Here is a 68,367-nt window from a genome sequence, read left to right on the forward strand (position 1 = left end):
ATCCCTAGCTCCTTTTCCAAGTCTCCTATAAATATCTCCTAATAATAATAACGCTTATATTCCGCCCGGGCCTGCATACTAAGGTCTCTTATCTATTCCTTTATTAAAGGGTTTCTATAACGGGGTGTAACTTTAGTATTGCTTTTGCTCTAGGGCCCAAACCTAGGCCCTTATACCCATATATTAGGTGTAAGAGGACACTCTAGTATTTAATAGGGGGCCTAGTCCCTATAACTAGATACCTAGGTTGCCGGATAATATTAAAATAGGGGGCCTCTGCTACGCTTAGGGCGCGGATTGCATGCGTATGTGTATGGATGCTATGTGATATATATAGTATTCGTAGGAGGGAGGGGGTACGCTATAGGAATGATACTTGTTAATTCAAATGTCCCGAATATATACGTTAGAGACGTAGTAGCAGTATTTAAGCTTTTTGCTGAAGCTTACCCCCCAGTAAAAAAATTTGCACTACCACCACGTCGCTGCGTAGGCGCTGCGCAGCCGTATATACGTCTCTGCGTTTGCTCTGGTAGTCTATTAACACAATCCAAATGGAACATTAATAGTAGCTGCTAGGTTCCCGGGCTCCACCGCATAGGGGTGCAGAGGTCGCTTTTATAGAGTCGTCTTTTTAACTGGTCTTGGCGCTAAGGCCTATAGAAACTCTGCTGTTCTAACGGCGTTAAGGGTTAAGTATTCGAAGGCCCCCTCTAGCCACAACATAACGCTGCTGCATCAGTAACAGACGAGATCCTCACTCTCAGCTTAACCTTGCGGACAAGATGAGACGGAAAGGAACCCCCATAGGACCGTATGGGTCGGATCTCGATTTTAGTATTCCTTCACAAAACCTATTTAAATAACTATTAAAGGAAGATAAATTAAAATATCTTTTAATATCTTACTATTGGGAAGGGATAAGGCAGTATTAGGCATGCCTTAGTTATAGGAATATAATCTAAAGATTAATTAGATTACGGGATAAGTTAATATTAGAGATACTTAACGACGTAAGAGGCGTATAATAACTAAGTTAGTATAGTACTAAGTCAGAGCAATATATAAGGAAACTAAGAAAGGGTTGTTTTATATACTAAAGAGATACTATAAATATAGTAAAAAGCTATTAAAGTATATAGTATAGGACTATAAGATAGAATTAGAACTAGAAATGAGTTTAAAGTTCTTTCTAATATATAAGCTAACTAAAAAAGAGTTAAGAGCGCTTAAAGAGTTTATCTAAGAGAACTTATAAAAGGGATATATTAGACTATTATAGTTATTAGCAGGATATCTAGTACTATTCGTATTAAAGAATAACGGAAAACTTAGGCTATATATTAACTATAGATAGTTAAATAGTATTACCAGAAAGGATATGTATCTTTTACCCTTAATTAGCGAAATCTAGGATTAGATAAGTAATGCGTAAATCTTTATAAAGATAGATCTAAGATAGGCATACTATTAAATAAGAATTAAGGAAGGCAATAAATAGAAGGCAGCCTTTAAGTTAAAGGAAGGACTATATAAGCTATTAGTTATATAATTTAGACTTATAAACGCACTAGCGACGTTTTAGAAGCGAATTAACAGTATATTAGGAGAATACCTTAATAAGTTTATTATAGTATACCTTAACAATATTATTATCTACTTAATAACTAAGGAAAAATATAGGGAATACGTTAAATAGGTCTTAAAGAGACTACAAGAAGAATAGATACTAGTAGTAATTAAGAAATGTAAGTTCTTTATAAGGAAGACAGATTTTATTAAATTTATTATTAAATTAGGTTATATTAGTATAAACTAAAGAAGATTAAAGCTATAGTAAGTTATCAAGAACTAGAGAATATAATACAGTTAAGGTTATTTTTAGGGTTTTGTAATTACTATAGGAGGTTTATAGCATAATAGTTAAAGAATATTAAACCCTTTACTAGACTTATAAAGAAAAAGGAACTATAGGTTTAGGGAAATAAATAAATTAAGTTATTTAAGGAACTTAAGGAGTTATTTACCTAGGAACTAATCCTTAAAATCTATTAACTAGGACTAAAGACGGTTATAAAAACGGATATATTAAACTTTATACTAGGAGTATATTTGCTATAAAAGTACAAAAATGTATAGCATCTAGTAGTATACTATAGTCAAAAAAATAATACTATTAGAGTTAAACTATAACATCTATAATAAGGAGTTATTAGGTATAGTTACAGCTCTTAAGAAATAAAGAGCATTCTTATAAGGTATAAAGAAACTATTTATAGTTAAAATAGATTATAAAAACCTAATAGGGTTCCTAATAACAAAAGAACTTAATTAAAGATAGGTTAAATAGGTAGAGATACTTATAGAATACTATTTCGAAATTTAGTATACTAAGGGTACTAAAAATGCAAAAGTAGATATACTAAGCAGAAAAGCTAATCTATAGAATAATAAAAAGATATTAGGAGCAATACTACGCAAAAATAGCAATAGATTAATTAGATATAATTATCCTAAGATTATAGTAACTTAAAAATATAAGCTACCGGAAAGCGATTAGATAAGGATTTAAAAGGCGTAATTTAAGGACCTAGAAATAGACTAGTGTAAGTAAAGAACAAACACGTATATTCTAAGGGGAATAGCAGAGGAATTTATTAAAGATTTCTATAGGGGAATAATATAGGGATATAACGGAGCTATGGGCTTAGTGTTAAGACTTTAAGAAGAGTATATTATTTATAGAATCTAGGGCTTAGCGAGAAAGGTTATAAAAAAGTATTTAGATTGCTAAAGGAATAAGCCAATAAGGTATAAGCCGTACGGAAAACTACAGCCTATTAAAGTACTAGAACGTCTATAAGAAATAATATTATAGGACTTTATTATAAAGTTACTAAAGTTAAAAGATCCTATTACCGAATAAGAGTATAACGTAATCCTTATAATAGTAGATAAGTTAACTAAATAGGGCTACTTTATAGTATGCATAGAAGAAATCTTAGCGAAGAATATTACTATTAAGGAAGTATTTATAAGACATAGAGCACTAAGCAAAATTATATCGGATAGAGATCTAAGATTTATAGTAGTATTTTAGGAGGTATTCTTAGCGGAATTGGGAGTTAAAGCAGTAACTTCCACCGTATATTATTTATAGATAGATAGATACATCGGGAAAATATTCGCAGGATGAGATTTAAGTAGACTTTGTTTAGCGCGTTTCGCGTAATTAACATGCAAATTGACCAACTCAACACGCAATTGACTAACTTAACACGCAATTAACCAACTTAACACATTTAAAAGTTAAATAACACGCAGTTAACCTAATTAATAACTTTAAAAGCTAACTATATATTCCTTAACATGCGGTTAACCTACTTAACATATTTAAAAGTTAAATAACATATAGTTAACCTACTTAGCAACTTTAAAAGCTAACTGTATATTCCTTGATACGCAGTTAACCTACTTAACAACTTTAAAAGCTAACTATATATTCCTTGACATGCAATTAAGGTAAAGTTATATGCCAATTACGCAATCTTATACAATCTTACATAGTCTTATTACTTAGAGGCTCTACATAAGGCTCTGCACAAGGCTCTACACGAAGCTCTACACGAAGCTCTACACGAAGCTCTACACGAAGCTCTACACGAAGCTCTACACGAAGCTCTGCACGAAGCTCTACGTACAGAGGCTCTACACGAGGCTCTGCGCGAAGCTCTGCGTACGGAGGCTCTACACGAAGCTCTGCACGAGGCTCTGCGCGAAGCTCTGCATACGGAGGCTCTACACGAAGCTCTGCATCGGGTCCCCGCTATATTCCCGATAGCCTCTACACGTGTCTCTGCCTATGTAGCCGCCTTATTTTTTACCCTTCCTTCCTTCCTTACATCCTCCCTACCTAGGGAGGCACTAGAACGGCAGCCAGCAGAGGACCGTTGCTAGAACTAGATGACTATCGCTAGAACCAGACGACCGTCGCCGTCGCCAGACGACCGTTACCAGAACCAGAGGACCGTTACCAGAACCAGACGACCGTCGCCAGAGCCAGACNACCGTCGCCAGAACCAGACGACAACGACTAGCCAGCGAACACTATAAACGATTCGATCGATCGATCGAATTAAGGTAGCACAGACAGGTAGGCACAAACAGGGAGATGCTAACGGGTAGGCAGATGCAGACAGGTAAGCAGATGCAGATAGGTAAGCAGATGCAGACAGGCAAGTATATGCAGACAGGTAGGCAGATACTGACGGGTAGGCAGATGCAAACAGGGAGGCGATGCAGACAGGTAGGCAATGCAGACAGGTAGGCAATGCAGGCAGGTAGGTAAGTCAATTGGTAGATAGGTAGAAGAGAACCATCACTATATTATATTAAATTATCTAAAATAATATTATTTATTTTGCTAGCCTTATAAATAGCTTTAAAGTAGCTTTTATTTATTTAAAATATGCTATTAGTATAAAAGAGGTAAATATAATTGTGGTTGCCAAATGCGCAGATTGCTGGCAGGCTGCGCGCAGGCTGCGTGTCAAAAAAANACGATATAGGCTAGTCGGTCGAGTTGCCAAATGCCCTCAACTGCGCGCCAATTGCGTCAACCACCAGCTATTAAGGCCATTGGTAGGGTACCATATTTTGCCGATATAAACGGGAAAGATTAAACTAGATGCTAGAGTAGTATCTAAGGCATTATATTAATCACGTGCAGAATAATTAGGTATTATTATTACTAGTTATATAGTTTATATATAACGCGACACTATAGGAAGATATAGAGATATTACTATTTTAGGTAAATTACAGATATAAGCCTAGAATATTATTATTACTAAAATAAGTAAAGAAAACTAGTAGTATAGTAAAGAAAGAATAGAGACTCTAACAAATCTTTATAAGGACCTCTATTTTATAGCAAAATTAGTATAAAAAAATAATAAAGTATTATAATGCTAAGAGATCTAAGAGACTAGATCTAAAGGAGGGGGATAAAGTGTGGCTATTATATAAAAATTTCACGAGCTAATAACCAAGTAAGAAGCTAGACTATATTAGACTAAAACTATTTAAAATCGCAGCTAAGATTTTAGAAGTTATATATAGACTTAACTTACTAGTAAAAATAAAGATCTACCTTATATAGCATATCGTAATATTAGAGCTAGCGTATAAAGATATAGAGCTACTAGTTTATAAAGTAGACATGTATAGAGGATAAGAAGAAGATAAATAGTAAGTTTTAAAGATTGTTAATTATAAAGATATTAACAACGAAATATAGTATAAAGTAAAGTAAATAGGCTATAATAAGACTACCTAGAAACAACTAAAGAATTTAAAAAAAAAACGCTATAGAAAAGGTATAGGAGTATTAGAAGAGAATAGGTTAGGTAATATTAAGAAGGGGCTAAAGATAAAAGAATTAGTTAAAGGTAATAGAGGAGCCGGGTTATCTAAGGGATCCACTATTAGTATATAAGTTATTTCCACCTTATCTTAATTATAATCCTTTTTAGCCTCCTTAGCCTTAAGTTTTACTAAACCTTATTCTATAAGACAAAACTCCTTTAAGCGCACCTTCTTATAAACCTTCTTAAGACGAAGTAGCCAAACGGATACGGCTAGGCGAGCCTTAATAGCCTATTACTAAGCTTTTATAACCTTCTACTCTACCTTATAAAAATAACGGAGTTTATTTAGGGCTAGTAAGAGCTCTTTATTAAGCTTTATAGTAGCAGATTAAATATAGGACCCTATAGTAGATTAGATATAAAAAGTTGGAAACTTTAAAGATTAATAAGACGCGCACACCCAGCGTTAGAAACGGATTAAACATTATAAAGCGATTGCATGTTTACTTACGTATACTTAGTATAGAAAGAAAGTTAGCAACTAAACGGAGCCGTAATTATAATATATACTAACATCTTCTCCTTATAAAAAGAATAAGGGGATATAATTTTACCTAGTAAAAAAATCGTTCAAATTATATAAGTATGGCGCTTAGATACAGAGGATTTAATAGGAGGTATTAGGAATAATAAAGGTTATTAAATTAAAGATAGGAATAGTATACCTCTAATAGACAACTTAGAGATAGGAGATATCTTTAAGGACAAAGATAAAGAGGAGGGAGATAGTGTTACGGACCTTATATTAGCAGTAGTATAACTACTAAGAAGAGATATAAATAGGTTGGTTAAGATAGTACGGGAGGCACTAGAACTAATTAAGCTATAGGATAAGGGGTAACTAAGTTATATAGCTAATTACGTTATAAGTTTGGAATATAGGATCTATAAGATCTGTCGGAACGTTACGTACCTAGACTATCTAACGTACCAACGTACTTAAGTATTTCTTAGGCGTAGTATTATGTACTTAAAGGACTATAGTCCCTACCTAGATAGTTCTCTTCTTTATAGTAAATCTTAGAATATAATTAGAGTTAATCTATTAGGTAACTGCTCTACTAGTTATTATTACATTATTAACTCTCTTGTTATCTATATACCTAGCCTATTAATAAGTCCACCGTAGTTCTTACTATAAGGCTTTATTACAGCGTCCGTAGCACTAGTATTTAGGAGGTGCCCTAAGCCGTCTGGCTTTTAGGTAGTCTTCTTAGGAGTTTACTTAAAGCGTCGCCCTTTTTAGGTTCTATTCCCTAAACCTAACTCTATAAAGCCTATGCTATAACCGCGCTTTATATATAATAATTTACTACTACTACTTCCGCGATCTTCCGCGAGCTTTATAGTATTAAGCAATTACTTTATACGGCGGATTTTATTAAAAAGGTCCTTAGTAGTTCTTACCTATTAAATAAAGTTCTATTAGAAGAGCTCTGCTTATAGGTAGGCTAGGAGATATAAGAACTAAAAGTCTACCTATTATTTAGGATTAATAAAAGGGGTATATAAAAATAGGTCCTCTAAGTTATATATACGGGCTAGAAAAAAGTTACACCTCTAGTTCTCCTTTATAATAGCCGTATAGTATATTATAGCGTTATTAAAGCGTCTTACTATAGGGTTCCTAATCTGGTCTTAGACTATAGTCTTAAACTTATCCTATAGTAAAGGACCCTTATTCTTAGTACCTAATTAGTAATAAACTAATTAGGCAATTATCTTTTCTTTTATAAGACTTTTAATGGCCTAGCGCGTACGTTTCTTACAGTTATAGTTAGCGTTATTAACCTTAAATCAGTTCTTAACTGCGGCAATTTACCAGTTAAAATGCTGTTAAGTAGTACCGCTAATATTAGGTAGTAACTTTTTAACTAGGGCGTTAAGATTTGTTTAGCGTATGCGTTCGCTATATAACTTATACTCCTTACTAGAGAGGCGACGGAAGGGCTTTATCAAATTAATAATACTCCGTAAGTTGACTATTTTCTTAGCTAGCTTATCTAGCTCTTTTATATTAGCGGTATTAGGTAGGACGCTAATAACCTTACTAAGCTCCTATTAAGCCTAGATATATAAGTTAAATTAGTTTTTAGTATTTGTAGATATTTAATCGTTTTAAGGTTTAGGAGGTGGCTTAAATACTACTAGTGTACTTCTAGCAGTTTCGTCTATACTAGATCCTAAGGCGTTCTGCGGTTATATCGCTAGCGTATTACTATTAGGTGTAGGCGTTGGTTTTCTTTTTAGAGGTATTATAGAAAAATTAAACCGGCTATCCTCCTAAGTGGATTGGTAAGGATTTAAATATAAGGTAAGAATATAGATAGGGAGTCTAATAATAGAACAATAGGGTATATTGTATAGACAGAGACGAATCCTTTAGGCAAAAAGAAGGAGTCTATATACGAGGTAGGAAGGGTTTTCCCTAGGTATATATAGCGCACGTGCCTTACGGGCGAGTTACCCCTAGGTTGCCCTAGGGTCGCCTATACCTTACAGCTATATAACTATTTACTTAGGTTTCACCTAACAAAAAGTTTATACATTATTTTTAAGGCTTAGTACTACTAGATAGTATAGATTTTATAGTACGGCTATAGCCTAGTCCTAATATTAATTTTGTTAAAGTAAAAAAAAAATACGTTATTAAAAGCATAAGCACATATTATATCTTATTAAATAGTTTACTAATATAGATAAAACTATATAGATATATAGATATCTACTACTTAAAGCTATTACAATACCTAGTAGGTGCAATAGTTAGGTCCTTTCTTAAAAATATCCTCCCTTAGCCTAGAGTGCCTCCAGTACTACTAGGGGGTAAGCTTTAGGCAGAGCCTTATATAGAGCCTTAGTAGAGCTTTGTATAGAGCTATATACAGGCGTATAGATATATAGATATACAGATATGTAGATATATAGACATGCAGACGTGTAGATATGTAGATGTGTAGATATATAGATATGCAGACATGTAGACGTGCAGACATTCGCACAGGCGATCAATTATGGAGATATTTATAGAGACGACTGTATAGGCAATTAATTAATTAATTATATGGGCGTTTATACCGGTGTTTATACCGGCGATTATAGAACCTTCCTAGTATATTAGTGCTACGTATTAGTAGAGCTTTAGAGCTCAATATAGGGCTTTAAGTAGAGCTTTAAGTAGAGCTTTAAGCAGAGCTTTAAGTAGAGCTTCAAGCAGAGCTTTAAGTAGAGCTTTAAGCAGAGCTTTAAGTAGAGCTTTAAGTAGAGCTTTAAGCAGAGCTTTAAGTAGGGCTTTAAGTAGAGCTTTATGCAGAGGTTTTATAGAGCTTTAGTAAAGTTCCGTGTAGAGCTCTGTATAGGTCTCCCCCTAAGCTTTATTCCGTAGAGCTCTCGCGAAGCTCTATGGCTCTATATAGACGCAGAGCTTTCAACTCTATTAAGGCCTATACTATAACCTATAAAGGGCTATAAAGTAAATAATTAAATAGGTATATACTAGATAGAATACCTACCGGTTACAAAGAGGGCTGGTGACGTAGGCGTAAGCGTTTAGCATTAGTGTTTACTGCGCGCCTTAGTAGTATATGTCAGCCAGGCAGGTATCACGATAGATGACTTAAGCTAGCTGGTACGTAGAGACACAGAATTGAACGATTAATCTGATTGTAAATGTAGCTCTAAAGGGTCTATATATACACGAGAGAAATGTCCGAATAGGCAGAAATGAGTACAGGCAGTAGAGACATATACGAGATATACGAGAGTAGTGCTGATGCTGTCTTGGAGCCCTCTAGGCTGCAGTCTCAGCAGTAAAGCTACGTCAGCGGCCAACACACCCCCTTAGATCTGGCGTAGAACGTTAGAGCTAGATTACCGGATTAGGCAATTGGGATAGACGGGTTGGTGGTGAGCTTTATCAAACGTTAATTGACCAGATATCTAATATCGCGGAGCCCTACTACTTTAACGAATCCTTGGTGATTCTGCTTTGAGAGAGCTTTAGTTAGTCCGTCTGCAGCTATTTTGTTTGTTGGTACCCATTATACAATAAAGCTTCCGTTTTATACCTCTTGGCGAAGCCAGAATTAATGGATATCTATATATTGGAGTTTTATAGATACCGTAGGGGTCTCTTTTGTCACGATCCGTACTGACTGCTAATTGTTATAATTAATAATAACGTCCTGTTCTGGATCGAATCTAATGGCTTTAAAGATCCTAACTATATGCTCGACCTCCTTACCGATGTACAAGAGAGCTAAGAGTTCTGCCTCCATAGTAGACTTAGTAATTACCTTTTATCTAGTTGCCTGCCATACTATAGGCCCATTAAATAAGCTTATTAAGAAGCCCTGTAAGCTCCGACGTGTTAGAGCATTATTAGCAAAGCTGGCATTAGAAGCAGCCTTTAGAACCTAGTTTATCTTATATGGTGTAACCGTAGAGAACTTAAAGGCGAGGTATCTGGTATTATAGAGATAGGTAAGTAATCTGTTGATCTCCGCAAGATAAGCTGGCGACGGATTTTATAAAAACTCGGCTAGCCTGCTAACAAAAAAGGCGACGTCTGGTTATGTAGTAGATGCTGGATATATTACAGAACCTACGCGGCGTTAATATCCTTTCATCTAATTCGGCGTAGCTTCTCCCTTATATGGTGTCAATTCCTAGCCTAATAGTGGTGTAGCTGATAGCTTTAGATATTCTAGATGGTATATTAAGACTAGCTTCTTAAGATACTAATCTAGATAGAGCTAGAGCTTTCCCTTTTGTTAATCTCGCACGATACAAGTATTTAGGAATAACGTGAATTAAGGTATTTGGCGGATCTCGAATCGATCTTATAGCTGCTTTAGGATATCCTCTATCTACTAACGACAGCTTAGGTGTCCTATAATTAGGATATTGTCGACATAGAAGAATATAAAGATAGGTTTGGTAGGGTGTATATAGAGATATAGCTTATCTAGTACCGCTTTTAAACCCATACTTTATAGAGTAGCAGATATTTCTAAAAACTACAATTTTAGAGATTTACGTAGTCCGTATATTGCCTTTCTTAGACGGAGAGAGAATCTAGGTGGTAGGTCTATACCCTTAGGGGGAATAAGATAGACCTTATCGTCGACTAAGGCATTGATAAAGGCGTTAACGGCGTTAATCTATATAACGTTAAGGTTAAAGCTAGCGACGAGAGCGCAAAGTAGACGGAAGGTTCGATAGGCTGCCGTTATAGCTTTAACCTCCTCTTATAAGACTGCTTAAAGGTCTCTATAGATAACTAGACGAGCTTTAAATCTTATAATAAAGCCGTCCGAATTTTCCTTATACGTAAAGACCTATATAGTAGGAAGTCAATAAACCTTCTTAATTAGCCGTACCTCGTCCTAGGTTTGTTTTCCTGTTAAGGCCTTTATTTTAATATAAGCAGCTGCTTTAAACTCTATAGCGTACTTATAATTAAGCATCTCTTTCTATAACTTTGGTGGTGGTGGAAAGTTATCTTAATATCCGTACGTCTTTATAGTAGTAGTATAGAAAGCGTAAGCCAATAGTGTCGTATCTGGATTGATAATATTATTACCGTCGTTAATTTAAACCGCAAAGGCTCGTCGTTATAAATCTTAATTTAGTATATCTTTCTTCTTTACTATAGACCGCTTTTTACGGCCTAAACGTCTCTTACCCCCTAATAATAAGCCTGCTATTGTCTAAGGTTTGGAACGAAGTATAGGATCTACAAACGGTGGTTCGGTGACTTTAGTAGATAACTAAGTGGTTAATAATGTCTATGGCGTAGATAGTGATCGCTAAGGCGCCGAAGACGCTAATGGTATAGATGGCTCTGGAGTTAGCTCCGGGGTAGGTAGCTAACGGAGTTCTTCTGTTAAGATCTGAATGTTTTTTAACATAGGGGTAACGTTAATATTTGCTAAATGCGGCAGTCCTATATCTAGTTTTTCTTTAAAGTTCTCCATCTAGTCTTTGCTACTATCTTAAAGATTATCTAGTAGGTTCTAGACTTGCTAAAAACAATCCTTTTAAGCCTATAAGATAATAAGGTGTTCTGGTGTTTTAGGAGATTAATATCTCTTTAACTTATTAATTCGTATATTATAAGATCGGATAATACGGTTAGTAGTTAGTATCTATATTCTATAGATATTTAACGCTTCTATACTAACGAGATAACCTATTTAGGCTTATGGCTCAAACTTTGCCTTCCTAGGAATACCGTGTTTAATAAGCACGTAGGTTAAAGATCCGGCTATATAAAGTCCTGCTAGCCACGGCTTGCGTTTATATAGCATCTTAAATAGGGTCTTTTAGTTAATAGACTTAATAGGAGTTTAATTAAGTAGGAACACTATAAGGAGTATAAACTCGGGCCATAGATCTACGGGTAACTTTGCTTTAATAACAGCAGTCCTTACTTATTTAGAAATGGCTCTCCCTAACCTCTCTATAGGTCTATTTTAAGCTAGGGTATATAGCGTTAATTGCTTAATAATACCTCCGTTAAGCTAGATAAGGTTCTTTACCCTAACGCCTATACCTTACTCCTTATCTATATACCAAATATAGATACCTTAAGCATTAAATTTCTTCGCAAATGCTATTATTGATTTAAAGAGTAGGAGTAGTGTCTCTTACTTGTGGTTCTTTATAGGAAAAGCACGGTAGTACTTTATATAGTTATACTAAAAGTAAGCTATATACGTATCTCCATTAAACCCATCTTATTCTATAATAATATTAAAGTAGACGCGTTTAAAGGGGTAGGTCCTTTTTACTAATATCCTACGGAATATCTGCTGTGTTATCTTTTTAAGAATATATAGTTTACAAAGTGGTACACCGTATAGAGTCCTTCCTTTATCTATCTTAACTACTTTAACCCTATCTACCGCAGTTGGTAGATAATCCACTAACTCTATATTATAGTGTAGTAAGCGCTAATGCTATACTCTATTGTATACTAAGGTCTTAAAAAACCTGGTAGAGGTAGCGTAGGCTATAGGAGTAGGTGGTAAGTAGGCAATGGCATTAATAAGGTAGAGATCTCCGTATTCCGTAAGGTTGGCGAATAGGCTTCCGTTATCCTTATAGCGTAGGTAGTTTATAAATTAGTCTATAATTACTCCAACCCTATAGAGCTTTGCTGCGGATATTAGATTAATATGAAAATAGGGAGTATATGCTACGTTCCTTAATGTCAGATACTAAGTTAGGCGTTATTTCCCCACCTTAATTGCCAAGTTAATATCACCGTATTTATGGATTTCTGCCCTAGAATCTCTAGCTGTTGCTGTAGATATACATAGCTTGAGGTTACGGAAGTATCTAATATTGTTACAGAAGTGTGTGTCTGCCATAGTGTTGTACCCCCAGGCGTTAATTAAAGACAGATCCGGATGTTCCTACGATAATGACGATAAGTAGGATGTTGTTATAGCAGCCGCTGTAGCTTGGGGCCTGTCCAGATCCTTAATCTTTTTAGCAGTAGACGAAGCTGTCGGAGACGTCCTTGACCTAGGACCTTCCTTCTTAATCTGCTTAAGTCTTTTATTATAATACTGCTTGTTAGTTAAGACCTTGAGCTATTCTTAACACTTCCTTAAACACTTATCGTTTGGTATAAAATTTGTACCTTAAAGAGACTGAAACAGTTACTTGTAATTCCTTAACTTATAGGGTAAACTATAAGCAAAGCACTTTGCCTTAGGCGATTAAGAAGGTACTAAGGTAGTAGACGTCATAGGATCTGCAGATAGCTGCCCTGAGAGCGTAGTATAGGCGTTACGTCCCGTATTCGGATGCTTATAGAGGAGGTTAAATTCCTTAATTATTGTCGCCATTTCGAGCTTCTCTAACCTCTTCGCTACCTTCTAGATAAAGGTATGGTATAGAGCTGGACAGATCTCCTTATAGTCCTGGATAAAGGCTCATATAACGCTGCTTTCCGTTACCTCTATTAACCCTTCCTCTAGCTCTTCGCCGTTCTATATAATGGTGATATAAAGCTAAAGCTATAACTCCAGTGTCTAACGTTTAGGCCCTTGTTTCCGTTTCTTAAGATCGTCCAATACCATTTGCTGTAGCGTAGCTTAAGATAGCTTTGCTACCTTCTTTAGCTGTCTTAAAATCAAATATGGTGTGGTAAGGTTTTTAAAATACCTAGAGAAGTTGGTGCCTATAGTGGCATGCAAGAGTGCTGCGAACGTGTGGAGCTTCTCTTCCCGCTTTAGGTAGTCTTATTATTAAAGCTTGTAGAGCTTAAAGAGCATTCTCTATATCTCTAGAGATTGCTAAGGTTGTTCTTGTTAACTTAATAACCCAGGTATAGCTGTTCCAGTAGATGCTGGAGTTGCTGCTAGATCTGCTGCAGGTGCTGCAGGAGCTGCTGCTGGTGCTACAGGAGCCGCTGCGGGTGCTGCAGGAGCCGCTGCGGGTGCTGCAGGAGCTGCTACTATCGAAGGTATGGCTAGCTCATTGTTTTCTTTAATTTCGTTCTCCGTCTTATCTAGGTTAACATAGTCCCAGATCTTCACAAAACTTGCTTCTTGGCGGATAAATTAAAACTATATAGGCCAGTCTTTCTGGGTTAGCAAAAGAGGGTTTATAGAGTCCTTGGTTGCTATATTGGCTTTTATTTTAAGGTTGCGTAAAGAGACGCGCTTACGCGTAAAGCACGCGATATGTCGTGACGAACTATGTTTAAAGAGGCTTAGTGGTAGTCGTTTAGCCACTAAGATCTCCCTAGTGCTTAGAAGGTTACCAGGCTCATAACTGTTAGCTAGGCAGGTATCACAATAGATGACTTAAGCTGGCTGGTACGTAGAGATATAGAATTGAACGATTAATCTGATTGTAAATGTAGCTCTAAAGGGTCTATATATACACGAGAGAAATGTCCGAATAGGTAGAAATGAGTACAGGCAGCAGAGACATATACGAGATATACGAGAGTAGTGCTGATGCTGTCTTGGAGCCCTCTAGGCTGCAGTCTCAGCAGTAAAGCTACGTCAGCGGCCAACAGTATAAAGGTAGAATTAGGGCCTCTACGGCGATAAATTCCTCTTAAAGTTGCGCGCAGTGTGTCTAACAGTCAGCTAGCTGCGAGCTTCAGCTTTTGTAGCTAACAGACTACGTTAAGTGGGTCGCTCGCTGTCCGCTAACTATTACGCTATCAGCTAGCTGTCCTAATTAGGCAAGTGGTATAGCTAGCAGAGCCTTTTAGTAGAGCTCTGACTCGGTTTTGGCGCGTGCTGTATTCAACCAAGAGTTCACTAATCTATAATGATTCTAGCTTAAAGCTAGACTCCATAATTAATTTCCTTAGCTACCAAAGCTTTACGAGAGGCTCTGCACAGAGCTCTACTAAAGGTTCTGCTAGGAGCTCTGCCAGAGAGGAGCTCCGCCAAGACTCCGCATAGAGCTCTGCCAAAACTCCACATAGAGCTCTACTGAAACTTCACATAGAGCTCTATCGAAGCTCTGTACGGAGCTCTACCGAAGCTCTGCACCGAAACTCTGCCCGGAGCTCTACCAAAAGCTTTAACTTACCACCAAATCTTACCACCAAGGCAGCGAGCTGCCAGCTAGCTGCAGTTTTACAGCTAAGCTCGCTGACTGCTTACGTTATAAGCCTCTTGGCAGCGACGCTGTCAGCGACGCTGACTCTTGGACACACTGGTTGCGCGTGTATAAGGAGCTAAAGATCTTATAACTTATAGAGTAGGCTTTTCTCTATAATTTGGTATAATTTTTATATCAACAAGTATTATAGGAGGGTAGATTAATTTCGTTAAAGTTAATAAGGTCTCCATATAGATAAATTCTATTACGCTAATGCGGTTCTCCTAATGAGTCCATGCAGCGGTTCTATAGAGCGCTATTCTCTTTTTAGAGAAGGAAACCAGCACACTAGGAAAAACCTCTTCCTAGAACTGGCTAGTCGAACAGTATACTACATACAAATACTTCCTCCCGCTGTTGGTGGACCAGCGTAGCCAATAGCCATGGTTGTACACTGCCAAGCACGCTTTGCGGTCACTAATATCGTAAACTCCCCCTAGCCGTGACCAATAGTATACCCCGCCCCACTATTGCAGTAAAATAGCGCCCTCACCGACATTCTTTACCGCCCTGTTGCGCACCATACTAAAATCAGAGGTTGGTCGCTCCTATTGCCGTTAGAAGCCCACGGGCCTATTTTTTAATAGCGCTGGAAGCGCCCTTTAGCCATCTTGATACTGCAGATGGTGGCGCCTGCATACTCTTTTGAGATTTATGTGGAGAGTAAAAAGCCACAGGAAAGAGAGAGGGCTGTAGGATTCGCACCTACGACCTCGACGGTCACCACTCCGCTTTGGACTCCCGATAGCACATCTTTGCCACTGCGCCATCGCCCCCGGTCTCCTTATATAAACCGTGTTTAGGTTTTCTATAAATCTCGCCAAAGCGCCTCAGACTAAGAAAACGATTACCGTCCTAAATCAGCTTAGCGGACGGTGCGGATATTCCTATATTCACAATCGATTTCTTGGTCTGAGCTTCTGAGGTAACGGCGTACAAACGAAGCTAATGCCTGGTACCGTAGTAATAGAATAGTTATGTGCATATCGGAATCTCGTCCACCAGATTGAGACTAGATCAGGGGCGTATCGAATCGTGCATAGCGGCCCATCTTCCACCTAGATCGGTCTACACGAGTTCGTTCGGCAGCTTGCGTGCCTAGTTATATTTTCCTCTCAATATGGCTTCTCAAAAGCCCACGATTGTTTTCGTATCCGGCGCGTTTCACAAGGTAGAGAGCTATGCTCCAACGACCGATCTCCTCAAGCAGGACGGCTACGACGTAATCGGCGTCACCCTAGCCTCCGTGGACCAGGACCCCCCACAACCGAATTGGGATGAAGATATAGCAGGAATCCGCAACGCGGCATTGAGTGCTATCAAGGAAGGAAAAGACGTAGTCGCCGTTGCGCACTCCTTCGCCGGACTCCCAGTTTCGGACGCCATGAAGGGTCTTTCCAAGGCGGAGAGGGAGAAGGCAGGGCTGAAAGGGGGAGTGGTGCGCTTGGTGTATATCACCGCTGGTGTTATGGAAGTTGGAGGATTTTCGCAGCAGCCGTTCAACGGACAACCGCATCCTTGGATGAGGCTCGAGGTGAGATATCTTTATCGTCCCCTTTGCCTCAACGCTGATGCCCGCCCTGCAGCCGGACAAGCGCGCCTACATGAAGAGCCCTGAAATTGCGCAAGAGCTCTTCTACAATGATGTCGACCCGGGAACTGCAAAGGTGGCGGTGAAGGGGCTCAAGAGCCAGTCATATGGGGCTTTCTTGTCAAAGGTTACTTATACAGCTTGGCGTGACATTCCGTCTACATACCTGATTTGTGAAAATGATAAGTGCCTCCCAGTGGAGTTGCAGGAGGCTATGATGGAGACGCCCGGGGCACTGTTTGAGGAGGAACGGTGCAGTGCCGGGCATAGCCCTTTCTTGAGTATGCCAAGGTTCACAGCGGATGTTATTAGGAGGGCTGCAGGGGAGAAGATTTGATTGAGCATGGTGATATTAGGTTAGTTTAAATAGAGCTAAATCAGTATATAGATTACTTAATTGTAATTAATACTTTATCTCCTAGCCGTCTACTTTTCTTACTGCCTTTAGCCTTTGCTCTATACTACCGATTAAGCGCGGTATAAGGCCTTAATTAAGTGTCAGGCCGTAGACTTTTACTTGCCGTGACCGGCTTAGCGCAATGGAGTGTTGTAGTGTTTGAGGGGTTGGGTTGGCTGCTGCGCGGGATGGTGGGCGCAGCGGGACCATCTGCGTTTCGCGCGATTATGACGGGATTGGGGTTGAAGGTGTGGGGTGAAGAGTGTGGGGTGTTCTTGCGAGATGGAAAGTAGATATAAGGCATTAGGACGTGAATGCACAGTAGACTATGACAATGAAGAAGACCGTAACGATGAAGTATATCGTGGCAATGGATTTCCTGCATGCAGGCGCCTATCTTGACTCAGATCGAATTTGTCTTAGCAGGGGCGGTAGTTATAGTAAGAATATTCTACAATTGGCACTCGCAAAGAAGAAGAAACAGGGACTTGCCAAGCCAGTCCGTAGCTCTTTACAGTCAACCCAATGTTTCCAACGGTTTCTATCATAACGCGTTCTACTGCAGCCCAGCCGTATATCCCGACATCCGTCTAGATCGTGTAATTCCTGAACATTTCTTTCCGAGCGAAGATTCTACAACTTCTCCTTGAGCGCTGTCTTCAACCTCCTCTCCACCGCATCCATGTACTGCGTCGTGGTAACCCATGCCTCTCTATCCTTTCTCCCGCACGCCAATGACAGATCTTTCGTCATGATACCATCGATATCCACGGCGTCAACGCAAGCCCTTTCAAGACTTTCTGCGAACGCTACGACTTCGGGCGTACCGTCCAGCTCTCCGCGCTTCGCGAGACCCTGGGTCCAAGCGAAGATGGAGGCGATTGGGTTGGTGGAGGTCTCGTTGCCCTTTTGGTGCTCGCGGTAGTGGCGGGTTACCGTTCCATGAGCGGCTTCGGATTCGAAAGTCAGACCGTCAGGGGTGATAAGAACCGATGTCATGAGGCCGAGAGAGCCGAAGCCTTGAGCGACGATGTCGGATTGGACGTCGCCGTCGTAGTCTAGTGTGGTGAGTTAGCCATGCCCTAGAAACAATCTACATAAAAAGGGTTTCCCCTCCAAGTTCCAGGGGTCTGAGAAGGTAGGGACTCGAGGGTCGAAAAGAACATACTCTTCATGGCAATAATAAAGCCTCCCTCGCTCTTAATCATCTGGGCCACCATATCATCGATCAATCGATGCTCATACCGGATCCCTTTAGCTTCAAATTCCTTTCTATATTCCTTCTCATAAATATCCTGGAAGATATCCTTGAACCGTCCATCATATTTCTTCAAAATCGTATTCTTAGTGCTCATATAAAGAGGTAGTTTCTTGTTCAAGGCCAGCTTGAAACTGGCTTGAGCGAAGCCAGCAATTGATTCGGAGGTGTTATACTGGGTTTGCGCAACCCCTCCACCAACGGGATAATCAAAAACTTTAATGACCTCTGGCTTTCCACCTTTCGGCGTAAAGACCATTTCAAGAGTACCTTCGCCGTCAATGACGCGGTCTTTGGCCTTGTATTGGTCTCCAAAAGCATGACGTCCGATAATGATGGGTGCCTTCCATCCTGGTATGAGACGTGGGATGCGCGGGATAACAATTGGGGAACGGAAGACTGTGCCATCTCTATTGATTTGTCAATATTTTATCCCCTGATTATCCTCCGACATTCTTTCTCCAGGGGTCCAAACTATTGCATATGGTAAACTTACAAGTGATTACGGATGGTGCCGTTTGGCGACAGCCACACTGCACGCGAATTTAATTAGCGCGTGTTAAGCAATGGCATGTGGTTTTTTCCAACGTACTTCGCTTTAAATTAAACTCCTTAACTCTTGCCTCATCAGGGGTGATGGTTGCGCACTTGACGCCCACAGAGTACTTCTTAATAGCTTCTGCCGCGTCAACCGTCACTTGGTCGCTGGTCTCATCACGATATTCAAGACCCTGATCTTCCGTCAGCTTCTAATCTAATTTCCAATATCCTTATTCGACGTCTTCTAAGAATTGCTCTGGGAGATGTCCCGAGAGATGCTCCGAGTTTTCGGAGGGAATGTGCGCACCAAATCATAGTATTTGAGGTCAATATCGAGGTATCTCGGGGTCCGTCAGCAGTTTGTCGACGTAATGATATAGAGAAGTCTCTAGGAGGGTGACGAGGCGGAGTGCGCTCGTGGAGGTCAACTCACGGGTGTATAAACTATTTTTAGCACACTATTAGTATTAACTTGATGGCAGGAGATGCGTGGCGGTGCTCTAATAGCTTATGATAACACAAAAGATGAAGAGATAGCCATGGAAGGGCACAGTATAGATTGAGACCAAACCGACCTTATCCTTAATATCCTTCCAAATGATTCTCGTCATCTCATCCCCATCCAGCTCCACCATGGGGTTCTTAACCTTGATCTTCTTGATTGTGGACATTTTCCTGGATTGCAGAAAGGTATATCCAACAGCAGGCCTGAAAGGTCCAGAAGGTGATGCAGTGGAGGCCGAGGGTAAAGTTTGGGTAAATCTAGCTCGCGCAAACGGAACTCTTCCGCTATATATTCCACCAGCGTTTAGAGAAGAAGCTGCGCTGCGCAGGGCAGAAGAGACGGCGGCGGCGGCGGCAGGAGAAGGTCTCATGGTTTCGGTGGGGAGTGGGAGCAGCAGCCCTATTAGCCAAAGCGCAAAACGTCCACTAACAGTCTAACCACTAAGCTTTCTAACACGGCGGTATTCCGCGTCGGCACGTTTCTTAGCCGCCGAAGCTGTCGCAGAGGGCTGATACAATAGGACTCGCGCTGTGAAAGATCCAGGATGCTTGGTTCTCAATCCTAGGTAGCAAGGAATGGATATCCGCGAACTTGCTCCACTACGGGGCGCACGTCGGGGGGAAGTTTTGGTGACTGACGAACATGTAAAGAAGAAGAGAGGCGGATGGCGTATAGTGACATCGGAATTTGCAGCGGAATTGGGGAGTTTTGAGGCATGACTGGCACCTTCTGGGGGGCGAAACTTTTCTGTGTCCCGCCGCCCGCGCAAATTTCGTCACCAGACCCTATCCGCTTCGGTATACAGTCGCTTCGGAAAAGGACGATCAAATGTCAGAAACCATGATCAAAAACAGAAATTTGCCGAATCCTCACCTGTTTGAACCCTTTTTCTGTACTCGCGCATGCCACCACCCATCACCTTATTATTACCTTATTTTTGAAGCCATGGGTAAACCTGCTTGGTCGACTGAATAGAAATCGATTATACAAGCTCTAATTAACCTCGGTAACGACGATTTCTATATAGAAGTTAAGACCGGCGTTCCTTAACCTACTCTTCGACGCTAGAGGGTAAATTTAAAGAGATATGGCTAGATTAATCCACCGATTAAGGCGAATAGTAGGCCGCTGCTGCTTATAGATGAGGCTCTAGATGTATAACGTTAGGTATTATTAATGTTAATTTATTAACGCGTACCTTAGGGCCTCCTTAAATACCTCTTACATAGTCTAGATGCCTATTTTGAAGAGATGCTCTGGTTTCTATATAATAAATATAATATAATAGTAGCACAGAGTACATTGTTGGCTGGATTAAAGCAAAGGAGATAGAGTAGAAAGGTTATAAGGATAATTACGTAACAACGCAACCTAGGCCTAAGAGATGACTGGATTATTCGAACCTATAGCTATAGGCGTAATTAATTTATTTTTATTAATAAATTAGCTTATAATAAGAAGACAATAGATAGGAAGTATAGGTGGGCACCTATTAATAAGCCTGCTAAAGGAATGTTGGAATTAAAGAGATTTAAAAGATAGAGCTTACTGCTAGCGTATACCTAGTAGGGCTATATACCTAGTTAGTTAATACACCAAGGCTCTATTAATGGGTTGATGTTTATTTAATAGATTAAAAATAAGGTTCTTACTTATATGCAGCCTTATCTATAGCCTTAATTAGTTCTAGTAATAGATAATACGTTAATCCATCGCAATAAGGTACGTGGTAACTATAAAGGATAGGCGCGTTAACGCTGCTGCTTACTTAAACCTAGGAAGTTTAACGCCTTTATAATACTACTGGTGTTAAACTTAAATATCTTCCTCCTTACTTACCCGATTTTAATCTAATTAAGGCTTCTTTTTATAACCTAAAGCAGTAGCTGCGTACTTATTAATTTAAAGCTAAACTATAGAATAACTTTAGTAACTTTTTAAACCATGCGGTAGAGCAATAAGGATTTAATAAAAGGGTAAAAGGCTATTTCTTATAGGTAGGAATTAAGCAGTAAATAGAGGGGAGGATAAGGTCTATTGTTATATAGAGCGCCTACTAATTAAGACGTTAAGTAAGGCCTCTACTGCAGCACTATTATATTACTAATCTATTCTAAAGTCCTCTAAGTTACCTACTATGCGATTAATGAGCCCGTACGTTAAACTAACCCTATACAGCTTTATATGGCCTATATTATTATTAAGTAGTGCGTACTTAAGCATCTTAAAGGTGTAGTACTTGTTAACTAAAATTAACTCCGCTTTAGTAAAGGCGTGGACAAAAGCTAGATAATGGCTTTATAGCTATTTAATAAAGGCGCTAAGCTTACTATCTAATTGTTTAATATCGCTGCGGGCGGGGCTGCTAGGTAGTAGGCTAGTAGAAGGCGTATTTAAGAGTAAATAGTAAGGACCGGTAGGCGTTTTAGAGGATAGAGTAGAATCGGATAAAGCGCTCTATAAAGAAGGCACTAAAGAAGGTCTTATATTTAGTATAGGATCTACTATAAAACAACTATTAGCGATGGTTAATAATATAGAAGAAGGTAGTACTGCTTATATAGCGCTTTATAACTATTATAGCGTCTGCTAGTTCTATAGCTAGTTCTACTACTATATTTAGCTCTACTACTATATCTAGTTTATTAAAAGCGTTAATGCCGTTAGTAATAGATTTTGTTAAATAGGATTGGCTAGTAACTGTATAACTATAGTATAAGCCTCTCGTCGCTGCCGTTGTGTTACGGCACTGGCAGAACTTGGCAGAACTACGCACCGGCAAGTTGCCACAGATTGCCGCATATTGCGGTCACGTGACGCGAAGATCGTATATAGCTTCAAGCGGCGCTCCCCTTCTTCTCCTTTCCTTTCTTTAGCTTTAGATTCTCGTTTATAGACAATCCAATTATACAGGCTTGCGCGACCATTTTGCCGTACTTATATCTCAATTAACTAAGTCATTAACATTATCTAAAGCTCACTCTACTCTTTCTTCCTAAGAAGGAACTTAAATATATCTACGAGAACACAGAATAGGACCCTAAGGACATCACTAGGACTACAAGGACAGGACCCAAAAGAAAAGAACAAAACCCTAAGGAAAGGACCTACAAGACACGCACAGACCAGAACCCCTAAAGAAATTACCTAGAATTACTTAACACCCCTACTACTATACCACGAACTATAGTAGCAGGTAAAGTAGCTATAGGACCCTTAAATACTTTAGATAAAGAAATAATTAATGTTTTAACCCCCTAGGCGGAGCTTACGGCTACCAATGCCAAAATTAAACAATTGCGAGAGCTACTTAAAGCTAGAGATACCCCTATATCTAATAATAAGTTATTATTAGACAACTAAAGACTTACTATAGTCCTTTAGGCCCTATCCTAGCGCCTTAATAGATCTACTAAGGCCTATATAGCACCGAAGCGGTTAGTAAAGGTCGCGGACCCCCTACTACTTATAGATAGAACCGACCCTATATTTAATAATTAGAAGCTCCAATTACGGGATAAGCTTAAAGTTAATGTAGACTACTTCCCTAACGCCAAGCCAGAATAGCCTATGTCTTCGGCCGTACTAGCGGAGACGCCTAGACGCATTTACGCCCGTAATATACTAAAGACTTAGCAGACCCCTTTATCTCTAAAGAAGAAATAATTAAATACTTATCTTCTATTTATAAGGACCCTTTTAAAGTATAAAACGCCCGCCTTAGCTATAAAAGCCTAAATATAAAAATAACAGAGACCTTTTTAGCCTTCTAAACCTGCTTTTTATACCTAGCCGGACAGGCCTAGATCCCCTAGAAAGACCTACTACTAAACCTCTTTAATAAGCTTACCCTAGACCTATAGCGGGCCATATTACTAGCTTATACTACGGCACAGACGTTAAAGGAATTTATGGACTATTACCTAGCTATTAACTAAGGCCTCTATTAAATTAAGGCACGCGCTAACTAGCTAAAAACTAGAAACCTTATAAACTAGGCCGTAAGTACTACAAGTACGGCCCGTAGTACCCCGGTATAATTAGTAACTCCTACAGCTAACCTAGTAGCTAGCCGCGCAGCTACCCCTACTGCGGGCCCGGTATATACCCGGCCTATATATAGGCCCTTAGCGATTAAGGAGCTTGCTTCTTATATGGTTAAATAGGCCACCCTATAAGGAACTGCCTAATAAAGGCAAGGATAAACGAGGTCCTATTAATTTAGAAGGACAGTATAAAGCTAGAAAAAGAGAAACCCTAGAGAAAGACTCCTCTCTAGGGTTAAAAGGGATTAATATATTATATATCAATCTAGGTTGGCTAGTTAGTAGAAAAAGCTACACTATTCCTTATACTTTATTTCGCAATAGATATTAAGTTTTAACCTCTACTTTAGCTGACTTAGGAGTAAATGCCTTTACCTTAATTAATATAAAGTGCGCTGCAAAACTAGCTAACTTTTTAAATATACCCCTTAAAGAACTACCTAAACTAATCCCTATTNGCGGTTATAACNGACNNATAGGGCNACCTATTANAACTATCTTNCGGATCNACCTCNNNNTTAANNGACGAAGNTAGTATAATATCCCCTTTCTTATTACGGACTTAGGAAGCCACGATATAATCTTAAGAAAAAAATAGCTAGCCTATTTAGGCTTACAGCTTAAAGTACAAAGTAGACAGCTTATCTAGCCTAAAACTCTACCCCTAACCCTTTCCTTTATAAAAGAAATCAGCATTATAATAGAAAACCTTATATAGCCCTAGATTAATACCATTTACTAGGCCAATGCTATGCGCAGAGACCAGGCCTTTAAGAAGGACGTATAGCTTAACCCGTAACGGATCCGTATACTACGCCGCCCCTAAACTACCTATATTACGCCACCCGTACTAAAGACCTAGGAAGTTAGTAGTAACCTAGCTAAGTTCCCTATAGAGAACCCTATAAAGCTATAAAGGAAAGCTAGGGATATTAGACGCCATACTAAACTAATAGATAGGAAGGACAACTTACGGAAAATAGAATATAAGCTAAGGAAGACTATAAACCCTATACCCCAAACTACGGCCTAATAAACGCCAAAGAAACCTACGGACCTCCTACCAGTTAATGTCTACTATATTGGCGCTATAGGATTCTACTAGAACCTAGTTCAGCCTAATACCGTTGCCTTTATAACTAGCCTATATAAAATTAACCAAATAATTAAGGAAAAGGAAAGTAAGCTTAGTAGATAGAAAAGCGGGCTTATAGATAAAAAACTAGTAGAGTAAAAACTGCCTAATCAACACCAAAAATTCAAGAACGTATTCTCTAAGGTAGCGTCTAATATACTTCCACCCTACCAACCATATAACTACAAGATTAAGATTAAGCAAGACAAGGGAAGTACCCTTAGCTTTAGCCCTCTCTACCTATAGTCTATTGCCGAATTATAGGCTATAAAGCAGTACCTTATTAATAACCTAAATAAGGGCTTTATTAAGCCTAGCTAAGCCCCTTTTAACTTACCTATTCTCTTTATTAAAAAGCTAAATAGAGGACTACGCTTCTGCATTAACTACCATAAGCTAAATAATATAACCCGCAAGGACCGCTACCCACTGCCCTTACTTAATAAGACTCTTACCGAAATAAGTAGAGCTAAGGTTTTTATAAAGCTTAATATTCGCCAGGCCTTTTACTAAATTAGGATAGACCCTAGGTCTAAGGATTTTACTACATTCTAAACCCATTACAGGACGTATAAATATAAGGTACTTCCTTTTAGACTAACCAACAGACTAGCTACGTACTAGCGGTATATAAATAATATACTCTTTAACTACCTTAATAACTTCTATACGGCCTATCTAGATAATATTATAATCTATTTAGAAAATAAACTAGAATATAAGGAGTACATTTATAAAGTCCTATAACGGCTCCGTGAAGCTAGCCTCCAGGCTAATATTAAGAAGTCGGAATTTAGTGTTAAGCGTATAAAGTACCTAGGTTTTATTATTAGCACAGACGGAATTAAGGCCGACCTAGAGAAAACGACCGTAATTAACTAGTAGACGCCCCCTCGGACCATAAAGGGGGTATAATTATTTTTAGGTTTCTATAACTTCTACTAACGCTTTATTAAGAACTACAGCAGGATCGCCTAGCCTCTTAACCGCCTTACTAGGAAAGACCAGCCCTTTTACTTTAACGCCATATATATGTAGGCCTTTAATAAGCTTAAAAAACGGCTAGTATTGGCCCCCCTACTTACCCACTTTAACCTAGAATAGCCCTCGATGCTAAAAACTGATGCCTTAGACGGCGTAATAGCTAGTGTTTTTTTCTAGAAGCAACTGGACGGAGAATAGCACCCTATTATATACTATTTAAAGACTATAATAAATACTAAACTAAACTACCACATCTATAATAAAGAAATGCTGGCTATTATCTCTAGCTTTTAGCACTGGCGTATACAGCTAGAGAGGACCCCTAAACCTATTAAAGTAGTATTAGATTATAAGGCCCTAGAATACTTTATAATAACTAAGGCCCTTACAGCCCAGTAGGCACGCTAGGCGGACGTCCTATCTTAGTTTAACTTCTTAATTATATATAGACTAGGCGCTACAAACCGTGCGGATACTTTTACTAGGCGCGAATAAGACCTAAGTAACCATACGGCTATAAAAATCTTATTACGGACCCAGACGCTACTACAACCAGAGCACCTTAACCCCTAGATATAGGTAGAACTAAGTACAGACCCCTTAGGCGCCGAGATATATCCTATTAACCCTTTAGGACTTAACTTAATTAACAAATTACTGTAGATAAACCGTACGGCCCCTTCTCTATAGGAGTACCGTAAAAAGGCAAAGAATGTTACCAGCCTATGGTCCCTTAAAAATGGATTACTTAAGCATTAGGAACGGCTAGTAGTAGTAGAGAAATAGAACTTATAGACTCGGCTTATTACTAAAGCATATACCTAGGTCTCTACGGCCTACCCTAGAAAGAATAAGACCCGCAGGATTATTAGCGACCGCTATTACTGGCCCGGAATAGTTATAGATATCAACCACTATATACAGAACTACAACAACTGCTATAGGTCTACAATTCCACAAGATAAAACCCTAGGACTATTAAAACCCCTCTTAATACCCGACCGCCCCTAGTAATATATCTCTATAGACTTTTATAAGCTACCTCCAGACCGTGACGGATATAATATAGTTATGATCCTAGTTAACTACTTTAGCAAGCGCCCGTTCTTAATTCCCTATTATAAAAATATTAATACTAAAGAGGCAGCCTAACTATATATCCACTACGTCTACTAAATTTACGGACTATTAGACACTATTATATCTAACTACGGGCCGTAGTTTATATTAGCCTTTTAAAATAAGTTTACCTAGATCCTAGGCATTAAGCTAAAGCTTTCTACGGTATATTACCCCTAGACAGACGGTTAAACAGAGATTGTAAATTAATACTTAGACTAGAGACTCTGGCCTTTTATTAACTACTTCTAGGATAACTAGGCCAAACTATTGCCCTTAATAGACTACGCCCAAGCGACTCTACCCCATAACTTTACTGGATTTGCCCCTATTTAACTAAAAATAGGTTACCTACCCCGCACAAGCTTTAACTGGGAAAGACTAAAAGGGCCCCAAACTATACGCAAAAAACTATCTTATAAGGAAGCCTAGCAGTACGCTAAGCACTTAAAAGAAGTCTAGAAAGTAGTCCATATAAACCTAAAAAAGGCCTAGAAATTAATAAAATAGCAGGCAAATAAGTATAGGCGCGAGCCTAACTTTACTATAGGTGATATAGTCTAAGTTATAATAAAGAACTAGAAGATAGAACGGCCTAGCCGTAAGCTAGACTATAAGATAGCAGGACCGTATAAGATTTTTAATAAAGTAGGCAATTTATATAAGGTTAAGCTCCTAGACTTAATTAAAGTCCACCCTATTTTCTTACTAGATAAGCTATAGAAAGCTATAAATAACCTACTGCCCAGACAAAAGAATGAACCTCCCCTACTAATTTAAGTTAACGATAATAATAAATAGGAAATTAAAGAAATACTAGCCTATAAATTTGTAAAGGGAACGTTAAAGTATTATATTAGTTAGAAAGGATATAACCTAGACCCTACTTAGTACCCTATATAGAACTTTATAGGTAGCCCCTATAAGCTTTAAAAGTTTTATAGCCGTTACCCTAATAGACCTAAACTGCTAAAGTACCTAGATAAGTGGATAGAGTGCTAGTATAATAAAGACAATAAGCTACCAGAAGAACATAAGGATAAAAACACCCTAGAAATTTCTTAGTTACGTAAGGTGTTAAGATATTTAGGAACTTTAACTGGCGGTCGAAGTTATCTAATTAGTTAGATTCTCTTGCCAAGACTTTTAGCGGCAAAGCCTAAGGGCAGGCTTTTTTGGAGGGGGGGGTAATGTTACGGCACTGGCAGAACTTAGCAGAACTACGCACCGGCAAGTTGCCACAGATTGCCGTATATTGCGGTCACGTGACGCGAAGATCGTATATAGCTTTGAGCGGCGCTCCCCTTCTTCTCCTTTCCTTTCTTTAGCTTTAGATTCTCGTTTATAGACAATCCAATCGTACAGACTTGCGCGACCATTTTGCCGTACTTATGTCTCGATTGACTGAGTCGCTAACACGTTGTTAGGGGGGAGAGCTTAATTTGTCTATACTATAAGAGTTACCTTAATGGTGCTTATAGCTACCCAAAGACGCCTTTATATATTTTCTATCCTCCTTATCCTGCAGGTGCTTACTATACTTAATCTTTAATAGCAAGGATAGATCTAGTATATTAACCATAGCTTTCTTCTATTCTATTGCCTCCGACTAGCGCGTTAAGTAGTAAGGTAGTATCGGGTAGTGCTTTAAGTCAAATTTAAGATAGTATATAGTGCCGTGCTTTTTGTTCTTATAGTGCTATTAAAGGCAGCGATAGCGTTTAAGCAGCGTATATAGATACTTACTTTTAACTTCTGCACGTTTACGCCGTTTAGCAGCCTCTTTCTACATTTTAGTGGTAGTTAACGCCTTCTTTTTACCAGTAGCTTCCTCCACTATACCTTCGTGATCCTCGCTAGAGGACTCTACCTTCTTATTAGCTGCTACTTTAATTGGAATACCTCTTGCTTAAAGCGCCGTATTAATAGCCGCAGTAAAATTAGCGTCTCTAGCATTAGTAGACGCGTTAATAGGTGCAGTAGCGGCCTTATATTTAACTGTAAGATTAACCCTCCATGCCCTCCTTACGTACTTTAACTGTGCCTTTATTATTCCCTCTACTTCGCGCCATTTATCTACATTGTTTACCTCTTTAGGTATTATAAGATCCTTTGGATTTAATAACGTAATAATGGCAGTTAATTAATTAAGCTAGAAAGAACAAAGACCGTAATATTTATTAGCTTAATATATATTTTAGGCAACAAACTCTTAGTATTTAAAGGCTCCGAATGGGATGGCTAGAACGTTACTAAATATCTTTATAGCATTGGCGCATATAATAATATTTAGAAGAAAGGTTTAAAGATCTTTAGGCTGTTCTACAGTAGAAGGCATTAGTATAGGTATAGGTTCGACAGTAAGGTCTACCTCTTTAGGCGCTTTAGAAGCGTTCTTTGTAGTATTCTTAGGTGCTTTGGCTCTCCTCCTGTGCGTTATAGCGCTAACTAAAATAGGAAATAATATAGGCTTTAAATGGCTTCAAAAAATAGGCGATAGCGATATATTAGTATGGAGGATGGGTGGTGGCATGCGCGAGTATAGAAAAAGGGTTTAAACAGGTGAGGATTCGGCAAATTTCTGTTTTTGATCATGGTTTCTGACATTTGATCGTCCTTTTCCGAAGCGACTGTAGAGGCTGCCGATGGGTGCCGACATTCAAGCGACGTCTCGACTCGTGCGACTTGCAAAAATCAAAAGGGTATTCCTACACTAAGGACCAACGCTTTTATATCAACCGACTACCTAGGCAAGAAAGCAGTCATAACTTCAGTTGGAGCAAGTCGTCCTACTTGCTACATTGCTGTCGGCTACACCCGCACTTTAATTCGATTTACTACTTTTTCAATCTTAATATACATGGGACGTGCGAAATGTGACTAACAGTTAGCTTGCTTCTCTTCTAGTGCTACCAGTGTGCTTGTCGGAAAAATGGTGTCCTTGTGCAGACATATTTGAGAGACCACCTCATTTCGCTTGTACCCCGCAGTTCATAGCGATGCGAGGGATGCCGTCTGTGTTGGATTGACTGTACAGCTCGGTGCGGTCTCACTGGGCTCAATTGTCGGCTGCTTTCTCTCCCCATTCACTATTTCTGCTTTAACAAGTACTGGTATTGCGCCTCCTGTCTCTAACCCGAATTTCCTGTGGCTCAATGCCTCAAGCAGACTACCAATGGCCCCCGAATGGCTTGTGAAGGAAATGAATGTATTCTCGTCATTCGCGAATATATCGTCGAGTAATTCAGTCATCCGAACTTTGCGTGCAGATCGGGGCTCGCGGTAATCCTCTGTCCAGAGAGGATCCATCTCAGCAAAATCAGCCTCCAAGGTATAGGAAGGAAACATTTCGCGAATATAACTGGCGGGCCGTCGCCGATCGCAAGTGTGGACGCCGATGGCTTCGCGGAGGAGCTGGTTGCTACCATTAGCTGATCCATAGCACTACCATGGGCAAACATTGATTTATGAAAATAATGCGCTTACCTCCTTCACAACCGGCTTGAACGTCGCTATTCCTAGCTTTCCGAACGTGATCTCCGCCGTTTGAATCGCCCTTGTTAATGGACTCACATAGTAACTCTCGGGTGGTGGAATGCCTCCTCCTTGCTCTGGCAAATGAGTCCTCCAGAATTCGCATACCTCCTCCGCTTGTTTCTTTCCAACATCTGTCAACGCCGCGTCATCCCATACAATGCCATCTGCGCCATCGAGTTTCGACCAGTAGCACTAATTGTCGTCAAAACGGCCCAAATGATATCGAAGTAAATTTTTTTTATAGAATTGCCTAAAGCTCTGATTGTGGGGAAGTAGGGAAATGAGAAATTCTTAAGAAACCTACGTCCCACGCCGGCGTCCCATACTTTGTCTCGGCAACATTGTGCCAACCTTGCCCATGGCGGCCCATGAACAACACCTTGTATTGGACATTACCTGCACTTTTTGTGTTGAGAAGTTCCACATGATTTGCAAACCGCTGCCACTGTGTTTTGGCCTGGGTGGGATCGAGGGAGCTGTCCGTTTCATAGCTCCGGTTGATGAGCCCGAAGTTAGACGTTTTCTATGTGCGCTGTGAGTAGGATAATACGATTATGTGGAAACTCAGGAAAAGACCCACAAAATTAAACTTTGACGAATCTGTCTTATCGTCGTCTTGAAGGAAGTATCCTTTGACGGTTTCGTATTTTATATAAGTTTCTTGCGACGCATTTGGCGTGCGGTGTGTCGTTTCGCCGCCCATCATCATAAAAAGCCCGATGACTGTGCAAAGGAATAGGATAGGACTGCGAAAAAATCGAACGATTTCAAGTCAGCAAAACTTATGAGAAGGAAGCAGTCATAGCGAATAATAACTAGCGACATATATAGAAAAGCATACATCGCTACAGAGATCCCGTAGAACTGCGGATGAAGGGTTCTAAACTTCAAAGGCATAGCAGTTTGATCTATATCAAGAATACAAGCGAAGGAGGTTGCCCTTCGTACATATTTGCAGCGTGCTGTTACCAGATGTTGACCAGAGAACATTAACTGCGAAAGCGAATTAGCGTGGTGGGGCAAATGAGACCAATAAGACCAAATCACCCAACGTCACAGTTCAGTCGGAAGAGCCGTTGAAGCGATTCGTACTCTCAGCTGTATTCTATTTGGATTACAAGCTCACGTAGTCTCCCCATGGACAACCATGTGAAGACGATGCGACCGTCCGCCAACCAAGCTAACCACCAACGCCATTACATGCTTCATGAAGTTTGAACTTTTATAGATTCGCCTGCTCCCTCTCGACCTCGTACATGAAATCGAAATACGGCTTGTCGAAATGATGCACTCGCACGTAACCGTCCTCTCCGCCACTGCAGTATCCAGCGCCTTTAGGGTGCACGGCAACGTAGTTTAGCGGTCCGAAATGCCCCCTGACTCTGCCAATCTCCTCCATGAATATCTTGTGGTAGAATCGAGCCTCGAATTTACCTTGGCGTGCGCTTGTTGTTGTGACGTCCATGGCAGCCTGGCCGCCTCCAAGAATGACATAGTCCTTGACAGGTGTAATAGCCGCGCTGTTGAGGGGAGTGTCAGTGGCGTACGATTTCAGAACTTCCAGATCATTGGTGGTTATTAGCTATGAAACCTGTCAGCAAAGTTCGCACGCTTCACCTGGAGATACTCACTTTCGCAGTTTTATCTTTTGATGCGGTGATGAAGTATGTTCGATCCGGCGCCCACTGGAGATCCGTTACTTGCATATCATCTTCATGCGCAGAAATATTGAGGAGCAGTTCTCCTGTCTTCGCATCGTACTGCGAAACAGTTCCGTCCTCGTGCCCAGCAATGATGAACCTCGAGAAATAGCTGAATCCCGCAACAGTCGCCTTGCTCTCGTCACACACTATCCTCAAATTCTGCTCGTTCGTTTGCTCGGCGTCGACATCCGGATCGATCTCGTAGACGACGATTGTGCTGAGATGGCCCGACCGCTTTTCCGTCACACCTAGCAATTGCCGGCCGTCTGGCGAGAACTCGACGCGCTTGATACTTGTCGCGAAATCCCATGTCTTCAGAAGTTTTCCAGTCTTTACCTCCCACAGCCGCATAGTATTATCCGCACCACCGGTCGCAAGGAGCGTAGAGGTAGGGTCGACATCCACCGTCCATAGGGCGCCTTGGTGTCCATGGTAAGTGCCTAACCGCTCGCCGTTGTGTGAGAACCAGGCGCCAACGACGTGATCTTTGGAAACGGAGAAAATTATATCGCCATCAGAGTTGTATCTTACCGTCAGTTAGCACGTTTCCAAGAAGGCATAAGGGATTGGGTGGAACGTACTTAACTTGAGTCAAAGCCCGTTCCTGGAGGCCGAATTCAAATTAGCATGTCGCATCTTGTGAGCGTAAGTGAGAGTACTGACATGGCCAGACAGCAAAATGGGCCTCATATTGGGCAAAATGTAGGAGGGATGCCTTTCTAATAGACACAAAGAACGGTCAAGTTTCGTAGTGTTGCTGTGGTGGTGTATGCTAAAAGTTCGGCGGCGATATCGATATGCAGCCTTTGGAGTTGCGAAGTGGGATTTCAAGGTTGGTCTAGCCGAATCAGTTACAGTACTGTATTAGCGCAAGCTCCGCAGGCTCGGTTGCAATAACTCAGAGACCTTAGACTTGCACCGCAACCTCGAAGAGTTTTGGGGCTGTTGAGAGAAAGCTTCCTATTTGACTTGAGAAATAATCGAATGCGCCAGTGACAACATCATATTTTCGAGGGAGTGAGACATGTTTCTTGCTTTGCAAGGCAATTACCGACCTATGATTAAGCGTGATCGATCTTTTGGAGTCTGCTTGTTCCTTATTGTTTTTCATGTGCGTGTACAAGATCACCGAGGGGGACCGTTGCAATCAGTGTTCAGTGCAAGTTTAATTTCAGTGGCGCCAGTAGAGCTAGATGTGTTCTCTCAGCTTTATTTTCAAGTTCATCTTAATCCATCTCTAGATTCTTTAACTTTCAGATAGAAATTTTATTAGACTCATGAGATATCCAATAGCGAAGTTTCAAATGCATGCATCTTCAAAGCGGGTTGAGATTTGAATGGTGAATGATATCAGTCGTTATTTCTTCACTAAGGTTACCAAATCCACATCCTTCGTCTCCTCCCGACCGTTTAATCCAATTTAGGCATCTTCCCGTGTCCCTTCCTGATCGCCCTAAGAATATCTTCGAATATCAAACTGAACATAATGCAGCCGATGGAAAAGGATGAATATTGTTTTGCCTACAGCTGCAATGGTACCTATTTATATTGCACTCCAAAGGGTTATGCTAGGTGAGGCATGATACCACTTTTTGGATTTCATAACATGCTGTGCAGTATTACCGTTTGACCCACCGTACTTTCTATATTCAGCTTATTAACGATCAACCAGTAACTCGCTCCCGTGCGAGATTGGCACGCTCATCAACCGAGATCTGATTCAAAAGATCAAGTGGGCTTCATTCGGCCAAAGCAGCAAGTCGTATTTCATACTGTACCAGAGGGATGGTCGCTATTACTCAAGTAGCCTGCACCTTTCTCGTATGTCTAAAATTTGACTGATGATGAAGCAGCTTGGGGGGCCGATGTGCCACAAAACTTAAACAATTGGCTGATGGAACATCGGAAATTATCTGAACGAGAACCTTTCTTACACTGCGATGGGTCTATAAAGGTTGTGCTGGGCGCAACTGGAAGCTATGTGGCATGGAGCAGCAGAGCCATCACTGGTCAAGGTATCCCCACAAGTCTTCAACAACTCCTGCAGTCTTGGTGGGGTGACAATGGATGGATAAGAGGACCGCCACAGCTCATAACATTCGGAGCAGACGGTTCCTATTTTGTAGTTTCGGGCTCTGAGGGACAAGGTCCTGCTACATACGCATGGAACTGGGGAAACCAATCCCAAATGCTTCAGAACGCCTGGCAGTTTCTCTGGCGAGACCCGCTCTTCCAACCTGATAAATTGGCGGTAAGAAAGAATTGGTTTCTGCGTGCGCAGTGATGTCTTAGACTCTCAAATTCCTTTCGAGACGTTGAAACGGGGCAAAGGCGAGTAACCAAGCTAACATAGACCTAGCATGTCTCGTTCGATCCGCACAACAAGGGACGATATGTTATGGTAGAAAAGTGCCAAGATGGTTCATCTCGCCCGTCTGTGCGCTTTAGTCAATCCGTCGATTCAGGTGAACATGAACTTATCGGTCTCTTAAGAGGCAGCACGGGTCCATCTTTTACTAAAATACCGAATCCAAATTCCACCAAAGCCGTGAACAAGCCGGCCAGAGCCAAATACGGTGGCACGGCTACAAAAGATAAGAGAGAGTTGCCGTTACGGAAGGGCGAATACCTAACGATCATCTCCGAAGTGAGCGAATTCTGGTATATTGTACGGAATAAGGAAGACAAGCAGGGATGGGTGCATAGCACTTGGGTTACTCTTCTCGAAGAAGAACCACAAGGCCCAGTGGAGCTGTATTCAGCATGGAAAGCTAGGTGTGATGCCGCATTTGCCAAGGGAGGTCTGACAACTTTCCCTGAGTTGCCAACGTCGATTCGCTCCTGTAAGGCTGTCTCATGCGCAAATCTCAAAACACAGCTAGGGAATCTTGGAGTTTGCCAACACGATGTTGCATCGCTCCTTCGAGGCTCCGGGAAGTACTCTTACAAGTTCCTCAAGACGGAGCGTAATTCATGGCATCCAGATAAGTTTGGCCAACAATGTGCGCCCCGAAATAGGGAGGAGCTTAAGAAGAAAAGCGAGCAGCTGTTCATCATATATGGTCTTCTAATGGAAATTGAAGCAAAGAAGAATATATAGGCTCGGGAAATCATAAGGTGGAGACCAGAGGGTGATGGGACCCATCGAGTTTTCTTCTTTGACCGCAATGGAGCAGAATTAAGCAGAATAATTGATTCAGAAGGGGTGTACGCGCACATAATTCCGACGACTACCACAGTTAGAGTACCGGCATTAATAGTAGTCGGAGACAATTGTTGGCGGCGCCATGAAGAATTTGCCGGCAGTTGAGAAAAAGTAAATCAGGATAACTTACGCAATAGAAGAGTAAACAGCTCGTGATTCTCGAAAAACAAAAATGCTCATAGAGCCCTTCATTCTTCATTCAATAATCCAATACAGTCGTTCAACACAGCTGGCTTGGCCCCCATAATGATGATCCTGATATGCAGGTCCAAAGCTGCCCTTTACCCACCGGGCCCTCGCCGGCTACCGCCATTTGCTGTGCCGCATCAACGACGGACATTTGTACCGCCTTTCCACGCAACACTCTGCAGAAAAAACCCTCATCTCGGACGCCACTTCTCCAGCAGCCCGCTCAGGATGACGGCCACTAAGATTGACGGCACCGCCATTGCGAAGAGCATACGGGAGAGGCTTGGTGCCGAGATCAAGAAAAAGCAAGAGAGTAACCCAAGGTATAAACCCTCACTAAAGATCGTGCAAGGTACTACCAGTAGCATATCCTATTAGCTGATACATGTTTGCTGAGAACCTCAACTAGTTGGTGACCGTTCAGACTCAAGTAATCCTAATGCCCATCTCCATGATTAAGGTGTGAGTTTGCATATTGACATTCTCAAGGTACCTATGTGCGCATGAAACTGAAGGCTGCCGAAGAGGTAGACCACCGGTGCCCATTTACATATTAGATCCTATGCTGACTATTTATTCTACAGGCCAACATTGACTGCGAACGCGTCCACTTATCTGAAGACATCTCTGAAGCTGAACTTCTCCAATGCATCACACGATTCAACAACGATCCGGCTATCCACGGCATCCTCGTCCAGCTGCCAGTCCCAAAACACATCTCCGAACATGCCATAACCTCTGCTGTTGCGGATGAGAAGGACGTCGATGGGTTTGGAGTTGCGAATATTGGAGAGTTAGTGAAGCGGGGTGGTCACCCTCTCTTCACACCGTGCACGCCTAAGGGTGTGATGGTACTTCTAGAGGAAAGTGGTGTTGATTTGAAGGGAAAGAATGCTGTGGTAATTGGCAGGAGTGATATAGTGGGAAGTCCAGTCAGCTATCTCCTGAAGAATGCAGACGCTACGGTGACGGTCTGCCACTCCAAAACACAAAACCTGCCAGAGGTCGTGAAGCAGGCCGACGTCGTGGTTGCCGCTATTGGGCAGCCTGGCTTTGTCAAAGGAGATTGGCTGAAGCCAGGAGCTGTTGTGATTGATGTTGGCACGAACTACATCCCAGATTCAACCAAGAAGAGCGGACAGCGGGTCGTTGGAGATGTCGAATTCGATTCTGCCGTCGAAGTTGCATCACAGATCACCCCTGTTCCTGGCGGTGTTGGGCCCATGACGGTTGCCATGCTGTTGCAGAATGTCATCAATTCCGCGGACGCATCATTCGAGCGCCAAAAGCAACGCTCTGTCTCACCACTACCGCTAAAGCTGCAAGATCCTGTTCCTTCAGATATCGCGGTGTCACGTGCGCAGCACCCAAAGCCTATCACGAAAATTGCACAAGAAGTTGGGATTATGGGCTACGAACTTGAGCCTTATGGGGCATACAAGGCCAAGGTGGACCTTTCCCTTTTGAAGAGACTTGAGCACCGTCGCAATGGAAGATATATTTTGGTCGCTGGTATTACCCCAACGCCGCTCGGCGAAGGGAAATCGACGACAACAGTAGGTCTCACGCAAGCCCTGTCTGCTCACCTCGGTCGTATATCATTCGCGAACGTACGGCAACCAAGCCAAGGGCCTACCTTTGGTATCAAGGGTGGCGCAGCGGGTGGAGGCTACAGTCAGGTTATTCCCATGGATGAGTTCAATCTTCATCTGACGGGCGATATTCACGCTATTTCGGCTGCCAACAACTTGCTTGCTGCTGCGATCGAGACGAGGATGTTTCATGAGAACACTCAAACCGACGCTGCTTTGTACCGACGATTGGTTCCTGTCAAGAAAGGGAAGAGAGAATTCGTAAAAGTGATGTTCCGACGACTGAATAAACTCGGAATAGATAAGACAAATCCCGATGACCTATCACAGGACGAGATTCACCGATTTGCTAGATTAGATATTGACCCAGACACTATCACCTGGCGACGAGTGCTCGACGTGAACGACAGGCACCTACGAGGAATAACAGTTGGTCAAGCACCCACAGAAAAAGGCCAAACCCGCCAGACAGCCTTCGACATCGCGGTTGCTAGCGAATGCATGGCAGTACTTGCCCTTAGCAATGACCTCGCAGATCTTCGTGAGCGCCTTGGCAGGATGGTTGTTGCCAGCTCACGAAACGGCGATCCGGTGACTTGCGACGACATTGGCGCAGGCGGTGCTCTTACCGCACTCATGAAGGATGCTATCAAGCCTAATCTCATGCAAACACTTGAAGGCACCCCTGTCTTCGTGCATGCTGGTCCCTTTGCTAATATCAGTATTGGAGCATCATCCATTCTAGCGGATAAGTTAGCACTTAAGCTTGCAGGCACCGAGCCCGATGAAGACCACGAGGAGAAAACGGGATTCGTGGTGACAGAAGCTGGCTTCGACTTCACAATGGGTGGTGAGCGTTTCTTCAACATCAAATGCCGGTCCTCAGGCCTCGTTCCCGATACTGTTGTCATTGTCGCAACCGTCCGCGCTCTCAAGGTGCACGGAGGTGGTCCAGAAATCACCCCTGGTGCTCAATTGCAGGAGGTCTACCGGACTGAGAACATCGACCTACTTAGTAAGGGATGCGTAAACTTGAAGAAGCATATCTCAAACGCAAGGCAGTTTGGTGTCCCAGTTGTCGTAGCCATCAATCGCTTCTCAACTGATACCGATGCTGAAATTGCCATCATCAAAGAAGAGGCTCTCGCCGCAGGAGCCGAGGACGCTATCCCGGCCAACCATTGGGCAGAAGGCGGTAAGGGTGCTGTCAATCTAGCTCGCGGTGTTATTGCTGCTACGTCCAAGCCCAAGCCCGACTTTAAACTCCTCTATGAGCTTGAAGGCAGCGTGCAAGAGCGGATTGAGAAGATTGGAAAGATTATGTACGGTGCTGAGAAGGTCGAATTCTCGGAATTAGCACAGAAAAAAGTGGACACGTATGTGCGGCAAGGTTTCGGAAATCTGCCGATATGTATCGCAAAGACCCAATACTCCTTATCTCATGATCCAAGCTTGAAAGGTGCTCCAAGCGGCTTTACGGTACCGATCAGAGATGTGAGGATGGCTGCCGGGGCGGGATATTTGTGAGTGTTCTGATAGCCGCTTCTACTCGTTTCTTCGTATTTTATCTAAACCGGGGTCAACATCCCTGCAAGGTCGCAACCCTCGCTAATATTTTCACCACAGGTATGCCCTTGCGGCCGATATTCAGACCATTCCAGGCCTGCCTACTGCGCCAGGCTATCTCAATGTTGACGTAGATCCTGAGACGGGCGAGATCGACGGACTATTCTAAGACCAAACCCTTCCAGCATCTTTGCATTCGCCCATCTTCTGCTCTGCTTCATTAAAGAATATTCTCGTTCCGCATTGTCTTGGTATAACACGCATTCAACTGCTTCGTGGCTCTTCAACAGCATCGGCGATGAGCATGATACCCTGCCTCCACTGCAGGAGGGGTTTGTTTTAGGCGAGAAACGTGCCTAGTATAGCCCAGAAATATAGAGCGGTCACGAAAGGGCTCGGCTAAGCATCTGAGCTAGACTCGACTCTAAGATAGAAAAATATTGTGATGATATGGAATCTCACAACCAGAAATCAAATGATGAGCTCATCGTGGTTGGGCTTTCGCAGCCCAACATACATATTCAAAAGGAAGACTAGGACCTCGACTTCTAGTTCTTTTTGTGAGTTATGAATTGCCAGACCACACTGCGATATACTACTGCAGTCCTTGATTCACTTTCACAGTTAGTTACTAACCTAATAATCCCTTAGTGAGTCTGGGCTGCGGAGCGATGACCAATAATATATTACCTTAGCAAGCTCAGACGCATATAATCAATTAGCGGACAAATGTACAAGGGGGTAACATGAATGGGTCAGACGCCCTCCCTGCTAGTATGCTAGCAGAATAATACAGCCCAACCATTTTTCAAGGGTTCACTTATTTTGAAAATATACTAGCAGGGAGCCTGCCCCGTTCGTGGTACCCTTGTATCCCTTAGCACGGTAATTTGCGTCCTACTGGTATCGATAAGAACTAGCCAATTAGAGGAGCTGAATTTAGTGCCTGTACTCAGGAATTTGCAGCTTTATGCACGGACCACTTGCTCGTAGGACGCGCGCTAAGGGATAAGCGACTTAGCGAGCCGTGACAGCTTAAAATAATTATAAAAGCTAAATCTATTAGTAATAAACTTATTATAATATTATATAAGTCTATTCTCTTTAATAATGGATTTTTTTATTTAAAATAATTTTAACTTTAGTAAGTTATTAGTTTATTTAGATCTAATAATTATTAAATATATCCCTTGGCCCGTCAGCGTCCGACGAGAAGAAGGCCCGTGCACGAACACCAGAATCAAATATACGCGTGTATCTACATAGAATTCAATCATCAATTATACCACCACTATGCCTTCTAATCGCGCTAGAATCGACGCAGATCTTGTTCAAAAGATTCAATATAATGTCCCCCAAATAAGACAGCAAAAACGCCTCCCAAGCCCTGGCCGTTGCCTCATTTCGAACTTCTCCTTATTGACGACTGGCACAACCACGGCTCACCAAATGTTCCTTTCGGCACCGATATACACGATCCTTTTAAGTTATTCAGTCTCATCTCCACGGATGAGATTATAGATAAGCTTGTAGAGTGGACAAATAAGCATGCAGAGCTCTATCCACCAGATAAGGAGCATGCACTGAAATCAAAGGCCTCGAATATCTGAGTACGGGCTCCAAGTTTGGCTCACTTGATTGGTGAGCACGGGCCATCTTCTCGTTGGACGTAAATTGACGCGCCAAGGGATAGTTATAGAGCGATTTATTAATTTATATAGGGAAAATTATAAAAACCATTGCTCTGCTTGATAAGTCTTGCAAAATAGCCCCAGATGTTATTTTCGTCGAGGAGCCCAAATAGAGTTTAGTCAGCTCGGACCCAAAACTCCGCTCCTCTGAACTGAAATGACGTCTGAGCTTGCTGAGGTTAGACATGCTGTGCATTGCTGCTTGTACTGCCAAAGCTGCAGCAGGAAGACGGAGCATCTCCACCAATCCTAGTATTTCGTTATTATCTATCTTCATTTATACCTGCCGACAATATAAGAGTTAATAATTATCGTGGCATTGATATGGAGCGTCTTGACACTAGAAAGCATGATAGCCCTACACCGAGCACCTTCGACACCGCCCTCCGGGATTCGCGTTCCAATGAAGCTCCTATAACAGAGCCAGAGATAGTGCCTAGATTTTCAAGATTACTAGATCTGACAGATGAGCTTCTTCTCGGCATTATCGAGCAAGTCGAGAAGCCCAAGGATCTGTGCAACTTTGCGCTTACCTGCTTGCAAACCCAGGCTCTGGTTGAACCCTTTATATATCGTTCGATCCTGATACGTACTGGCGGTCAAGCGGATAATCTTGTGCGGTCCATCAAAGCACGGCCAGTTCGGGCATCTGCGATTCAAACGTTAGAAATTCGGTATATCTTTACAGCCGAGCACAACATCGAGGCCCTAGATCTAGTGCTCATGGACCTCCGTAATCTCCGCCACCTCACTATCGAATCCCCCTGCCTCAATAATGGGCCTTGGCGAAATGGGAGCCAGCCTTGGGAAAGCAAATGTAGGATAAATTACTGTACGCTCTTTGAGGCGGCTTCGTTGAAATTGCCTCCTAGTGCGCCAAGAGCTATCCCTTTACTTCAATCTAGTACGCAACCCTTCCAATGGAGACTATGTCAAATATTTAGCATGCGTCTTGATAAACGTATTAATTGGTGATCTACAGTTGTTCTTCACGCTCATGGAGACGGCGACAAATCTTTTATCCTCGGCAGAAGTGCTATAATGTTTCTGCATCCAACCGTACGAAATATCACACTCTCCTGTTCTGACATCACGGATGACCTTCTCACCTCCGAATTGTTTCGCGGCCATGAACGTTCCACGCCGTTGACTAATCTTGTTTTTGACGAATGTAACATTTCGGCTTTCGGTCTACAAGCGCTGCTTTCGTTGCCTCGTGCCCTCAAGAAGCTTACCCTTGGTGAACGGCAGTACCACTTCCACAACCCACCATGCATTCCGCTAGGAAATAACTGTGAACATTTCATGGGAGCACTTTACATGCAGCATGAGTCTCTTGAATATATCAAGCATATTGGCAGCAGAAAATGGCTCTCTGATAACCCTGATCTGAGCACAAATGTCCTGCATTACTTCGACAACCTCCGCATGCTAGAGCTAGGACCGCACTCCGTCCTCCGGAAGTGCCTTGTTGCAGATGACTTTCCCAGGGACCTGGAATCGCTGCGGCTTCTCAGCAACTACGCCCGGGGCACGATCGCTTATACTCACTTGAGTAGCCCACGAAAGGATTGGGGCAGCATTGTTGCGGCCGTGCTGAGCAAGCGCAACCAAGTGAAACATGTGGACGTCATCCTAGCGCAAGGCTTCGATATGGATTCGCTTTGCTCCCTGTGGCAGAGCGGAGAGAGGCGAGGCGACATCTATCAGGCTGCAAAGCCGTTGCGGGAGCGCGGGACGCGCTTCCAGCTGTTTGCGGAGTATTTTACCGACGGCAATGTTTTCATCCCGCCGTATCTGTATGGCGAGGATGTGCCGCAGGAACTGCTCGTCTATGATTCAGAAATCCCTTATCTGTTTGGATCTGTCAATTATGGCGAGGATGAAGCTGAGGATGGCGAGAAGCAAAGCCCGTGGGGTGGTGAACCTAAGAATGTGGAAATAGATTAGGCAAGTGAGCGAACTTGGGTTCTAAATTGCTTCATTGTCTTAATATCAGAGTTAGCCTTGGAATCCTGCTTCGTGAATACTGAAACTCCCTTCGTCACTTCGAGAAAAACTTCTAAGTAATTACGAAGGTATACCGAAACACAGCTGGGCCCCTCTTCCTTACTCTTCATTTCCATCTTGCTGGTCCTCCGTATTATCCACAAAGTCCCTGTGCTGCACCGCATCTTCCTCCAGTCACTCGCTCAGCGATGGCGTGGGCAACGGTGCCTCACTAGCATAGGCGCTCTCCACAAGCCCAGTGTCCTGAGCCCGGCCCTCCCCCGCGCCTAGCTCACGCCCAGTCTTAATCTCGAGTGGTATTTCTCCTCACCAAACTTTGAGCTATGTCCGTATATGGATTTATGCTAAGTGTTTTGATCTAGTATCTATGAAGTGTGTTAATATTGACTGTAGTGTCTAGCGCTTTGCTTCTCCCCCCTCCCCTTCTCAGCCGCTCAATTGCACCTTACCACTCCAACATTCTTGCTATGCATTTCTTGACGGTTAAGACCTGATCCTATGCCACTTCGCGCAACGAGTCGATCTGCTGCTTCATTTTACCTAGCACCCGTGCCTGCTCGTCCATTATCTCTTGTATGCTTTTAAGCCCTACGGTCATTGCTGTGGCCCGCGCGGCGTGATTTGGTGTCAAATTTTTGTAAGAGTGCACCTCACAGCGCTGTATGTGATGGCTTTGTGGAGCTGGGGGTTCTCATCTTCGAGGTTGTGGACTAGGGTGCGTCATTCTACATTTGTGAGTGCAGGGTGGCTGGCAATTTTGAGAAGGTGCTTGGGAGCACCTGAGGATCTTAGGATAGAAGAGAATGTAAAGCTTGATGGTAAATGGGGATTCTTGAAAGTGCTGATGTGGTTTGGGAGAAAAGAGGATGTCTGGTTTCTCATCATGAGAGAAAGGGTGGTGTGGGGCTATAGACCAAGCGATAATGGTAATTAAGGACAATAGAGTCAGGGATGAGTAAGAATAGCCGAAGAAGTATGTAAATAAGGCCAATAGCGATTGGGTGGTGAAGATTGGGAGGTTAAGGCTTGCCATGTGATCTGATGTCAAGGCTGGACGGCACGGCGTTGTTGTAAAAAGTATAGCGATTTGGTTAGGAGCCATCTACGTGAGATAGAAGGGTGGAGACTGTTTTACAGAAAAGATAAAGATCGGCTTGAAATTTTGCCATCTGCGCAACCCGTTTGTTGAAAAAATGTTTATGCGGAATCCGCTAAAAAGATTTTTTCCTGTATTCAAACAAGATTTAGAGATCTATAGTTCTCACCTTGATTATGCACTCATAACAGCAGTCTGTTTAGAACAGTCAAATTAGCTATGATCATTGGAAGAAGTTGCAGCAAATTGACGGTTTGAGATGCGGGGAAACTCACCCTAGCCACACTATACAACGGGGTGATGCCCGTCCAGTGCTGGAACTGTTGCTAAATTAGTGCCTCTAGTCGTGGCAAAATCATCGTGAAGGCCTCTCAAGCATACCTGGTAGATGCCCTGTCCAACCAATACCTCCAACCCATTCACTGTTTTCCATCCTGCATCTGTCGCCAACTGCATCAGCGCCGTGACCGGTGGCTTATAAGTCATCTCCAGTAGTATTCGCTGCTCGCCAAGGACCCCTCCAATATCTTCGTTAGAAGAATCACTTTCAGAGCCCTTTGCGAACAGGTTGCACAAGATCTCGCGCATGTTAGATTCGATCGGCTGGTCCGCGGGAATCGTGCCAATAGCCACGGTTGGTATCTTCTTCAACTGTTCAAGGGATTGCACGTCCGGTATAATGCGTAGGTCGTAACCCTTTGGGAACGACTCGATAAGCGCCTCTAGCTTCTTTGATGAACGTCCTACGATATAGATCGGTGAATACTGCATCGCATTGAGAGCGTAGATGGCCGCACGCGCAGTGCCGCCACCTCCGATCACGAGGCCGCTCTGAGCTCCAGCGCTTCCTTGGGCACCAGCATTGCGGAGCACTAGAACCATGCCTTGCCAATCAGTGTTGCGGCCAACCAGGCGGACCCCTTCTTTCCCAGAAGCATCGGTCACGGTCTCTGGAACGATGGTATTCATAGCACCGATAACATCGACTTCTCCGTCGAAGCTGTCCATAAAAGGTCGGATATCTTGCTTTAGAGGCATGGTGACTGAGGCGCCCCCGAAGTCGGGGGATCGGATTATGTCTTTCACGTCATGGACGTCTGCAGTCTCGAATATGCTGTAGGTATGCGGCAGACCTATCTCGCGGAAGAGAGTGTTGTGCATGGGTGGAGACCGAGAGAGGGTAACGGGATGCCCGAAGATGTAAAACATTTTGGGTTCGATCTCTCCGATAAGAGAAAGACCGCGGCGAATATCTGCTGCGGAGAGCTGGCCTGGAGCCGTGGCTGAGGGCAGTTTAGGGTGTGCGACAGGGGTCATGAAATTGTTGGTAATTCTACTAAGCTTGCCGTGGGTGCCCATGTTTATGGCAATTATCGGCACAGGGTGAGAGCTTTCTGCCCAAGCCTTGAATTCCGCAAGCGCAAAGTTATCCTGTATGTTTCGCGCTACGCCCACTAGCTTAATGACATCGCCGTTTTGCAATGCTTTGTTGTAGAAAGGGATCCATGACCCGTTGCTCCACGACAGCTTGCCCTGAGGGTCATGATGAGAAGCGATGATATTGGAGAAGCCTCTGTTTTCTGTGATTTCACGGATAATAAGGTCAGGCATCGTCATTTCCAAGTCTACAAAGTCACACCCTAGCCGTATGGCAGTCTTGTAGAGTTGGAGAGCGTCGTCATAGGCATCATCAGGAAACTTTCCACCCTGAGCTTTTGTTCGCAGAGTAAAAATTAGAGGGATCGTGATTGCAGATCGTAGCAATGCTACTTGATCCACAACGAAATCACTGGTGGGTATTCCATTTCTAGACGCAGGATCCTCTAGAAGGTCAACACGTAGTTCCACGGCATCCGACCCAACGACAATCTCCGGTAAGAGATGGACCCAGGGGAGGACTTGAGGCATGGAAAGGCAAACAAAGAAAGATTGCTTCTTGCTCTTCATAAAACTGACTGCAGACCCTTTGCCTGAGATCAGCGAGAGGAAGCGGGAAAAGTCTTCTAACGTGTTGGCTAGACCAGCAGAATCAACTGTTTGGCTGTGGAAGTGGAAATTGCTGCACTCCTCGTACCAAGGTTTGCGACGAAGCCAGACTCCCATCATGTCTTCGACGTAGGCTGGCCGAGTCTTGTCAATGTTGAGGAACTCCACGACCCTTGAAATGTCTCTTGTTACCAATAGCACGATGCCTCCGTCCCTTTGATAGCTCGAAAGTAGTTTTCGGGCCTCAGGCATCTCAACTACTCCGCCTCCACAGGCGAGAATGTGTCCAGTGGGTCGCTCTTTAAATGTCCTCGCGAGGAGTTTTAATTCTTCATCTCTGAAGCCTTCCCAGCCCCGCTCCTTAATTAATTGCGGGATCGTTATGCCAACATGCTCTTCCAAAGCCGTGTCAAGGTCCAGGAGTGGCCAACCCAGGATGCGTGCTGCCCAGCCACCGGTGGTTGTTTTTCCAGCGCCCCTCATCCCGATAATGAATATCGACCTTTCGTGAGTAGCTGTTCCATTCACAATCTCTCCTCGCGATGGAGGCTCAACACCCTCTAGTTTCACATTGAATAACTGTGAGAGGTTATCCCAGAAGCCCGGCCACGTTTTCCCTGTGCAATCTTTCTCGAGAATGATGACTGGTTGTGGTGCTACCAAAGATAGAACGCCAAAGCTCATTGCCACTCTGTGATCATCGTAGCAATGTATTCCCTCTGACGGCGCCTTCAGTTGATGGTTCCGTCCATCGACTTCAATACCATCATCTAACTCCCGACATACAACACCAAATTTGGCGAGTTGATCTTTCATCGCCGCGATCCGGTCGCACTCTTTGACACGTTGGTTGGCAATACCAACAATCCGAGTGGTAGCTGTTGAGCCATTGGAAGACGCGACCGCTGCTAGAACTGAAGCCGTCAGGAAAGCGTCCGTCATGGGTTCCATGTCCACTTCAGACAGTGCTACTAACGAGCCCCGAGGGGGACCGGTAACGGTAGTGGAAGTGTCTGTCTGTTCTACGGTGCAACCCATTGGCCTAAGAACATCAACGGCGAAATGAGCATCGCCCTGAAGTGACTTCGACCCGATGTTTGGGACCGTGCAAGTTGTTCCGGTGATCGCTGCAATGGCAAGGGGGTATGTCGCGGAGCTCGCATCACTCTCAACTTCATACTTGGCGGGGCTCGTATATGGTTGGTTGGGAATGTGGTAGGTGTTTGGCTCAGACTGAGACTTCTGGATTTGTACGCCGAACTTGGCCATCATAGCGATCGTCATATCAATATATGGCTGAGATATTGGTTTTCCACCGACCAGACGGAGAGTAACCGGTTTCTTGGCATATGGTGCGCACATTAACAGAGACGATACATATTGGGAGGAAACAGTTGCTGCGAGTTTGATCTCTCCGGTGAATCTATTCTCGGAATCCCCTCCACATCCAAATCCTCCGCAGGCTCTGATGCCTAGAGGAAGACTACCTTCTTTCTCCATATAATCAATACCAACGCCAATTGATCGTAGTGACTGAACCAGAGGTCCCACGGGTCGCTCTTTCATTCTAGCATTTCCAGTTAACACAGTGAGTCCAGTTGCTTCTGTCGGTTCCGCAAGAGTCGCAACGGTGGTCAAAAATCGCGACGCTGTACCAGCATTCCCCAGATAAAGCTCCTCTGCTGTTGCTTTTAATTTTCCTCCATTTCCAGTAACCACTAGAACACGACCATCATCCTCCCAAGAGAATGTAGCACCTTGGAGTTTTGCAACAGCATCAAGCATGACTTGGGTATCATCGGAATGGAGGAGATTAGTAATTCGGCATGATCCAGAGCCTAGAGCTGCAAGCACTAAAACACGGTTCGAGATACTCTTCGACCCAGGTGGAGTGCAAATAACCTGCGAGTCTGCAGGGATGCCAGGGTGAACGACGACACTGGGCGAGAGTACCAATTTGATGTCACGATCTGCCACAACACTAGCCTTCTTCTCGTGCGTCCGGCCAATTCCTGATAGGAGAACGATCTTCTTCTTTTGACCGTCGTTTTTCTTGTCAACAGCCATGATCGAAATGAGCTCATCGACGGGGCACTTCTTATTCGCTGATCGTTTTCGCACTTGCTTATCTCCAAGCGAAGTGGGGAGGCCGTAGCTTGAGATACATTTTGATAGCCTTGCAACAGCCGCGGGTTCAAGGACGCCGAGATATCTTGCTAGCTCTGCTTCCTTAACCATACCCATTGCAACGCATTCGCCATGGAGGATCTGTGGCGTGAGAATAGCTTCCATTGCGTGGCCGATGGAATGGCCAAAGTTGAGCAGATTTCGCAGTCCGCCTTCCCTTTCGTCAGCCGACACGACGTGTGCCTTTACACGGACTGAACCGAGGACTATTCTCTTGAGTATCGAGGTGATCGCCTCGAGACGACCACTGCCCTTGGCTGGCTGCTTCTCAATGGTCTGAAGTATAATTTCTGCGTTGTCTTCGAGCGCAGTAAATTCCTCGTCGTCCCAAATGGCTGCGGTCTACCTACTATTCAGTATTGATATATCGTGAATCATTATATCCCCTACCTTAATAACCTCCGCCATGCCATTTATTACCTCTCTTTTAGGGAGAGTTTCAAGGAATTGTAGATCGATATATATCCTCTCAGGCTGCCAGAAGGCCCCAACCAAATTCTTTCCCGCCGGTGTGTCAATAGCGGTTTTACCCCCAATCGACGAGTCCACCATAGATAGCAGCGTGGTTGGTACTTGCACAAAGCGAATACCCCTCATATACGTAGCAGCCACAAACCCGATCATGTCGCCAATGACTCCTCCACCGAGAGCAATGATGACCGTGTCCCTTGTACATCCTTGCGACAATAGCCAATCCTCTACCGCACCCTTCGTAGATCGTGATTTGGAGTTCTCGCCAGGTGCGATTTCGTATGCGAGGAGCCTCGGGGGGGAGGATAGCTTCGAAGCTTCATTTTGGAAGCTCTTTTCGAAGGTAGGAATGTACAGCGGGCCGATATTTGTGTCAGTTATTAGCACGTAGGTCGAGGACTTCACTGTGATGAGGAGATCATGCGCTATATAATCCTGCCATAGCCCATAGTCAACGATGATTGCATCTTTCCCCAGGATGGAGACCTTGGTGGGGTGTCCAGAAGCTCCAGGTGCGGCCATTGTAAGCGCAGGGTCGGGGACTCGTTTCAGGGTATCGCACGGTCAATCAAAGAAATATCAGCTCATAGGGACTCTGTATTCAAGAAATCATATAATGTATGGTATGTTCTAGCATGGTGGTTGTATTTGATGCTCAGCACACATGAGTAAATTTTGAAATACATTTCTAGGGACTTTTGTCGGCGATGTCGGAGTTTCAGCCGGGACCTTTCTTGGCATTCCCCAGCGATAATCCCTCATAACTATCTTCAAACCGTAACCATATGGATGCCCTCGTACTAAATGATTAAAAAAGATACATGAAGAGTGAGAATGAAGCCGATGAATCAGCTGGCTGACACCAGCCGCCTGAACTAGAAGCCATAAGCGACTACGTACCTCCCACGAATCTCACGACTTTGTTTATCAATCACGATGGATGCCTTCGGCTGGATCCATGTTGTGGAGTGCCATAAATAACGGGGTCATTCCTTAGATCACAGGAGTTTGTAGATATTCTTCAACAGTCGCGTTTACGAGCTCTTTCACATCAGCAATTATCCACTATCACAATGCCTTCCTCAGAAGAAGCAGAGCGCCTTCAGCTGCCAGGTTTTGGCCTTCCAACCAACACCATGCCAGACTTTTGGTATAAAGGATCACATCATGTGAACACTGTCTCCCTCCTGCGATATCCCAATGCCATTTCTGACTGGTCAGGCGACCCAATGACAATCAGGGAGAGGAACATGATGGCGATGGTCAGCCAGATTGCCGACAAGCCTGAATGGAGACGGAGGGTTTTTGATGAAGAGATTGCTAAATGGCGCACTGAAACTATCACGGAAGCAGGCTAGGGTTTTTCCGGGAAGATGTTTGAATATGTGAGGATATCTCACCACTTAAAAATCTCATTGGCTGTGCCTCTAATTAAAGGCCTAGTGCCTGGCTGGGCTCCGGGCCAAAGCCAAAACCCACGAAGTTACAGACATGGTGGCCGTGCTGGATGCCGACGTAGCTGTGGTAAAGTCGGACGCGCGATCATCTCTGAAGACCCTAAGAAGGCCTTAAAGCAACCGTTAGACTTCTCGAAAATGTCCCGGATCAACTTAAAGATTGGCATCCCGGATTTGATGAGAAATTTCTGAACCTTGTGTATCCCTCTTTATTTCCGCTCCTCTGGCCGCACTCGCATGCTCCCAACCGGTAGCGTCGGCCTCAGAGAGTGTGCAGAGAGCCGTAATAAAGGCGAAGTCGTCCCAATTCTCAAAGACAAGGAAGTAAAAGTACAGAGATTGAACGCCAGTCTCCGACAGCTTAGTCTTGGACAAGTCAAATTTTGGTCCAAGCGGTTTCTATGGCTCCAATTCGCTGATGGTGGCAAAGTCAAAATCACTGGCTACATTAACAACTTACACCCTGTCCATCGCGAGAAATTGTATACCGTCATCGAGAATTTCATAGCTAAATCAATCCTACTTTGGTCAGGTTTTGAACTCTACTGTCATGCAAACCAATCCGCGCATTGAGATGGACATGACTAGATACAAAACCCCTACGAGTGGAGGAGATGGAGAAGAGAGTGGAAGATGAAGATGAAGATGAAGATGCCGATGAGGATTGGGTAGGTGTTGCAAATATCTCTTGCATATTCCTCTTTTTTTAATTAGCAATTCAATCTCCTCCCTGCAACTCTCGAGCCATTCACCAACCGTATTCTCATCAAACCTGATGCAGGTGAATACTTCCCCAGGCCCGTCCACATACTGTCAACCTACGCGGAAAGTTCGCGGAAAGCGGCCTACAGGTCCGTATTCACCTTCATACTAACCCGTAGACCTTCAATCCCATCCGCACCCCTCCAACCAAGTCCCATAGGTCATCGTCAAGCTTGCCAAAATCTACCTTACCCCTGAAAAGCCCACGTACGGCAGCGGAACCTGGCACATCGAAGGCCAACTAAACGAGCACATTTGCGCCACCGCAATCTACTACTACGACAACGTCAACACCACCGACAGCCACCTCGCCTCCCGCCAGACAATCAGCGTCGAGGATATGGACAAGAAGCAAGCCGACCAGCACAACTACGAGGGCGTCGAGTACCTCTACGGCATCGAGCAGTACGGGTCGGGGATCCAGGGCCTGGGCCGCGTGCTGGCGCGCTAGGGCCGCCTGCTACATCCTGCAGCACCAGGTGCAGCCGTTCCGGCTCGCGGACTCGTCGAGGCCCGGCCATCGCAAGATCCTGGCGCTGTTTTTGGTCGGTCCGTTTCTGCGCGTCATCGGTACTGCGAATGTGCCGCCGCAGCAAAAGGATCGGAGGGCGGAGGCCATTCGAGAGAAGAGTAAGCTCGGGGAGCTGCCGATGGAGCTGATGCAGTTTGTGGTTAATGATGTGGATGATTTCCCTATCAGTCTTGAGGCGAAGAAAGTGAGGGAGGAGCTGATGGAGGAGAGAAGGGCGTTTGTTGAAGATGTGAACGTCGAGTATGAAAGCGAAGAGTTCAATTTTCTGTGAGCATTGACGGAAGCGGAGAAGACTCAAATCCTAGAGTATTGATATATTGTGGTACTTGAGCATTAATTAGCAGATACTCGCTAAACGGCGCAGCTCGGTACGTCCCATAATATATTAATTCGTCACTATTGCCACCCATTTCAGCACTTGGGCCAGGTTAATAGCAATATATTCATGAGTTTCTTGATACATTCAGTATTCGCACTAAAATTCAAGGCGGCAAAATGCCTATAAGCGCCTTCATTCTATCCAACAGCTCTGGTACCCTAAACGGCTTGCTCACCACATTATCCATGCCAGCATCTATGGCGATCGAGATTTGCTGCTGCCTAACATTGGCCGTTATAGCAATGACTGGAACATGACCTTTCAACGCGCCATCGCCCTGCAGTTGTCTGATCCTGTTCACTGCCGCGAGCCCATCCATTACCGGCATCTCCCAGTCCATCAAGATAACAGAAAGCCCCTGGCCCCTCGTAGGTGATTTAGTGTCGTTCCAGGGGTTGGTTTTTTTTTTTGAAGGAAGTCAGGAACCTCTCCGCTGTGATTTGCGACATACACAACACACCCCAAATTGCGAAGCTGTTAGCGAGGACGCGCTGGTTGACGAGATTGTCTTCTACGACAAGAACATGAAGCGTATCTGGAACTTGCCTGCGCAATATCCACGTAGAGGAAAGTTGCTGTACCTTTTCAACTGTGCCACTGCGATTAGAGTGGTTGACTTCTACCTTCCTCCTGTCCGGGAAAAAATCTGGAAGCCGCGTTTCCGTAGGGGGTAGTTGATTATGCCGGGCCTTCACGTAGAATCAGAAAGTACCGCCTTCTATAGCTCGGACGCGAGGCCGACGGCGCCACTATGCATTCCTGCGGAGATGGAAAGCCCAAGTCCCAATCCACCATAATGTATGTGTGTCCGCGGACTTCCCTGGTTGAGTCTGGAAAAGAGCAATGCCTTTTCATTCTCGGAAAGACCTCGCCCTGTATCGCACACTTAAAATTGCAAAAAGATGTTTTTACCGCGACGCCAATCGTCTTGTAACCTAGCGTCTTTATCTGCGACTTTAGTGAGAATGTATTTTATCCCATCCAGAGAGCGCTCTGGCTGCTTTGCACAGGCGCCTATGCTTACGGCTATTAACCGCTTGGGCTCGAGCCTAGTGAATTTGATGGCGTTGGTAATGAGCTTGATGAGCACTTGGAGCAGCCTGGTTGGATCTAGGCCGGCCTAGTCTACACCAAGTTCGCAATATAAATCCTCAACAACAAACCGTATATCCACTCCGGCGGCTCTTGCTTCGCCCTCGAATATCTTAGCTGAGTGCTTAGCAACAGATTCAGGTTGTGAGTCTACTAGCGCCATAATAAGAAGTCCGGAATCAAGTTTTGAGGTTGTAAGAATGTAGTTGACTATGCGTTTCATATGCTGTGCGCATTGAACAATAGTCTCAGCAGTGTCGAGCCCGCGATTCAGCAAGTCTGAATAGGCGCCGAAAACTCTGGATGTAATTTGGTGAACGCCGAATATGATGTTATAATGTTATCCGCACACGGCATGACTACCGACAATGGATTTCTTATTTCTTGAGAGGTGGTATCGATGAAATTCTCTAGTTGCCTCTCACTCTCCAAGGCGTGGTGGGTGCGTTGCTTCTGAGTGCTTTTAGTCCACTTTTGACGGAATATGTCGGTCACATAACCCACAATCTCCTTAACTTCATCATTTGAGCCTATTTCTAGGTAAGCCGAGCAAAGAATCCAAGTATGATGCTCTTTCGAATTGTCTTTAGGATCCTCTAGTCTCTGAGGCGGATGCCAAGGCATCGTTGTTTTGAGTTCGAAGGTGACCGGAGATTTGTTAACGATCAACTTAGCGAAGACATATCCTCAGGCATGGCTATGCGTTGCCAAGTCTCTGTGATGTCTTTGATACCTTTCGCAGATGTGAATATGTCGAACCATCTCTGATTCCGATACGTGTGGCATGTCATATCAGCAATGAAGATCGCTATATCTGCTCGCTCAGCGAAACGCTGGAATTTCTTCTCAGTAAGTTCAGCTTCTCGTTGAGACCTGAGCAATCGCTCCGAGAGTTGCTCTTGAACCTAGCCGCTTGACCAATTATGTTTTCCCTGTGCCAAATTTCTTCCTCGAAAAGAACGATAGAGGCCAAGGACGTCGCAAAGAGCCTATTCATGACTTGTATAAACAATTGGTAGTCTTCGTCATATGGTCGACGCGGATTCAAGCCCACGATGAGAAATCCTAGGACATTTTCACTAGTCAGTAAAAATTGGCAGATAACTAACGATCTACAGGGATCGCCGCAGCCCCTCCACTGAATGTCATAGGAAAAATACTGAGAAAACGGTATATCATCGATATGCAGCAGGGTCGGCTCCCTCGATTTCGCCGTATTTCTAAGATAGGGTATAGAGCCATCAGAGCTATGCGTTAGGTCCAACCGCGCGGGCGCTACAGGGTGATTAAATGGCAACCCCAAAGTTCCTTTGAGGAAGCATTTGCGCGATGTCTCAAGTGATTCCGGGATCTTAGGGACGGCGTCCTGCTGCTCCACAGAATACAGAATAGCGAGCGGGATGTCTTTATCATTCGTCGCTAGTGTATCCAGAACGAGGTTCCGGTAAGTTTCGAGATCTCGCGCTTTCGTGGTTTCAGCACCGATATCCATCAGGCTTAATACTCTGCGTTCGAGCAACTTATTTCTGTAATATCAATAGTCAGTCACGTGCGTGTTCCACGGACAAAAATAGACAATAATACTTTGTTGTTTCAGCAATAGGTTCGTAGTATCCGGCAACACTTTCGTGTTCATCTAATATCGGTTATAAATTGGAAAGAAGAGAAAATTTCTTCAAAATAGCCAATTCTACCGAGAAATAGAGGTAAATCGTTTTCTGCCATTGTGCGTCCGGTGGCTTTGTTGTACTGGATTATGGGTTCAAAATGACCCCAATACGGAGAGCCACTGGAGCGCTGGATCCCATGCATGGGTGTAAAATGCCCAGGATCTGAATATACGCTTCATTGTAGACCATCACGACGCCCTCTCCCCAAAACAGAACGAATGGGTGCATGCCCATCATACGTTTACAGCTGAGCGGAGTTGGGGAGACCACCTATCAATGGGGCCAAGAGGACTTCGAGCCCAGTCTATACTGCCAAAGTACTGAACATGTTGTGACATCTCCACCGGCGGGATACTGGGAGTGCAGTTGTGATGTTCGTAGCGAATAGGTTCATCGACCGCATTGTGCGCCAAATCAGTTACGATAAGGACCGACTGTCCACTAGTTCGGGTTTTTACATCTCGCTTGAAGCATGCAGCATTATTCCGCTCCTTGTTCTATGTTATGTTCTGAAGGCTGTACTGCCTAGCCAGACGCCTTTGCAGAAAGCCCACCGAAATTTTGGCTAGAGTAAGAAAACTCTGTAACCCACTGACGATCTTCCATCTGTTTCCGATCGTTGTAGCGGACCAGAAAAAACTTCCAAACATATATGAGCTTCCTCTAGTTGTCTCATCGGATCATCACCCTTCTTGACAAGCCATTGCCTGAATCTAGAATAAGGTCTGATTGAGAATGCTCCTACATCGTCTACATATATTTTTCTAGCGATCAGATTGAGTAGCACCTCCGATGCTAGCAAAGAAGGGCTGCAGTGTGTGGGTTGAAGTAGACCGTCTGCACCGACAGGTGACGAGAGGCCGAAGATCAGGATGGGACGACTGCTAATGTCAAGGATATCGAGGAGGCGCATACGATGCAGGTCATGGTCGGCGTAGGAGTTATGAGCGGCTATGTCGCGAAGTGACATGGAATGAAGAGGCTTTGATAGGTTGTCATCGTCGCGCATAGCTAGAAGACAGTCAGTAGGGACAATAAGAGAAAAGTACCCACCGATAGGGAAGGACAGGCCCCTAGAGCACAGGGAGCATCGGGGAATGCATAAACGTTGGCAAGCTGTATGATGACAATTGCAGAGATATAGAAAGGAAGAAGCTGAGGTTTTCAACCGCCATTCTAGACCTTCCTGCCGGCTCCTCGGGGCTTTTTGTTAGAGGTTGGATGTTAGTCTAGATCGTGCGATAGCTTTTTCATTGCGGTCCCATAATGTCGATGAACATGACGCCTTTTAACAGTTTTAGTTGTCAGTGAGAAGGAACAATTCATCAGTTCAAGCATTCCACAAAAGTGTATATAGAGGCTGTGTAGAGGTTTCGATTACATGAAGCAAGAAGTTCTGAGGCAGTGCGACCGTGGCTGGTTGAAAAGGCCTCGGAAGACGGCCGATCGGGCAACACGTCAACCCCGGCCCGATCCCGATTTTTGCGACACCTTCAGCCTCACGGCTGTGTGGTGTGACTCTAGATTCAGCCAATCGCATTGCACTCAAAACGAGACCTGACATGGTTCCAGCATTCACCAGCCGGTTGGGTAAAAGGTGGTTCAGAATGCTGACAGGGAGGCTATCTGTCACACAAAGATCCTCATGTTGCCCTAACCACCCAGGCACCTACCAGCTGCGGAAGGACGCTGAACTGAACACATGAACAAGGGATCGGGGAGGCATAAACTTCGTATCAGAAACCATTTGGATGGTCGCTGATCTTCAAGCTGCAGAGACTGTTATTGGATGTCCTTAAGAATCGATGTAAAAGACTGAAGGCAAAAGCTCGAAGAAGTTGATTCGGCGTCGCCTTAGATAGCTTAATTTGTATGGACGGGGTTTGGGAAGTATCCTGGCGAGCTGGCTGTATAGACAGGTAGGAAGGCCGTAGAGTCCATATTTTAACTTCTTAGGCTTACCCCGCAGAGCTAAAATGTCCGGTCCGTTATGGTTGATTATCCACCAAATCCGCGACTTGCTCTCTCCGTCGACGGAATTCCTGACAATACAATGACAGTGACAGATTCTAGTTCCAGGCAACGAATGCCATGGTTGTGGTTGTATTTAGAAATGATAATTGCGGCACAGCAAAGTTGAGGCGCTGAAGCGCTGAAGCACACTTGGGGAGGCGACATGAACTCGGTTTTGCAGGGCGCCGATTGGCTGGCGCGTTGGGTTTCAGGGAAAACAGCTGTGCTTGCAACTGGTGGATGGGAATTTCAAGGCGGTGGACGTGGTGTGGTCGGGCAGTGGATATTGCGGGGCCCGATGTCAATTCTAGGGGGTGTGAGGGTCTTTCACAGAGAGTATAGGACAGTTTCAGCAGGAATTGGCGTACCTCTCTTGCACAGCCTTGAGGTGGTGCCGTATGCGACGCCAGGAGGGTCGAAAAAGGCTGCAGGAAAAAGCTGAAGCCGCATGAGTTGCGTAACGAAGCAGGGGTTGTCATACGCCCGCTTTCCCCGGACAAGCAGCGGGAAAAGTGGGCTTCGAGGCTTGACTGCCTGGGCACCTCTTAATCAGACATGATTTGCATGCTGAGCTTACCCTGTAGTCGCGTAGTCGGTCCTGCGACCCTTGCGGCCCAAAAGAGTTACCCATGCGTGATTGGCTACGAGTTCCGTGCTCCAACGCCCCTGTGCCTCCATACATCGGAAAATCCATGTCCATGACCAGCCCATACATACCATGACCTTGATGCAGAAGGATTCACTACATATATATGGGCGCGTCTGTCCGGACCTTGGCCTTTCTTGACACCATTCCTCCAGCAACCTTTTCTTCACTTCGACTGCCGAAGATCCTCAACGCTGATCCTCGTACATACACCTATACCTACACCACAACACCTTCAAACCCGCTGAAACCCTTAGTTCCATAGCTATGTCTCCCACTGCAATGATGAGCGCTATCGCCGCCCGCGGGCTCTTCAGCCATAGCTCGGGCTCATCAAATCATACTTGCCCCATTCCTATTATAAAACAGCCTAGTACGCTAGAAATACTTTAAATAGGAAATAAGAAAACACGACTAACCTCTCACAGAGATCCAGCCAATTTTTGGAAAAACAACGTTCCACACCTTCGCCATGTACATCTCAGGTGCTACCGGAATTGTCACATTGAGCGTAGCCGCCTATCTCATCTTCAGGCACGCAACTCACTACTCGATGCCTAAGCAGCAACGCCAGTAAGTAGCAGAAAGTATATAGCCATATTTCATGCGCTGACCTTCTAGGATCATTCGCATAGCTTTCCTCACCCCGTGGGTTGCCTTCATCTGCTTCCTTGCGACATGGCTTGAGAGCAGCGCGGGATATTTCTTGCCTGCAATTGATCTTGGATCCGCTATGGCTATCGCCTGCTTTCTCCTGCTGCTTTGCAACTATGTCATGGCCGGCCCGAATGGCTTTGACGATCTATTCGGCGAAGGCGCGCTTGCGGGTGGACGCTCCGGAACAAGCAGCCCGAGTTGGCTGAAGGTATAGCGAGCTCTAAATTCTTTCAGAACATGAGAACGTAGTACTAACAGAAATTGCAGAGAACTTGGTACTTGGTCCTTCAATTCGTTCCAGTCAGTGCGGTCCTCTGGATTGCAACTGCGATCTCTATGGCTGTTGGCACCTACTGCGCTACATCAAACAAGCCGTATTTCGCTCACATCTGGATCACTATAATCAAAGGTCTCAGCACCGGTGCCGCAGTCATGACTATTATCAAGTTCACTAGAAAGATGAAGGCCCAGCTAGATTCTCATAAAGCTATGATGAAGCTTTTGGCTTTCAAGGGCGTTATCTTTGTGAACATTTTCCAAACAGTAAGCACAGCCGAATTGCCACCGTTACATCTCTAAGGACTATGAGCTGACTTGTAATCCACAGCTCCTCATCACCATCCTTGTATCCTCAAAGGTCATCAAGCCTACAGATCACCTCACCTATCGTGACATTACCGTTGGCATCCCTGCCCTTGCCCTTAGTTTGGAGATGCCACCTTTCACCCTCCTCATGCTCTATGCATACTCCTCCAAGCCGTACGAATCCACCAAGCTCAGGCTTGGCTTCCGCGGTGGCTTCATGGGTGGCAAGGCAATCTTGGAAGCTCTCAACATGACAGATATCCTTTCCGCATTCGTACGTGGGCCTATGAGACTGGTCCGGGAGCAAGAGCAGATGGTGATCCGCGAGGACAGCATGAATCTCATGGCCCCACCAGCATACGGAACCACCCCTAGCAGCGGGAATGGCTTCAACAACGATCCCCGTTACAACGCTGGGAACAACTTCAATAGCGAGACCCACTACAACGGCAATAACCGCTACAATGGCGAGATGGGAGTATAGCTGCAAGGCTAGAAGACAGCTGAGCAGATACTCTTAGTTGAGGATCGCTAATATCACGATTAACTTGAGGAAATGGTTGAATTGCCGGGGTTTGACAAGCTGAATCGTTGCGGAGTCTGGAGTTCATGGAGTTTTTGTATGGCATTGAGATGCAGGCGGTGCATTTACAACGGAAAACTACATTTGGAGGATACAGAATTAGCAGATCATACCTGGAAATATGAGATTTTAGTTAGGGCTCGTGTGGTTGCAAAACTTCATGAAAGTGCAGCAGAAAAGGTCCGTTCCCCCCTAACTTGGTACGCGTTTGGGTAGTTCTTTTCACGTGATTTCCCAATTGTATATAGTATATTCTTAGCACAACAAACTTTTATAGCAGCCGAGCCCCTAGATAGATTAATCTATCTCTCGCACGGCACGAACAGGTCATAGTCCATTTCAAATATATCGATTGTGGGGGGTGCAGGCCTATAGGGCGGGATCCAGGCGATATCCTAGCGTTTATAAGGCTTTTTAGGCCTAAACTTCGGAGATCTGGCCTGAATCCTACCTGGTGCCCCTAATGGGATAGCCCGCCGCTAGACCTAAACAGGACTGCAAGTAACTAATCTAATGTACATCGTAAGGGGGGTGGGTGGGTGAAAAGAACGACCTATTGAGTGCAGTTGCAAGTGATGATGTTATTAACCGTGTTGAACATCTGGTTGAATACCTGAGTTGTAGGGTTTTCGGCCAAGCAATATATAGACACGTGACATCTATCTCTCGCATAGCACGAATAGGTCATAGTCTATTTCAAATATATCAATTATAGGGGGTGTAGGCCTATAGGGTGGGATCTAGGCGATATCCTAGCGTTTATAAGGCTTTTTAGGCCTAAACTTTGGAGATCTGGCCTAAATCCTACCCGGTGCCCACTAGCAAAGCGCCTACTACCTATAAAGAATTAAGTTAAAACGGGAGCGATTTCCGTAGTATAAACTATATAATAAAATCAAGACATTATATAAGGAAAGAAGGTAAGGGAATAAGGAGAATGGGTATATATCGTTAACTTAGTCGCTTAGTTAACACGTTACTACAGTCCTAGCAGAATTTGGCAGACTTAGTAGAATTCGGCAGACTTAGCAGAATTTAGCAGAATTTGGCAGAATTTGGCAGAATTTAGCAGAATTCGGCAGACTTAGCAGAATTTAGCAGAGTTTAGTAGAATTTAGCAGACTTAACAGAACTTAGCAGAGGTTACGGATATTGCTAATATTGCGGGTATTGCGAATATAGGACAATCTTATAGTGGTAGGCAGAGTATAGTAAAATGCGGCAGATTGCGGCAGAATGCGGTAGGTAGCGTATATAAGGTGTTATAGGGTGGTCCCGTAACAGAAAGTATAGAGTCCCTATTTTAGGCTTCCCTAGCCAGTATAGGCATACTCCGCTAGAAATTCGAGTTTAATTAAAGTTATTCAGTTTCTAAGATATTATAGTAAAGTTTTACCGCATCTAATGTCTATTGACCTAACTATGCCGTTTATAACTCTATAAAGCCATAATTATATATATGCTGCGCTGCACCCCTATAAAAGGAGTGGTTAGAGTAGCCGTTAGGCAGGATACCGCTAGTGGCTAGGCGGGTTAATAGAATCTTATACACTACTAGCGCCGAAAATGCTTTATTATTAACGCTAAACAATAAATCTAATAGAAGCCGGGGGTTACGGTTAAATAACCGTATTATTGCGGCTATGGGGTATAGATAATCTCCTGGTACAGCGGCGATTTGGATATTAACGCCACTATAGGTTTTATCTGTCTTGCTCTGTTTTAGGTGGAAGACCATTAAATAGCCGTTAGGGGCGATCTTAATATTATTACGGAGGGCCCTTATAGTGCTAAAGTCCTTAGCTTTCCTATTTAGGTACGTAATCTCTCCTATATATAGGAAACCCGTAAACGCTATTGTAAATGCCGCGTCTATGTTTATATCCGCTTTATAGGGTCTAGAGGTAACAATCTTATCTAAGATATCCTTTATAATCGGTAGTTTGGTCTTTTTAGTAGATAGGAATAGTAATATAGCCCCCACTAGGGCCCTTTTAATAGTATAGTCTTTAAAGGCGGCGATTAAGTAACCTAGGTCTATATAATAAGATTGGATTACGGAGATATAGTTAAAGAGGGTTTCTGGCTTAATCCTACCTATTAGAGGGGCGGCTGTACCGAACGCTTATTAGGCAATCTACTCTCCTAAGTTTATCCTCTTAGCCGGATATGGTAATAAACCGTTTAGGGCTAAGAAGGCCTCCTAGCTCTTAATAGCGAAGGAGTAGCTTTTCCTTATATTAGCTGCTAAGCTATGCTATATAAGTAGTAAAAAGTAATAAGACCTACTAATCTCACTCCAGAAGGTTAGGGGGGGTTAATTAAACGACTTTAGGTTAACTATAAGAGTTAGCAGCTACCTAAAGGAGAGATATTATTTTTTTAGTAAGAAGCCTTTATTTATCCAATAAGAAGCCGTCCTTTATTTGGTAAGAAGCCGTTATTTATTTAGTAAAAAGCCGTTATTTATTTACCACTTAGGGCATAGTAATAATAATTTCTCGCGGTTAAATCGCGAGAGAGTATTAGTAAGCCTATTATTGGCGCTGGAGACCTATATAGTTATTATAGTAATATTATTTGTTATTAAGGATATAAGTATCTCTTAGAGTAATTAGTTTTTAGAACCTTTTATAATATTATTCTAGATGCCGCTATAAGCAACTATATTATCTGTATAAATATAGAGAGACCTATACCGCTAGACCGATAACCACTTTTTAAATGCCTTTGTAATAGCATGTATCTCTTTTAGGTTAATATAGTTATCCGCCTGGTTTAGTAGGGGATAATAGCTAAAGGCCTAGGCCTAGGGTAGGGAAGCCGCGTAATTAGGCTAGTGGCCGTTCTCTCCGCTAAAGTAAAAGCCTTTATAGCCTTTAAGTAATAAGGCGTCGGTAAATAAGTGAAACTGCGGCCTCTCCTTATTATTAAAGAATAGTATACCGTTACTTAATATAAGAACCTCGAGCCAAAGGTTAAGGTCTTCTTTTAGCTCTAGGGGGAGGCGTTAGGGTATATTTCTTAATAACCTAGTAGGCTATTTTGTTATAAAGTCCTATAAGGAGTAAGAGTATAAGCGCCTAAGGCGGATAACTCTTATATACTATACTAGGCGGCCCGCTAGTTATTAGGCTTACTGTAATAATAGCTAGCCCTTTTAGAGGGCTTTGGTTACCTAATTAATAGCTTTCTATTACTTAGCTAGTGAGAGTTTTATCTCCATCGCTATAGTGTTAATAGTGTAACCTAATACTTTAGCCTCTGTACCTTTAATATTCTTAGTATTATTTTAGGGTACCCCTAGCTAGTTAGTAACTAAGAGGTATACCTCCCTTAGTAACGGCAGTATAGTTAGATACTTAACTACAAATATAAAATCATTAAGGTAGTACTTAATAGCGGAGTTAATCTATTATACTAGGATCTAGTGGAGACCTTTAGCGAATAAGTTAAAAAGGAATAGGGCTGTTTGTAAGCTAAATAGCAGACAGCATTTAATATATGTAACTCCCTTCTAGATAAAGCTAAGTAGGTAATATAACCGCACTAAAACGGGCACCATCCGGAAGGCATTTTTAATGTCTTATTTAACTAAGTAGTAGCCTCTACTAGCTGTAATTACGTATACTAGTATAGTCTCTATCTAGGTATAGTGTAGTGCTGCCTAGGCTAGGTTAATAGAGTTATTAATTAAGAAGCCCTTAGGTAAAGAGAGGTCGTAAATACGGCGGAAGCCGCCATCTGCCTTAGGTACTAGGCCTAGGGGTAAGGTAACTATAAAGTTAGTGGCCTGTATATAGCCTAGGGCTAAGTTAGTAACGATCTTTTTAGAAATAAGGTCTTTGTTATCGTATAAGGAGAGGTAGTTTTTACAGATATTAGGTAGTATAGGTAATAAGGGACCTATCTCCGCCCTATAGGTGAGGATGCCTTATAAAATTACTAGGAGATTTCTAGGGTACCTATAAAGGAGCGTGCTCTAAGCAAGAGGTCTTAAAGGTAATAGTAAGTTAGCTAGGAAAGTCGTTTATAAGTAAGTTTTAAAAAGAGGTACTAAATTAGGCCTGCTTTGGAGCCTTAGCGTCTATAGCAGGTCTATCTAGATAGTTAAACCTAGGAAGATGTCTTTATTTACCATTAAATCCTAGGTCTAACTACTTACGGTAATAAGCTACCTAGGGCACGACTTTAATAGGTGGTTTTTGTTGTATTTAGAGTATACGTGGCGGTAACGATATAGATCTTCTTTATAAGCCTACTAGTTGTTTTAGCTATAACAGGGCTTGCTAAAGGGGAGGGGAGGGAAGGTATTCTTTCGCGATCTTTTTAATGCTATACCACGGACTTTAAGTCCCTGGCTCTATACCTTTATATTAGCTGCCCGGCAGTATAGGGCCTTAAACTAGGTAGGTATGTCCTAGTTACTAGGCTTAAGCTAATTGCGATCTATAATATACCTATAGTAGTTAAGCATAAGGTCTAGGATGGAGGTCTAGTTATAGGTCGCGGAGTAGTCGCGGATCTTATTTATTTAGAGCAACATTCTTATATAGAGGTTGGTTGGGCATATATAGAGAGTGCTTATAATTACTATATAGTTCGTAAATCCAGTAAACTAGACCTCCTTGTTCTTGTAAACCTTACGGCTAATAGTAGGTCTCTTTAAAATAAGCTTTCCGTTTTTAATAGTAGCCACATTAAAAAGGTCTGGGCGGCTAGAGTATACCTATAGACGGGCTAGGTTCTCTAGGCGGAAGGATCCTTTCTATATATTATAGAGGTCTCTTCTAGCTAGGCCAGGGAGGTCGAGCTTAAGCGTGCCTAAGCCTTTTGGTAGGTTATAGGACTTACCTAATTTATCTGCCTTAGTAGTAGAGGTATACTCTAGTAGAGCAGGCTGCTTTAGAGCGGCTAGCCTTGCCTAGTAAAGCTCCTCTTCCTATTCCATCTTTTGGATCCGTGCTTATTCCTCCTACTCTCTCTTTTGGATCTCTAGGTTATGGAGTTATTAGGACCTCTCATCTTATTTCCTAGCTCTTTCTTCTTCTAAAGATAAAACCATAGTATATTTGGTAGATGGGATAGTAGTAGATAAGGAGGTAGATAATAGGGCGGTTAAGTGAGGAGTTTTTGAACGGGTGCTATTGGCTGGAAAGTCGGTCATGGGCCTTAATAATTATCGCCACTAGGAACACTAATCGCAAGCAATCTATAATGAAAAGAATGACCTATTGAGTGCAGTTGCAAGCGATAATGTTATTGACTGTGTTAAACATCTGGTTGAATACCTAAGTTACAGGGTTTTCGGCCAAGCAATGTATAGACACGTAACATCAACCAACGCTTGGTACCACATCTAGTAGCTAAAAAGGTTCATTAGGGCCTTCGGGCCTTATTACGGACCTTATATTAGATATGTCACGGCTACTCGGAGGCTTCAGTCGGGAGGGGGTGGTATTAGAACGTAAAAATTGGACTTCCGCCTGCAGCTATGCGACCTGGGCCTGTAAGCTTTCAAAAGCCTACATCAGATCCATTGCAAAAGAAGGAGATAATAAAAAGAAAGAAACGCGAGCCTGGGGTAAACCTGGGAGAAGCTATAGGGTATCGCAAGCACGTATGCACGATCGACCTATGCGGAGACCTAAGACCTGAGACCTGAAACCTTGGATACCACAGCCGGCGTCTAACTGGGGAGCTTAATATAATGTCACGGCGACTTAGTCAATCGAGGCACTAGCTGTTGAATTGAGGTTATAGGGCTAAAACTCTGTATATTGCTTATTTTCTATATAGGTGGTTGAAGAGATTTCAAGGAACTTCGACCGATGGTCGAAGTTGTCTGATTGGTCAGGTTCCTGCCAAGAGATTTCTCCTACAAGTCTTATCACGTGATATTATTACGGGCTTGTTTTCCAACACCCTCCCTTAAGCTTAGTTAACGATACCGCTATATACACTATATATAGGGGTGTAGGGTTGCTTAATAAGGGTTGCTGAAGCTCCTTTAAGGTAGAATAAGTGTCTAATAAGGAGTTACGCCCTCTCTAACGTCTAGAGACAGCGCCTGCTCCGTAAAACGTCTCTTAAAAATTTTTAGTACCTCCCTATAGGTATTCTATATTGCCTATAGAGCTCTAAAGGCCCTATCCCTTCAAATGTCGGCGTCCAACGTTATCGATAAGATAACGGGTCTGTGCATATAACACCAAAAGTTTATTAATCTAGGGTTCCTCATTGGCTAAAATCTTATCGATAACGTTGGACACAACTCGACGTTCAAAGGGATAGCCTTACCCTATATCTCTCCTAAAGTATATCTATCCTTCTTGCTGGTATAAGCCCTCCCTAATATTGTAGCCGTTAGATTATTAGGTGAAACCTAAGTAGATAGTTATATAGCTGCAAGGTATGGGCGACCCTAGGGCAACTTAGGGGTAACTCGCCCGTGAGGCACGTGCGCTACACATGCCTAGGAAAAACCCTTCCTACCTCGCACACAGACTCCTCCTTTTCCCTTAAGGATTCGTCTCTGTCTATACAATATACCTATTGTTCTATCATTAAACTCCCTATCTATATTCTTACCTTATATTTAAATCCTTACTAATCTCCTTAGGAAGATAGCCGGTTTAATTTTTCTATAATGCTTTTAAAAAGAAAACCAACGCCTATACCTAATAGTAATACGCTAGCGATGCGACTGTAGAACGCCTTAGGATCTAGTGTAGATAAAACTACTAGAAGTACACTAGCAGAATCTAAGCTACCTCTAAAATCTTAAAATGATTAGATATTTATAAATGCTAAAGATTAGTTTAACTTATATACCTAGGCTTAAGAAGAGCTTAGTAAGGTTACTAGCGTCCTACTAAATACTACTAACCTAAAGGAGCTAGATAAGCTAGCTAAGAAAATAGCTAACTTATAGAGTATTATTAATATAATAAAGCCCTCCTATTAACTCTTTAGTAAGAAGTATAAGTTATATAGCGAACGAATACGCCGAGCAAATCTTAACGCCCTAGTTAAGAAGTTACTACCCAATATTAGTGGTATAACTTAATAGTATTTTAACTAGTAAATCGCCGCAGTTAAGAACTAATTTAAGGTTAATAACGCTAACTATAACTGCAAATGACGTACGCGCTAGGCTATTAAAGGTCTTATAAAAGAAAAGACAATCGCTTAACTAGTATATTAACGGCTAGGCACTAAGAATAAAGGTCCTTTACTATAGAATAAATTTAAGACTATAGTCTAAGACTAGATTAGGAACCCTATAGTTAGGCACTTTAATAATACTACTGTGTACTATATAGCTATTATAAAGGAGAACTAGATGTTTAACGTTTTCCTAGCCTATATACGTAGCTTAAAGGACCGCTTCTTATATACCCCTTTTATTAATCCTAAGCAACAGGTAGACTTTTAGTTCTTATACCTCCCAGCCTACCTATAAGCAGAGCTCTTTTACTAAAACTTTATTAAACGGGTAAGAACCACTAAAGACCTTTTTACTAAAATCCGCTATATAAAGTAACTACTTAACACTATAAAACTTGCGGAAGACCGCGTAGGGGGCAATAGCAAATCCTTACGCTTAAAGCGCGGTTATAGTATAGGCTTTATAGACTTAGGCTTAGGAAATAAAACCTAAAAAGGGTAACGCTTTTTAAGTAAACTCCCGCGAAGATTACCTAAAAGCTAGATAGCTTAGGGACCCCCTAGACGCTAGTGCTACGTAGGCAAGTTAAAGGACTATAGGCGGCTACTATAAGGAACACTAGAAGTAGGCTAATAAAGAGAAGTTAGCTTAGCCTTCAGAAAACCTAAAGCCCTAGTAGCGTATTTCTCTTAACTACAACTAGGGCCTAATATAAAGGGAGAGAAGAAACGCATTATGGTATATATTGTAATAGATATACCCTAGGGCGAAGTCCGCCTACGTACTTTATATAATAATAGGTACTAAATTAACCTTATTAATTAAGACATTATCTATAGGTTTAACCTACCTATATACTACGTGCTACATTTATATAAACCTATTATATATTTATTTAATAGTAACCAGATAATAATCTGGGATGCTTATAATTTAATAGTTACTACTAGCGACTTCTAGGGTACCTCTTATACTATTAGCCCGCAGACCTTTTAGGGCAGCTTATTTAATAGTTATAATATAGTTCTTAGATAGAATTGGCTCGCGGAAGTAGATCTATTAATTAGCTCTATTCTAGATAGTTTATCTAGGGTACTTTAAACCCTAGACGCCTCTAGATAGTTACCCTTAACGCTCTTTTAGCAGACATTAAGGCTAGCGAAATAGTCTATTCGCTATAGCTAGAAGACTCCTTCTTTATGCCGGTTGTAAACATAATAGAGGACCTATTATTACTAGCAGTAAGTACCCGTGTAGACCCTCTAGACGTAGAGATACTAGTTATAAATATAGTAGAGGACCTACTATTACTAGCAGCGAGTACCTGTAGAGACCCTCTGGTGCTAGCGTAGATTACCTATATATAAGGGGGAGGTAATTAAAACCCTAAAACTATTAAGTATACTATAGTAGAGCTGTATATACTCTTAGTGCAAGCACACCTATAAAACGCATATTAGCTATACTCTTTTCTTTACTAGCTCCTAGAAGCATACTACTACGTAATAGTTACTTTAAGCTTTATAGCCCCTAGCCTGCTAGATATATATAAGGAGGAAATTAATATCTTCTCTAATAAGCTAGTAAGTATACTACTGCAGAACTCTAAGTACAACTATATAATCGACTTAGAAGAAGGTAAGACGCCACTATAAATACCCCTTTATAACCTCTTACAGAAAGAGTTATAGATCTTATAAGAGTACCTAAATAGTGCTCTTAAAAAGGGCTAGATTAGGCCCAGGAAGTTGCCTACTAAAGCGCCTATCTTCTTTGTGCCGAAAGTAAACGGTATAATGCGGCTATACGTTAACTATGGACGCCTAAATAAGATTATAATTAAGAACTAGTACCCCCTACTACTAGTTAGTAAACTCTTTAATAGGCTTAGCTATACGAAGATATTTATAAAGCTAGATCTTTATAATGCGTACTATAGGATTTATATTAAAAAGGGAGATAAATAGAAGACCATATTTAAGATACGCTATAGTTACTTTAAGTACCTAGTAATGCCCTTTAGTCTTACTAACGCCCCTATAATATTCCAGAGCTATATTTATAAAGCTCTAGAAACCCTAGTAGATACTATCTATATAGTTTACCTAAATAATATTCTTATCTACTTAAATAATAAGAATAAGCATATTGAGTACGTTAAGTAGGTACTATAATAGCTCTGCGCTGAGGGCCTATACGCTAAACTATAAAATATATCTTTTATACTAAGAATATTAAGTTTTTACGCTTTATTATTACCCCTAGGGGTATTATAATGGACCTTAACCACGTAAAAGCTATTAAGGAATAGCCTAAGCCTAAGTCCTATAGGGATATCTAGGTCTTCCTTAGCTTCGCTAACTTCTATAAACGATTTATTTAGAACTACTTAGATACTATATACCCCCTATATATATATCTTATATAGGCACATCGCGACCTAAGGTTAGATAGGGAGAAGAAGTAAAAGCGTAAGTTAAAAGGGCCTACTAAATGGTATTAACCTTAGTTCTAGCCTAATAATGCTTAGTAGGCGTTCTATAAGCTACACGCTACGTTTATATAGGCTCCGCTACTTTATTACTTTAACCCAAATCTACCCTTAATAGTAATTACTAACGCTTCTAATTATGCCTATAGTGGTATACTTTTGCAGCCTTTAGGATAAGGAAACCAACTCTACTAGCACCTAACCGCTTATTATAGTTAGAAGCTTACTAGCCTAGAAATATAGTATAATACATATAATAAAGAACTGCTTGCTATAGTGCAATACTTTAAGATATAGCGCCATTACCTTAAACACGCCGCGTATATAACGCGCGTACTCTATAATTATAACAATCTTAGGTACTTTATAACCACTAAAAGCTTATCTACTTACTAGGCCTAGTATGCTAAGAAACTAGCTAAGTTTAATTTTAAGATTAAATATAAGCTAGGT

At 42.8% G+C, this 68,367-nt stretch overlaps 13 protein-coding genes across 13 annotated transcripts; 6 read left to right on the top strand and 7 right to left on the bottom strand.

Moving 5' to 3' along the window:
• The first annotated feature begins 15,953 nt into the window (after positions 1–15,953).
• K441DRAFT_666239 (alpha/beta-hydrolase) lies at positions 15,954–17,025 on the top strand. The gene is made up of 2 exons (XM_067649631.1): positions 15,954–16,602; positions 16,655–17,025. The coding sequence occupies exons 1-2, from the start codon at positions 16,189–16,191 to the stop codon at positions 16,994–16,996; spliced, it is 756 nt and encodes a 251-aa protein (XP_067500010.1). The 5' UTR covers positions 15,954–16,188; the 3' UTR covers positions 16,997–17,025.
• Positions 17,026–17,402: 377 nt separating this feature from the next.
• On the bottom strand, positions 17,403–20,050 carry K441DRAFT_617957 (isocitrate dehydrogenase mitochondrial precursor). The gene is made up of 7 exons (XM_067645820.1): positions 19,430–20,050; positions 19,288–19,298; positions 19,162–19,195; positions 18,907–19,045; positions 18,811–18,847; positions 18,225–18,724; positions 17,403–18,114 (listed from the first exon to the last, which is right to left on the bottom strand). Exons 1-7 carry the CDS (start codon positions 19,727–19,729, stop codon positions 17,690–17,692), a joined length of 1,446 nt encoding a protein of 481 aa, XP_067500011.1. The 5' UTR covers positions 19,730–20,050; the 3' UTR covers positions 17,403–17,689.
• Positions 20,051–28,916: 8,866 nt separating this feature from the next.
• K441DRAFT_666242 (uncharacterized protein) lies at positions 28,917–29,141 on the bottom strand (the record flags this gene model as incomplete). Its single annotated transcript, XM_067649632.1, has 1 exon — positions 28,917–29,141. A coding segment is annotated over one exon (165 nt), but the record flags the coding sequence as incomplete, so codon positions are not given.
• A 265-nt stretch (positions 29,142–29,406) lies between these two features.
• Positions 29,407–31,234, bottom strand: K441DRAFT_699168 (phosphoglycerate mutase-like protein). The gene is made up of 4 exons (XM_067653132.1): positions 30,761–31,234; positions 30,485–30,703; positions 30,130–30,372; positions 29,407–30,057 (listed from the first exon to the last, which is right to left on the bottom strand). Exons 1-4 carry the CDS (start codon positions 30,887–30,889, stop codon positions 29,635–29,637), a joined length of 1,014 nt encoding a protein of 337 aa, XP_067500013.1. The 5' UTR covers positions 30,890–31,234; the 3' UTR covers positions 29,407–29,634.
• Positions 30,876–31,234, bottom strand: K441DRAFT_666245 (uncharacterized protein). Its single transcript, XM_067649633.1, has one exon. It carries the CDS (start codon positions 31,075–31,077, stop codon positions 30,886–30,888), a length of 192 nt encoding a protein of 63 aa, XP_067500014.1. The 5' UTR covers positions 31,078–31,234; the 3' UTR covers positions 30,876–30,885.
• Positions 31,235–31,402: 168 nt separating this feature from the next.
• Positions 31,403–32,573, bottom strand: K441DRAFT_579164 (eukaryotic translation initiation factor-like protein 3 subunit; the record flags this gene model as incomplete). Its single annotated transcript, XM_067644324.1, has 4 exons — positions 31,403–31,762; positions 31,812–32,409; positions 32,465–32,487; positions 32,547–32,573. 4 exons carry the CDS (start codon positions 32,571–32,573, stop codon positions 31,403–31,405), a joined length of 1,008 nt encoding a protein of 335 aa, XP_067500015.1.
• Positions 32,574–32,744: 171 nt separating this feature from the next.
• Positions 32,745–33,181, top strand: K441DRAFT_242982 (uncharacterized protein). The gene has a single exon (XM_067640724.1). The coding sequence runs from the start codon at positions 32,908–32,910 to the stop codon at positions 33,142–33,144; it is 237 nt and encodes a 78-aa protein (XP_067500016.1). The 5' UTR covers positions 32,745–32,907; the 3' UTR covers positions 33,145–33,181.
• Positions 33,182–33,953: 772 nt separating this feature from the next.
• Positions 33,954–35,423, top strand: K441DRAFT_666246 (uncharacterized protein). Its single transcript, XM_067649634.1, has one exon. It carries the CDS (start codon positions 34,282–34,284, stop codon positions 34,981–34,983), a length of 702 nt encoding a protein of 233 aa, XP_067500017.1. The 5' UTR covers positions 33,954–34,281; the 3' UTR covers positions 34,984–35,423.
• Positions 35,424–35,482: 59 nt separating this feature from the next.
• Positions 35,483–38,548, top strand: K441DRAFT_699169 (FTHFS-domain-containing protein). Its single transcript, XM_067653133.1, has 4 exons — positions 35,483–35,629; positions 35,687–35,707; positions 35,767–35,804; positions 35,862–38,548. Exons 1-4 carry the CDS (start codon positions 35,506–35,508, stop codon positions 38,394–38,396), a joined length of 2,718 nt encoding a protein of 905 aa, XP_067500018.1. The 5' UTR covers positions 35,483–35,505; the 3' UTR covers positions 38,397–38,548.
• A 1,765-nt stretch (positions 38,549–40,313) lies between these two features.
• On the top strand, positions 40,314–42,225 carry K441DRAFT_699171 (uncharacterized protein). Its single transcript, XM_067653134.1, has 2 exons — positions 40,314–41,030; positions 41,109–42,225. Exons 1-2 carry the CDS (start codon positions 40,451–40,453, stop codon positions 42,074–42,076), a joined length of 1,548 nt encoding a protein of 515 aa, XP_067500019.1. The 5' UTR covers positions 40,314–40,450; the 3' UTR covers positions 42,077–42,225.
• A 926-nt stretch (positions 42,226–43,151) lies between these two features.
• On the bottom strand, positions 43,152–48,529 carry K441DRAFT_643336 (Pentafunctional AroM protein). Its single transcript, XM_067646717.1, has 4 exons — positions 47,796–48,529; positions 43,614–47,747; positions 43,508–43,552; positions 43,152–43,427 (listed from the first exon to the last, which is right to left on the bottom strand). Exons 1-4 carry the CDS (start codon positions 48,396–48,398, stop codon positions 43,407–43,409), a joined length of 4,803 nt encoding a protein of 1,600 aa, XP_067500020.1. The 5' UTR covers positions 48,399–48,529; the 3' UTR covers positions 43,152–43,406.
• A 2,580-nt stretch (positions 48,530–51,109) lies between these two features.
• K441DRAFT_689495 (uncharacterized protein) lies at positions 51,110–54,681 on the bottom strand (the record flags this gene model as incomplete). Its single annotated transcript, XM_067652303.1, has 12 exons — positions 51,110–51,371; positions 51,460–51,695; positions 51,749–51,891; positions 51,925–52,126; positions 52,163–52,397; positions 52,451–52,784; positions 52,832–52,971; positions 53,004–53,624; positions 53,683–53,734; positions 53,793–53,895; positions 54,008–54,265; positions 54,409–54,681. The coding sequence occupies 12 exons, from the start codon at positions 54,679–54,681 to the stop codon at positions 51,110–51,112; spliced, it is 2,859 nt and encodes a 952-aa protein (XP_067500021.1).
• A 2,013-nt stretch (positions 54,682–56,694) lies between these two features.
• On the top strand, positions 56,695–58,153 carry K441DRAFT_680401 (uncharacterized protein; the record flags this gene model as incomplete). Its single annotated transcript, XM_067651365.1, has 5 exons — positions 56,695–56,800; positions 56,856–57,000; positions 57,049–57,292; positions 57,352–57,627; positions 57,692–58,153. The coding sequence occupies 5 exons, from the start codon at positions 56,695–56,697 to the stop codon at positions 58,151–58,153; spliced, it is 1,233 nt and encodes a 410-aa protein (XP_067500022.1).
• Between the last annotated feature and the right edge of the window lie 10,214 nt (positions 58,154–68,367).

This window comes from Cenococcum geophilum (genome assembly GCF_001692895.1).
Source record: "Cenococcum geophilum 1.58 unplaced genomic scaffold K441scaffold_47, whole genome shotgun sequence".
NCBI classification, from domain to species: domain Eukaryota; kingdom Fungi; phylum Ascomycota; class Dothideomycetes; order Gloniales; family Gloniaceae; genus Cenococcum; species Cenococcum geophilum.

Excerpts from the sequence above, each read along its gene's own strand:
- K441DRAFT_666239 (XM_067649631.1), top strand. The coding sequence starts at position 16,189 with ATGGCTTCTCAAAAGCCCACGATTGTTTTCGTATCCGGCGCGTTTCAC. Across the intron at positions 16,603-16,654 it reads ATCCTTGGATGAGGCTCGAG|CCGGACAAGCGCGCCTACAT; the intron begins GTGAGATATCTT and ends CCCGCCCTGCAG.
- K441DRAFT_617957 (XM_067645820.1), bottom strand. The coding sequence starts at position 19,729 with ATGAGACCTTCTCCTGCCGCCGCCGCCGCCGTCTCTTCTGCCCTGCGC. Across the intron at positions 18,725-18,810 it reads GGCACCATCCGTAATCACTT|AGATGGCACAGTCTTCCGTT; the intron begins GTAAGTTTACCA and ends ACAAATCAATAG. Across the intron at positions 18,115-18,224 it reads CTTTATTATTGCCATGAAGA|ACTACGACGGCGACGTCCAA; the intron begins GTATGTTCTTTT and ends TCACCACACTAG.
- K441DRAFT_699168 (XM_067653132.1), bottom strand. The coding sequence starts at position 30,889 with ATGATGATGGGCGGCGAAACGACACACCGCACGCCAAATGCGTCGCAA. Across the intron at positions 30,704-30,760 it reads ATTCGTCAAAGTTTAATTTT|AAAACGTCTAACTTCGGGCT; the intron begins GTGGGTCTTTTC and ends CAGCGCACATAG. Across the intron at positions 30,058-30,129 it reads TCAAGCCGGTTGTGAAGGAG|CTCCTCCGCGAAGCCATCGG; the intron begins GTAAGCGCATTA and ends GGTAGCAACCAG.
- K441DRAFT_666245 (XM_067649633.1), bottom strand. The coding sequence starts at position 31,077 with ATGCCTTTGAAGTTTAGAACCCTTCATCCGCAGTTCTACGGGATCTCT.
- K441DRAFT_242982 (XM_067640724.1), top strand. The coding sequence starts at position 32,908 with ATGTTTCTTGCTTTGCAAGGCAATTACCGACCTATGATTAAGCGTGAT.
- K441DRAFT_666246 (XM_067649634.1), top strand. The coding sequence starts at position 34,282 with ATGGTAGAAAAGTGCCAAGATGGTTCATCTCGCCCGTCTGTGCGCTTT.
- K441DRAFT_699169 (XM_067653133.1), top strand. The coding sequence starts at position 35,506 with ATGACGGCCACTAAGATTGACGGCACCGCCATTGCGAAGAGCATACGG. Across the intron at positions 35,630-35,686 it reads CTCACTAAAGATCGTGCAAG|TTGGTGACCGTTCAGACTCA; the intron begins GTACTACCAGTA and ends AACCTCAACTAG. Across the intron at positions 35,805-35,861 it reads AACTGAAGGCTGCCGAAGAG|GCCAACATTGACTGCGAACG; the intron begins GTAGACCACCGG and ends TTTATTCTACAG.
- K441DRAFT_699171 (XM_067653134.1), top strand. The coding sequence starts at position 40,451 with ATGGAGCGTCTTGACACTAGAAAGCATGATAGCCCTACACCGAGCACC. Across the intron at positions 41,031-41,108 it reads TATCCCTTTACTTCAATCTA|TTGTTCTTCACGCTCATGGA; the intron begins GTACGCAACCCT and ends GGTGATCTACAG.
- K441DRAFT_643336 (XM_067646717.1), bottom strand. The coding sequence starts at position 48,398 with ATGGCCGCACCTGGAGCTTCTGGACACCCCACCAAGGTCTCCATCCTG. Across the intron at positions 47,748-47,795 it reads GCATGGCGGAGGTTATTAAG|ACCGCAGCCATTTGGGACGA; the intron begins GTAGGGGATATA and ends AATAGTAGGTAG. Across the intron at positions 43,553-43,613 it reads TTGGACAGGGCATCTACCAG|TTCCAGCACTGGACGGGCAT; the intron begins GTATGCTTGAGA and ends ATTTAGCAACAG.